This window comes from Pleurodeles waltl, chromosome 8 (genome assembly GCF_031143425.1).
Source record: "Pleurodeles waltl isolate 20211129_DDA chromosome 8, aPleWal1.hap1.20221129, whole genome shotgun sequence".
Classification (NCBI taxonomy): domain Eukaryota; kingdom Metazoa; phylum Chordata; class Amphibia; order Caudata; family Salamandridae; genus Pleurodeles; species Pleurodeles waltl.
Genome location: NC_090447.1, coordinates 99,356,127 through 99,427,803, shown reverse-complemented (window position 1 = coordinate 99,427,803; position 71,677 = coordinate 99,356,127). Strand labels below are relative to the sequence as shown.

The 71,677-nt window shown below is 45.8% G+C and overlaps 2 protein-coding genes across 2 annotated transcripts; both read right to left on the bottom strand.

Moving 5' to 3' along the window:
• Positions 1 to 13,691: 13,691 nt before the first annotated feature.
• UCP2 (uncoupling protein 2) lies at positions 13,692 to 22,481 on the bottom strand. Its single transcript, XM_069203827.1, has 8 exons — positions 22,348 to 22,481; positions 21,247 to 21,394; positions 19,060 to 19,300; positions 18,227 to 18,434; positions 16,696 to 16,884; positions 16,440 to 16,541; positions 14,883 to 15,063; positions 13,692 to 14,349 (listed from the first exon to the last, which is right to left on the bottom strand). The coding sequence occupies exons 3-8, from the start codon at positions 19,183 to 19,185 to the stop codon at positions 14,235 to 14,237; spliced, it is 921 nt and encodes a 306-aa protein (XP_069059928.1). The 5' UTR covers positions 19,186 to 19,300; positions 21,247 to 21,394; positions 22,348 to 22,481; the 3' UTR covers positions 13,692 to 14,234.
• A 32,425-nt stretch (positions 22,482 to 54,906) lies between these two features.
• On the bottom strand, positions 54,907 to 71,024 carry LOC138249758 (dicarboxylate carrier UCP2-like). The gene is made up of 8 exons (XM_069203826.1): positions 70,916 to 71,024; positions 68,384 to 68,504; positions 66,214 to 66,443; positions 64,861 to 65,068; positions 59,170 to 59,367; positions 57,793 to 57,894; positions 56,089 to 56,269; positions 54,907 to 55,929 (listed from the first exon to the last, which is right to left on the bottom strand). The coding sequence occupies exons 3-8, from the start codon at positions 66,337 to 66,339 to the stop codon at positions 55,833 to 55,835; spliced, it is 912 nt and encodes a 303-aa protein (XP_069059927.1). The 5' UTR covers positions 66,340 to 66,443; positions 68,384 to 68,504; positions 70,916 to 71,024; the 3' UTR covers positions 54,907 to 55,832.
• Positions 71,025 to 71,677: the final 653 nt, after the last annotated feature.

Below are 71,677 nucleotides of genomic sequence, written 5' to 3'. Positions count from 1 at the left end.
TTAGAATCCTACCTTTAACTGGTTCTTTAAATAGGTCCTCCACGTGTCTAAGCATACCAGGAAGCATTGGTAAGCACTGATATTGTTTATGGTTTGAGAATGGTGTATTTAAAAGAAAATACTCTTCTAAAGGTTCTGCATGCATTTGGACCCCATGGTATGCAGCTGCCCTTGATATAACTTGGTTATAAACCGTACCATCCTCTGGTGGGGATGGTTTAGTAGGGTAGAGATCTGGATCATTAGACAGAATAGGATCCGAATCATACATATCCCATGGGTCTACCGTGTCTCCCTGTGAATAAGTATGGGAGTGTGATGGTGACGGTAGTGGTGGTGGAGTGATAGGTTGGTGAGAAAGAAAGCTGCGGTGAATATGGTGGAGAAAGCTGAAGAGGTTTCGGGTTTTCCTTCCACTTGAACATTTTTGCTGGTGGTTGGGCAGTATCAAGAGTCTCTTGAAATGCTAGCTTTCATTTAGTCGGTGGAGAAGTAATCATTTTCCCAGTCTCTTTGTGGATTTGTATTCGTCTCTGCTTGCTGTCCATAACCTCCAAAATAGGTTGAATGTCAGATTCCTCTATTTGATGTTCAGAGGTTAGTTTTGTGCCCTTAGAGGAATGTTCAGTAAGTGTTTTGGGGACATGTTTCATTCAGGCCGAAAGTCCTATTTCTTATGTATAGGATGATGTTTTCGGCTCCGAAGTGGATCCGAGGTGTTTCAGTCCCAAAGCTATTAGCTGAAGTTTCATCTCCAAAGCATTGTTTTTGGATCCGAAGAATGTGGTAGTAGGCTCGATTCGGTGGGTGAGGTGTGTATTTTTTTTTTTTTGCTGGACTACAACACCGAAACAGACGTGGCCTGGTGGAGTGTTTTGACGTTTTTCAGCACCGAGCCCAAGGGCCAGTCGACGATTCATTTTTTTCAGGTGGAACCATGGCTTGACAGCAGTGATGCACCCAAGGCCTTGGTTGATTTTTTTTAAAAGTTGGTGTAGGGGCAGGTGTACTCACATACTGCGCTGCTATAATTGGCTGGCTGGCATCATCTGATCCTTGTTCGGAGTTGGAATCTGGGATCAAAACTACCATCTGTGTCTGCTCCTCTTAGAGGGTGTCGGTGGACTCCATGTGCTTTGATGCCATCTCTAGTCTTCTTGCCCTTCGATCGCGTAGTGTTTTCTTCGATCGAAACGAGCAGCAAGTTGCACAATCTTCCTAACGATGTTCAGGGGAAAGCCAAAGATTACAGACCAAGTGCTGGTCGTTATAAGGAAATTTAGCATGGCACAGAGGACAGAATCAGAATGGAATCCGATCCATCAGGCTATGGTGCAGTAGGCCCGAACAGGCCCAAGAAAGGGGCAAGCGCCAAAAAGGGCATTTTCTTGATCCCGACGCTACTTTTGGATCGATTGCAGAAGAAACCGCATTCGAAAAGAATACCAACAGTATGAGAAAAATATATATATATAGTTTCTGAATCAAATGTCTCAGAGTGAGAGGGAACACGCCCGAACCAGACGGCGGTAAGAAAACAATCTAACAAAGGAGTCCATGCCTATGCGCACTATCACTGGGAGGAGGAGTCACTCGATCCCGTGCCTCTCAAAAAAAGACTTCTTCGAAGAAAAACAACTTGTAACACTCAGAGCCCAACACTAGATGGCGGACTATGCACAGCATGTGTATCAGCAGCTACACATGCCATCAAACATTTATTTATATATGCATAGTGTACTTACCTCCAGTACGGGTACTGCCCTTAAGTAATCTAGTTCAGTGTTACTATAATAAAGTACCTTTGTTTTTGCAAGACCTTGTGGTTCATTTCAGGTGTGATACGTTGCTGTGTGACTTGTGTGGTTTTGCAAGTGCTTTACACTCCTCTATAAGTTTTGGCTGCTCATCCACAGCTACCTCTAGAGAGCCCCGGCTTCCTAGACACGGTCTTCTTTCACCAATAGGGGTTGCCTCGACCTGGTATAAGGTGCCAATGGCATAGGGGTCCACCACACACCAGGCCAGCTTCCTACAATTCCGACTTAAAAAATGATTTTATTTATGTGTGCTCTTGTTTACAATGGACCAGATTCAAACATAACCGTACTGAATAGGTACACACAATTATAGCCTTTTATAATTTGGGCATGTTCTACTGTTTTTTTTTTTCCTTTTTAAGGAAACCTGTGTAGAAGTGTTTCATTTTAGAATATTACATGGTGGGAAGTATCACAAAAGTCTGTACATAATATAAGCTGTTGCAGGGTAAATGATGGTGGCTACATATTCAGGGGTTATTTACTGAGAGCTTACACGGTCATTTGTGTAGTACAAAGGGCCTCATTTACGAGGCACAGCAAGTGCCTTGCTGTGCCACTCTGCACCACCAGGAAAGGGCAGAAATGCACCGCGTCTACAAGATATGGCGCATTTCTGTCCTCTTCCCCCTTCACTGGCTCACAAATTACTTCATAGCACCAACACAGACACCCTTGTACCATGGTGCAATGGTGTCTGCATTGCGGGGATTATTGTTTTTGGCAGGGAGGGAGACCTTCCTCCACAAAATCAATCAAGAGAAGTGTTTTCATCTTTCTATGTGGAGAAAACAGGGAGAAATAAAGATATTTCTCCCTGTTGCATCATTCTTACACCACCCCTGAGGTGGCGTAGGAATTCGACACATTCCAGACTTATAAATCTGGGAATGCATCAGATTCCTTCGGGTTCCATGCGTGTTGCGTGGTGTTAGAAATGGGGTTTTTGGTTGGCAGTCAGGTTGCCCTCTGTCCAAGCAAGAACCCTCACTCTAGTCAGGGTAAGTCACACACAATCCAAAATCAGCCTGTGCTCACCCTCCGGTAGCTTGGCACGAGCAGTCAGGCTTAACTTAGAAGGCAATGTGTAAAGCATTTGTGCAATAAATCATACAAGACCATAGTATAACACCACAAAAATACACCACACAGTGTTTAGAAAAATATAGAATATTTATCTGGGTAATTGCAGGTCAAAACGATCAAAGTTGCAATATGAATTTGTAAATATATCACTGAAAAGTGATATAAAGTGTCTTAAGTCTTTAAAAAGCAATTAAGTGTCTTTCAAGCACAAAGTACCTGGTTTCTGGTGGGAAATCTCCTTAGAGGGCCACAGGAGAAGAGATTAGTGGAAAAAGGGTGTGTGGCGTCGATTTCTCCTCAGCACACACAGACTTGCGTCGTTCTTTTCCACGCGGGGAAGTCGGGCGTCGTTTTCCGGCGCGCAGACAGTCTCTTTTTGTGGATCGCGGGGATTACCAGATGTCCCGGGTCTGTGCGTGGATTCTCCTGCTTGTTTTCCGGCTGCGCGTCGTTCTGCGGGGCTGCGCGTCGAAGTTTCGATCTCATGGTAGGCGCTGCGTCGATTTCTCCTTGGAAGTCGGGCGGCGTTGTCCTTGCGAGGCCGTGCGTCTAAATTTTGGTCTCACGGCAGGCGTCGCGTCGATTTCTCCTCGGAAGTCGGGCGGCGTTGTCCTTGCGAGGCCGTGCGTCAAAGTTTCGCGCTCACGGTAGGCGTTGCGTCGATTTCTCCTGGAAAGTCGGGCGGCGTTGTCCTTGCGAGGTTGTGCGTCGAAGTCTTGATCGTCCCGAGGGCGTCTCGTTGATCAGCGTCGGTGTGCGGCATTTTTCTCGCCGCGAAACAAGCTGTGCGTCTAAATTTTCGCCGCAGGGAGCGTCCAAGTGAAAGGAAGAAGTCTTTTTGGTCCTGAGACTTCAAGGAACAGGAGGCAAGCTCTATCCAAGCCCTTGGAGAGCACTTTCACAGCCAGACAAGAGTTCAGCAAGGCAGCAGTCCTTTGTAGAAAGCAGACAGGTGAGTCCTTTGAGCAGCCAGGCAGTTCTTCTTGGCAGGATGTGGTTTCTGGTTCAGGTTTCTTCTCCAGCAAGTGTCTGATGAGGTAGGGCAGAGGCCCTGTTTTATACTAAGTTGTGCCTTTGAAGTGGGGGTGACTTCAAAGAGTCTCTAAGAAATGCACCAAGCCCCCTTTCAATTCAATCCTGTCTGCCAGAGTCCCAGTAGGGGGTGTGGCAGTCCTTTGTGTGAGGGCAGGCCCTCCACCCTCCCAGCCCAGGAAGACCCATTCAAAATGCAGATGTATGCAAGTGAGGCTGAGTACCCTGTGTTTGGGGTGTGTCTGAGTGAATGCACAAGGAGCTGTCAACTAAACCTAGCCAGACGTGGATTGAAGGGCACAACAAGATTTTAGTGCAAAGAAATGCTCACTTTCTAAAAGTGGCATTTCTAGAATAGTAATATTAAATCTGACTACACCAGTCAGCAGGATTTTATATTACCATTCTCGCCATACTAAATATGACCTTCCTGCTCCTTTCAGATCAGCAGCTGCCACTTCAACAATGTATGAGAGCAGCCCCAATGTTAGCCTATGAAGGGAGGAGGCCTCACAGTAGTGTAAAAACGAATTTAGGAGTTTTACACTACCAGGACATATAACCACACAAGTACATGTCCTGCCTTTTACCCACACAGCACCCTGCTCTAGGGGTTACCTAGGGCACACATTAGGGGTGACTTATGTATAGAAAAAGGGGAGGTCTAGGCTTGGCAAGTACCTTTAAATGCCAAGTCGAAGTGGCAGTGAAACTGCACACACAGGCCTTGCAGTGGCAGGCCTGAGACAAGGTTAAGGGGCTACTGAAGTGGGTGGCACAACCAGTGCTGCAGGCCCACTAGTAGCATTTAATCTACCTGCCCTAGGCACATGTAGTGCACTCTACCAGGGACTTACAAGTAAATTAAATAGTCAATCATGGATAAACCAATCAGTAGTACAATTTACACAGAGAGCATATGCACTTTAGCACTGGTTAGCAGTGGTAAAGTGCCCAGAGGTCAAAAGCCAATAACAACAGGTCAGAAAAAATAGGAGGAAGGAGGCAAAAAGTTTGGGGATGTCCCTGTCAAAAAGCCAGGTCTAACACGTGGGAACACCCACCGAACTTCCCTTTCACACAGTGTTGTGTGAAACAGATCCATATTTACAAGGCAATGAAAAGCAAGGCAAGGTGGCTTTCCATGGCCTTGTCAATATGGGCTGGCACACAGCCACCTGAGCGTAAAAATCTGCTTTTGTGGCGCAGTGTGCCACTAGGGTCTCGTAAATCAATCAATCATTAGATTTTTAAAGCGCGCTATGTACCCATTAGGGTTTCGAGGCGCTAGAGGGGGTGGGGGGTGGTAGCTGCTATCGTTCGAAGAGCCATGTCTTGAGGAGTCTCCTGAAGGTGAGGAGGTCCTGGGTCTGGCGTAGTGAGGTCGGGAGTGAGTTCCAGGTCTTGGCGGCGAGGTAGGAGAAGGATCTGCCGCCAGAGGTCTTGCACTGGATTCGGGGGACGATGGCGAGGGCAAAGTTGGCAGAGCGTAGTTGGCGTGAGGGAACGTAGAAGTTGAGTCTGGTGTTCAGGTAGGTGGGTCCGGTGTCATGTAGTGCCTTGTGGGTGAGGAGTTTAAAGGTGATCCTCTTGTCCACGGGGAGCCAGTGGAGGTCCTTCAGGTGGTGGGAGATGTGACATCGGCGGGGTATGTCGAGGATCAGGCGGGCGGATGCGTTCTGGATGCGTTGGAGTCGTTGGATGTCTTTAGTTGGGATGGCTGTGTAGAGTGCGTTGCCGTAGTCGAGTCTGCTACTGACGAGGGCTTGGGTCACCGTCTTTCTGGTTTCTGTTGGAATCCACTTGAAGATTCTGCGGAGCATGCGGAGGGTGTTGAAACAGGAGGAGGAGACTGCGTTGACCTGTTTGGACATGGTGAGAGCAGAGTCGAGGATGAAGCCGAGGTTTCGTGCGTGGGTGGGTAGGGGCCCAGGGCGGTGGGCCACCAAGAGTCGTTCCAGGCCGAGGGGGAGCGACCGAGGATGAGGACTTCCATCTTGTCGGAGTTTAGTTTCAGGCGGCTTTTGCTCATCCACTCGGCGATGGATTTCAGTCCCTCATGGAGGTTGACTTTGGCGGTGTGAGGATCTTTGGTCAGGGAGAGGACGAGCTGGGTGTCGTCGGCGTAGGAGAGGATGCTGAGGTTGTGCTGACGGGCCAGTTGTGCGAGGGGGGCCATGTAGACATTGAACAGCGTTGGGCTTAGCGAGGAGCCTTGGGGGACGCCGCAGATGAGGTTGGTGGCTTCGGAGCGGAAGGGTGAGAGTCGGACTCTCTGGGTTCTGCCGGAGAGAAAATAGGAGATCCAGTTGAGGGCTTTGTCTTGGATACCGGCTTCGTGGAGGCGATTTAGTAGGGTGCGGTGGCATACCGTGTCGAAGGCAGCGGAGAGGTCTAGGAGGATGAGGGCTGAAGTTTCGCCATTGTCCATTTGTTGTCCGATGTCATCTGTGGCGGCGAGGAGTGCAGTCTCTGTGCTGTGGTTGCGTCTGAAACCGGATTGGGAGGGGTCTAGGATGGAGTTGTCTTCAAGGTAGTGGGAGAGCTGTGCGTTGACGATCTTCTCGATGACTTTTGCTGGGAAAGGGAGGAGGGAGATCGGTCGGAAGTTTTTGAGATCGTGGAGGTCAACCTTAGATTTCTTGAGGAGGGGTTGGATTTCTGCGTGCTTCCAGCTGTCCGGGAAGGTAGCGGTGTTGAAGGAAAGGTTGATGATCTTGCAGAGTTGGGGGGCGATGGTGACGTCGGCTTTGTTGAAGACGTGATGTGGGAAGGGGTCAGAGGGAGATCCTGAGTGGATGGAGTTCATGGTCTTTAGGGTTTCGGCGTTGTCTACGTGGGTCCAGGTGGTGAGGCGGTCGGCGTGGGAGGAGTTGTTGGGGGTCGGGTCAGGCGGAGGTGAGGTGTTGAAGCTGTCGTGGATGGCTGCGATTTTCTGGTAGAAGAAGGTGGAGAGATCGTCGCAGAGTTTCTGGGATGGTGGGACGTCGTTGGCGTTGGGATTGGAGAGCTCCTTCACGATGCAGAAGAGTTCCTTGCAGTCGTGTGCGGCGTTGTTAAGGCGTTCTGTGAAGTGGGAGCGTTTGGCGAGTCAGATCAGTTGGTGGTGTTCGCGGTTGGCTTCCTTGAGGGTTGCAAGGCTGTCGGGTGTGCGCTCGATGATCCATTTTTTCTTGAGTTTCTGGCAGTTGCATTTGGAGGTGATCAGTCAGTCTGTGAACCAGGCTGTTTTTTTTCTTTTCTTGGTTGACGGTGGGTCTCTTGAGTGGTGCTAGGATGTTGGCGCAGTTGAGGATCCATTGTTGGAGGTTGATGGCGGCGGAGTCCGGGTCGGTGGGGTCGGGTGGTGGGTTTTTGGCGAGGGTGCTGGTTAGTTGGTCTTCGGTGACTTTTCCCCAGCGGCGGTGAGGCGGTAGTGGGGGGCGGTGGTGTTCGGTGTTTTTCTTGAAGGTGAAATGGACGCAGTGGTGGTCGGTCCAGTGGAGTTCGGAAGTGTGGCTGAATGAGATGTGGTTGCTTGCAGTGAAGAGTGGGTCCAAGGGTGTGACCGGCGATGTGGGTGGGTGTGTTGACCAGTTGTCTGAGTCCGAGGTTGGAGAGGTTGGTGGCCAGAGATGCGGTGTTGGAGTCATTGTTGTTCTCCAGGTGGAAATTGAGGTCTCCTAGGAGGATGTAGTCCTTAGAGGCGAGGGCGTGTGTGCTTGCGAGGTCGGAGATGGTGTCGCTGAAGGGGGCTCTCAGTCCTGGAGGTCGGTATATGAGGGTTCCTCTGAGGGTAGTGTTGGGATCCGTGTGGATCAGGAAGTGGTGGTGTTGGCTGTCTTGAGGGTGTCTTCCGTGTGGATGTGGATCTTGAGGGTGGATTTGTGGACTATGGCTATCCCGCCACCGATTCCGTTGGTGTGATCTCTTCTGGTGATTTTGTAGCCGTCAGGGATGGCGATGTCTGGGGCCGAGGAATCGTTCCACCAGGTTTCGGTCAGGAAGGCTACGTCTGGGGGCGGTGGTGTCGAGCAGGTCCCAGAGCTGGATGGCGTGCTTTCGTGCGGAGCGTGTGTTGAGGAGGATGCAGTGCAGGTGGTTGGTGTTGGTTGTTGTAGGCTTCGTTGTTCTGTTGCAGGTGAACTTGCAGGTGCGGCAGGAGAAGGGTCCTTTGGTGTGCTTCGGGGTGGCCTGGAAGCAGGCTGTGGATGGGCCAGGGTTGAGGGCGAGGAGTTCGCTGGCCGAGTAGCGAAGGCTGGGGATGCGAGGGCGTGAGGACCGGGGGGGGGGGGGGGGGTGCCGCTGGGCACGGTCCGGGCTTGCCCCTGGCGCGGACGCGCAGCGCCAGCCATTAAGAAGGGGGGAGGGGAGGAGCAGCTGGGAGGCGGGGAATGGGGGCACGAGGGGGGCAGGGCCGCAGCGGCAAGGGTAGATCGGCATGGGGGAGCGCCCAAGGGGCAAAACAAACAGGGAAAAAGCAAACAGTAAGGAAAAGTTCAAAAAGTCACAGAATACAATTATGGCACAAATTACAATCGGGGTACAGCAATCAGAAGGGGCACAAAGCTTAAACAGAGCCCACTAGACACCAGGGATGAGGCGCAGGAGGATGCCTAGGGATGGAGGAGGGCCTCAAGCACGCTAGCAGCAGCGTGGGCGGGGGTCAGGGGCACGAGACAGCAGGGTGGTGCTGCGGACGTGGGGGGCGAGCTCTAGACCTAAAGCAGGTCAGAGGTCGCTCACTCGCAGCGCCAGCCATTAAGAAGGGGAGGTGGGAGGGAGGAGCAGCTGGGAGGGAGCGGCGAATGGGGGCACGAGGGGGGCAGGGCCGCAGGGAGGCAGCGGCAATGGTAGATCGGCAAGGGGGGAGCGCCCAAGGGGCGAAAAAAACAGGGAAAAAAGCAAGGCACAAACAGTAAGGAAAAGTTCAAAAACAGTCACAGAATACAATTATGGCACAATTTACAATCGGGGTACAGCAATCAGAAGGGGCACAACGGGGGCAGAAGCGCAAGGAGGCAAGGCGCTGAAAAATAGGAAAAACACTTTCAGGACGGCAAAAAGCAGCACACGGGTCAGGTGAAGCTTAAATAGAGCCCAGTAGACACCAGGGATGAGGCGCAGGCGGATGCCTGCGGGTGGAGGAGGGCCTCGAACACGCTAGCAGCAGCGTGGGCGGGGGTTTTATGAGGCTTAAAATGTTGCGTCAGTTTATTATTAACAAAAGCCCACAAGTGAAATTCAAAACTGTGCAGCATTATGTAATCATCTACGAAACCTTTAGTAAAAAGTTTTTTGGGGGGAGTCACAGTAAGAACCATAGGGATATCGGTAACAATCAGCTGAGAAATCATTTAATAATATGTGGTTAATGTTGTGAAAGCTCCCCAGAATTCGAGAAGTGAGTAATTCCTAGTGATCAATATTTGGGCCTACAAACCAATGGCAGAAAAGTGTAAGTTTTGACCTGGTTAAGAAATCAATTTAGGCGATGGCCTAGTGAGGATACCTTGAGCTTTTTCTTTAAAATGCTATTAGCAGGTGATGGCACAGCTGGAGAGAAACCCCTCATTGGAGGGCAGCCTGAAAAAGACTGGAAGAGGGTTGCCTACTTTCTGAAGTTAAGCATGACTTCTTTGTCCTTAGGCAGTGTTTATCTACACTGATCTACTGTTTCTAAGACAGCTATTTAAGGAAGGTTTTGTTCACCAGGTTGTAAGTAAGCTGTGCAGTTTTGAAGGGGAATCTCCTCTCTCTCAAGTGTGGCAATTTAATTGTGTAAAAATGCCAAAATCAAACCTATGGGAAGCACTATTGCTTTTATGTAGGCAAGTGTGGTTTTGGGGATACCAATAAAATAGATTTAAGTAGTCTCTTCTCAATGAAAATAGTGACTGGACCTTCACCAATACTGTGCACCCTTAGCCATGGACTGGGTGTGGGGGTCAAGATTCGGCTCACACTGCAAAACCGAACTACATTTTTCAACACTTGCGACAAAGTGAGAATACACCAGGAGGTCAATTGCCCTACATTTCTTAGGGTCAGAGAAAGATATATGGTAAGCACAATACATTCCGATTTTCAGAGTGAAGTAGAGGTAATCCATCGATTGCCGGATTTTAGGTAGTCAGTTTACACCAATAAGGTCTGGAGTTTACAGGCCCAATTACAAATGTAATTTAATCATAGAATCTTCCTTAATAGTCAAACACATGCAGGGTGGGAGGTTGCAGAACACTAATTAATATATCTTGCATAGATTATAAAAATTGCATTTTCAAACGCATGCAGCCTATCAAGGGCTAAATTTGACAAAAAGAGAGTCATTTAAAAGCTGCCTATATTTAAAAACAAATATCAAATCAAGCATTTTCAATGCAACGGGTCTCGCATTTGCTCAAGTTAAAGCGTTGTAATAAAAAATAAAAAATAGCGCAATTGCGCCGTGTGGAAAACAGATAAAGTGGTCCAGACACCAGACTGAAAACCTAGAGCCTTGTACGTTTTTACTAGTTTACCGGTGCTGTATAGGTGGGCTAACCACCTGAAAAGGCATGATGTATGCATGCCTTTCACAAATGAAAGCAAGCGGATTTTAAAAAGGCAAGCCCACGAACCAATGTAAGAGACTGACGTGACATGGGTGTGGTTTGCAGCCCAAAGAGAAATTACAGAATGGGACGGAGCGCTTTGCGCTCGCCCATAACTACAGGTGCTGCTAAACCTCTAACTGTGCTGCGGGTTTGTAAAGATAAACATTCGGCAATGGAGAGAAATGCAGCCAGATAGCAGCAGAAATCATGAACTGAAATGTGACTCTTAAGAAGCCTGGTGCTTTCCTATCCCATCATGCCTTGCACTGGCCTGAGAGGCCCAGTTCCGTTTCCGGCTCCTGTGCCAAGGACCTGCAGCACTGAGCTCTCTCTATATATATTTGTTTTGCTGTCAGAACATTATACATCCAATTACACCAAACATCATTTAAGGTCAGGGCGTTGTAAATCAGACTACAATAATCAGAAATATTGTCTTACAAAGATCATCCGAAATGTCTTTATAAAATATATATCTTCCCACTACCTGTAGATTTTGTATTATTACTCCCCTGGGGCGTAACCTTTCCTAACAATATTTTGGACACAAAAATGTTTATGTTCTGTAACATTCTGGTACCACGGCTTTTTTTTTCTTCTTCAACTTTTTCATTACTGAAAGCAATCTGGTATCAGTCATTATTTGTGCCTAGAAATGCCGTCTGTCTTTGAGGTTTCCAAGGTAGGACCGTGAGAAAGCAGAGGACCCTCCGGATGTTAGTGGGAGTTGCCTGCCTGACAGTGATGGAATCAGAGGGCCAGATTTACTAAAGAGTGGCACAGGGCGGTGCTGCACCAAAGTTGGCAGTGTCGCACCACTTTAGAAACACAGGGCTGTGCCTTCTTTTTAAAAAAAAAAAAAAAAAAAAAAAAAAAACACAGCTCTGAGTTTCCCCCCTGCGCTGGCACTAAATTCAGCTGCCAATGCAGGCATCCTTGCACCATTGTTCAATGGTGTCTGCGTTGAGGGGGTTTGATTATATGTGGGAAGGTGCTCCTTCCTGCACAGAAACAATCACTAATGACGATTTGTCACTTCTGTGTGTGCTGCAGAAGCGTCAATTCGAAAGATTGTTTCTGTGCAGGAAAGGACAATCATTTCTGGCATTTTGCTCTTTCAATGTGTGCTGCAGAATGCAACGAGAAGGAATACTTTTATTCACCCCCCCGTTTTTTTTTGTTGCTTTTTCCAACGCCACCCCTGGAGTGTCTGCGGATGTGCTCTCCAGCGCTATGACTAATTAGGAGGGATGGGTGGAATTCTAAGTTATATGAAACCTCTGGAGTTCCACGAGTGGGCAGAATTTAGAAAGTTGCACCCATTTATTTTTTGGGCTGGAAGCTTCTTCTACACTGTAAAAATCAGCACAAATGGCACTACACAGCATACACCAACTTTAAATCGGTGAGCCACACACACACACACACACACACACACACACACACACACACACACACACACACACCGGGGGTGGGGGGGGGGGGAGGGGTCTTCCATGTGGCAGTTGGTGGAGCTTTGCCCAAACTCTGCACTCCCAGTGCAACACCGAGTGGGCAAAACTCCATGAGAACCGCCAGCAGAGCAACATTTTTTCACCCCACCCAGAATAATTAACCCTAAGAACTAGCAGAGGTCTCCAGGGCTTTGGCTGCTGGTAGTGTGGGGCTGATGGCATGTGAAAGAAAGCTAAGTATCTTGAAGGCCTAAGTATTTTATAAGGGGCCCTTCGGTCCTAAAGATTACATGATGGGCCTGGGGAGGGTTGAGAGGTTTATAGAAAAGGTGAGGGTCCATATACTTGAGCATATGCTCAGTCGTTTTGAGCACTATTAGAATAGTTCTAAAAGGTAAATTTAGAGGCAAGTGAGTGATCTGAATGCCAGCCGAGTTTCCGATGGACAATCTGATAGGCTGGCTAGGGATATCGGATCTTTCTGCTTTGGCAGTTTGGACACAGCAGAGTAGTGTGAACACTCAGGGCCCTAGAGCATCACTTTTTGTGACGCTCCAGTGGCTCTAACCACTACTCCATATTTACAAGGTGAAAACGCCACTTTCTGTGGCTTTACACCCCCTTTTAAATACAGGCCCCTCTGACGCAGTTTTCTGCAGCAGAGGGGCGTGCAATGGGGTGGCATTGGGCATTCCACCCAGACACCCATTGCTTTTGATGCTGCCCCAGACATACAAGGAAATGTAAATCTGAGGCAGCGCTTTAAACCAGCGCCACCCCTAGTGTGGCATTAGCACGGCGAGGAGGATTACTTTTATTCCTCCTCTTTTTTGCTTTTTCTATGTGTGCTGCATTCTGTAGCACACATCACACAGGAGCAAAATGCCATAGATGGTTGTTTATATGCAGGAAGGAGTTTGGGGTGCGAGATGAACAATTTCAGGGCAGTGCAGGGTCTATGGGAGTGGGCACTCTTCTCTCGTTCGCTGCCCACTCCCACCCCAGGCTAGTGGAAAGCTGCGGCATGTATTTTCATTCCCCTCAGACCAGGCTGTGTCCAAGCTCCTAGTAGTAGTTTTATTCCCCTAACAAGAGATAGCTCGGTCTTATCTTGATTTTTATTTAATGTTTTATTAGTCACAATTAGGTGGACTATGGTCTTCCTTGGCAGCTGCGTTTATGTGAACGTGTAAGCCTGGGTTAGAGTAAAACTAAAAGGTCAGAGGGCGTGTGGTGACACTTCCACTACCACTGGCAACTGATGTTCATGCTTCGCAGTACCTGAAGTTAAAGGTATGTGCCCCGGAAAAAACTATACTTCGTAGCTAAAAGTAACAGAACCATTAGGAGCCAGGTAGAGGGGCATGGCTTCCCTGCATAAAGGGCATACAAACCGGTAATACTTAGTCAAATATAACCAGTTAACCATTTAGAATCCTGGTGGTCAGTTCAAGACTAGAACATTTCCAAAGCCCCTAGGTCTGGCCTTGGCGAGCAGTGTTCTTGCTGCCACGATCGAAATTAACCACTACAATATATTGGACTCGGAGGTCAAACCCAAAATGGTTCACATTATGGAAAGAAAATACTTTGTTTACCACAGTGCTTCACAGCAATTGAGCTTTCTAGAGGGTCATTCGCCCTCTGGCCCGAGCCAGGCTGTGAGGCAGTATACAAGTTAAGCTACAGAACAATATTGAAAATAAATGTAAATGCCACGGTTAAGTCATTTTTATTTTATTAACATAAGAGCGACAAACATTGGGGCACCATTGCTGTAAGTTTAAAAGTCAATTCCCAGCCCCCTTATTTTGATAAAATGTAGCTCCCTGTTCTGACAGCACAGATGTTACTATTCACCTCCCACAGAACGACCCACTCACCACACGACCATTCTTGAATCAGGAGGGAGTGCTAGCCAGCTCAACATTAAATACAGCAATGATGCACTAACCCGACAATAAAAAAAATAAATAGGAGGACGCAGCTCATTCTACATGTAGGGAATGTTTCACATCAATTTCTTTTATGCGTACGAAAGAGCTGAACACCCAAAGACTAGCAAAGCACAAGATACTTGTAAATCGTCCTCTTTTAAGAGATGCTACTCTTCTCGTTAGGTTAAAAAAACGTGCCAAGCACGCGCCACGACAGCAGACGGAATCCCTGAAAACACGAGAGAAAACAAGGGTAGAAGAGGTAGAGCTAAAAACTTCATTGTGAGTGCAAGATCTGGACAGGCCAAACCGGGCTGCCCGACAGGCTCAGATGGGGGCTTGCCACGAGACCTGGGCCTGCATCATGGCCCTCTTCAGCTGCTCGTAGGTGACAAACATGACCACGTTCCAGGATCCCAGCCTGAGGAACGAGGGCATAAACCTGCAAGGAAGAGGGGCAAGAATACATACATCAATGTGGTACCATTATTTAAATGCAGACTATCACCATGCATCAAAATCAGCGGCCCGGCATACCTGCCTCGATGCTCCAGGTGCATCAAGTACAGCTGATGCCCAAGCCTCACAAGAATGGCAATGTGCCCTGAATTAGAGCCAGGAGGCTCTAAGCCACATCTGTGGCATGACGACTTTTGCCCATCTGCTGTGAAGAACAATGCTGGAAGGAAGCAGCCCAATGCTTAGGTTCACTCTATAAACCAAGTCAGCGGTTATCAAACCCCGAACCGCCAAAAAAAATAAAAGAAGACCACCACCTCACACAATATTTACGGCTGGTAACCAATTAAGTCAAAGGGGGCTAATCTTCCCCCCCCCCGCCCAAATTCAGTATATTCACAAAAGGTACATTTTTGCTTGATTGTCAATTTATGCTGCGATGAAACCCCCAGAATGGCCAAGGAATTCCTGGACCGCTAGTCACCACCCCCTCCGGGGTTCCTGCACAGTACTTACCCCTTGTAGAAGGCCAAAGGCCCCTCCTTTCTGAACATGGTGAGCGCGCAGTTTAAGGCGCTGCCGTACTGGCCGGGGGCAGAGTTCATGTATCTAGTCTTCACTACATCCACAGGGGAGGCGATCACAGTTGTGCAGAATCCCGCGCCGAAGGCAGAGGTGAAGTGGCAGGGAAGAGTATCTGAGGGAGACAGGGACCCACAGCTTACTGGCTGCATCTTGCAGTGACCTCAGACATGCCCACTTGACAAGGACAACACCCCCGACCACACCAATCGCAACGACAGGCACAGCATGCAACACTAGACCAGTGGTTGTGATTTGCAAAGAAGGCAATCCCGGTAACTGAATGCAATGCCACGGCCAGGCGTTTGTGTCCAGGTGCATCTGCACGTGATGTGTAAGCAATTTACTGCCACCATTGTTGAGGGTGGCAAGGGAACATGGCTGACGACTAGCAAAGCCATGAGTGGGTCACGATGGCGCCCCCCCAGCAATAGCAAACGAACATCAAGTTACAGCTTTACACATGCCATTTTTCCCAAATGTATTTGTTTTATCAAAAGAGTATTTAAACAAGTCCAGGCTTGTTAATTTTGTGCATCGAGGTAAAACCACATTGAAGAGGCCCGATGGCTATTGATAGTTAGTTCCAGGTATAATTGTAACATGCAATCAGTGAAGTAGTAAACTACGATTTACAGAAAAAATATATATAAACTGGAATGTGACCATAGCACTGTAGTAAGTGCCAGTGAGTGTTTATTAACAGTTGCTCTAAATAACGAGTTTTGGGACACTTATTTTCACTGCCACAGCATGCAAATATACCCCCTCCCATAAGCCTACTTGCAGGTCAGATCCCTCCAAGCAAATTTCACTTTCACCCCTGAAAAATCCAAACCCTGCCAATGGCCGCAAATCACATCAAGAGAAGCACAGGGGGAGAGCTTTAAACTGGGCCCAGACTCCGCGAGCGAAAGTAGTGTTTTTTTTTTTTTTAACAAAAAAAAAAAAAAAAAACACACCCCACACACGCTTGGGTGATTCGGTTTTCAAGTAGCACATGCCTTATGGGCACCTCTGCAGCCCATAAGGGTTTATCTTCAAGAACGCTCTCTTCAGTGCATAATTTGAGCCTGTGGTTTCAAGTGCTTGGCACCGGCAATAATGACAGTCTGCCATATGGTGTCGCTGTTTGTCCACTCGTGATTATCACAACAGTACTTTAATATTCATTAAAAAGAGGGATACCTGCCACCCACAGCTATAAGAATAGGCCAGACAACAGGTTTTAGTCATGTTCAAGGAGTCTGACTTGTCACGCTTGGAGTGTGGTGTTAGTGGGGTTGGTACTGTCTCTGGCAGCACTGGTAGAGCAATAGATGGCGCAAGCTGTAAAAGCACCCCCTCCCGCCCCAAAAAGTGGAGAAACTGATTTAGCCATGACAACTTACTCTCCAACCATCTTACACTACCCCCGCCCCCAGTACATTTCAAACCCCTCAGAAACCGGAGGAGCACAATTTAACAGGCGGTGTCAGTTCCCCCACTTACCGGTCATAAGGTTGGACTTCAGCAGCAGGTCTTTGATCAGATCGTAGGTGACCAGCTCAGTGCAGTTGACGATGGCGTTGCGGGTGATGTTGGGTCCGGTACCTGCAGGTAAGTGAGAAATCCGGTTATATGTGGAGTCAACCAGCTTCCAACCCACGCCCGCCGTTCTCAAAGCCCCCAGTATTGGGCCCGGCGAGGGTGTGTTTGCCAGCCTCCCCCCTGCAGCACAAGGACTCAGCATCTTCAGAGGACTGACCTTTCCAGAGGCCCTTCATGCCCTCCTCCTTGGCGATGGTCCTGTAGGCGTCCACCGTCCCCTTGTACCTGCTGCCGACGCTCGCCTGGGCCTGGAACCTCACCTTCACCACGTCTGTGGGTTGGGCGATGGCCACGGCCATGGCTCCGGTGGTGCACCCGGCGAGGAGCCTGCTCCCGATGCCAACATCTGCGGGGGCAAAGGGGGAGAGTGTTAGGAAACGTGCAGCACACTGGAGTGTTTGTACAAGATACCTCTCCCGGTTGTGTGCACAGGAGATCCGCAGCTGACCAATGGAAAACCAGTTTCCAGCCCCCAAAAGTCCTTCAGGTCTAGAGCGCTAGCAGAAGTACTACTAAATACTATACTAGCACAACCAGATGGGAGAAGCAGTGATGTCACTTCCTGTCTGGATGGGTCCCCCACTGAAACCCCTAAACCAGACTGAATTAAAAGTGGGTTTAGCCAAGTTACACTACATATAGTCCTGCCACAATTAAACACCGTCACAGCGTGAAACCAGGCAGCTGCCAATACGATGCCACGACACAGTTACGAAGATTACTACATCTAGGACAGTGGAACCACACATTTTACAACCCTCAGTGTTGGAGCCATGGCACCACACTCAAATAAACCAACTAACCCGGCCCTTCTTTCTTAACCCGTGATCCATGGTACTCAACATCGGGACCACAAGCACAGCTACGGCAGAGCTACTATTGCTTATTAGAACATTCTTAACTCGGTTGCAGACGTTATTGGCCGAGGGCCAATAATACTCGTTAAACACCTTTTGCTCTAGAGTGCTTGAAATTCTGCTGCTCCCCTTTTTACGACTTTGTGTTGTATGCTCTAACAGCTTTAGAGTGAAGAAATGTGTTGGATAGCACACACCTGAAGTATAGTATACTAAAATAAATCTGTTTATCCAAGTAGGGTGCACGAGGGTATCAACTTCTGTTTCTAGGTGTATTAAAAACGGAAATTGTAGCGCTCTCCTAATCTGGAAATCGCGCTCCCTAGATGCATTTTGTTTTCCAGGTTTTCAAAGTTAATCAGATCTAATGTACAACAATAAAGCGTTTCCACACACGTTTAAATAGATTTAGTGCTTTTGCGAAAATAGAGCTATCTGCATTGATTAATATTCTCTGAAGGCCTTTTCCCGAAGCGCACTGGGATTAACAAACTGGTACCTTAAAACGGAAATTAATGTTGGAACCCAATGAAATATTGGATATTTAAAAAACAAAAACTTTTGGAAACTTTGCGCGAAAATAAAAGCTATGACTCTTGGGAACGCGTATTGTTGTACATTGGACCTCTTATGAAAAGAAATGCTAAACCCTACATGGGGGTGGTGGCGGCGGGGGGGGAGCTACGCGCATTAGTGCAGATAGGGGGCGCTATTCGCAGATTAGGGGAGCGATACCATTTCCAACAGCTTTGGAGCCCAGCAGGCTATAGTACTGTTACTGCATACATAGTCAAGTCTGCAAGTCAATCACAAGAGAGGGCCTGCACTTACGTTCTGAACCCTTGGTGTAGAACTGCTTGACCGAGTCATACAGCCCAATCCGGACCGAGGCGAAGCTCATCTGGCGCTGCAGCCCGGCCACCAGGCCGCGGTAGAGGCTCCTGGGGCCCTCCGTCTTCACCATGGTGCTGATGGTGCCAAACACGCCCCTGTACTGCGCCTTGGACCGGCTGGACAGAGACTTGCTCTCACCTTGTATCTGCACAAGAGAGAAGGGGATGGAGAGGGTTTACAGTGATGGGCTCTGCCCAGGTCACTAAAACCAACTGTAAGAAAAAGGTTCTGTTCCACTGCCATCCAAAATGCCATTCTTGGGCCAGGGGTTACCCTTCGTCTGCTCCTTTGAGTTAAGGGAAGAAATCGTACAAAAAAAGGCTAGTGAGTGACTTTTTTGGGAGCACAGTTTGATACAGTATTAAGAAAAAGATTGCAATATACTGATCGACGAGGCTGAGGGTTCAAGAGGCACAGCCCATCCGCAGCCAAGACGCCACCTGCATTGAACAGTCACATGACATACAGACATTTAAATGAAAAGAAACGAAATCATCAGATCAAACTGACCCACCCATCTATCCACTGGGACCATAGAGTAAGTTGCAGTCTTGCAAACATACTTTGGGAATAAGCCAAGAGGGCAGCCAACAATAGCCATGTATTACGGACCCATGCAAAACCTAAATGTGCATGCAGTGTTGGACCAGAGGGGCTGGGAGATAAGTAATGGTAACGGAGAGGGCAATGGCCTGATGGAAACTCAAGTGATAACCCCACTAACAGATCAGACCATCAAGAACAAAGCAAAAAAGGTGTTTGAATGGTACCTGAAGCCGGACTTTGGCTGTGTCCAGTGGGAAGGTGAACAGGTCAGCGATGCACGCAGCGGTCCCAGCCCCTACGAACTTCACAGCTGCAGTGGGAGGCACATCTGTGGGCTTGAATCCAACCATTTTGACGGACGAGAAGTGATCAAGTGGAGAATTCGAAAAATAGGATGATGGGATGAACAATCCCAGTGGATGCGATGTAGTGATAAGACGAGGTAGACGAACTCTGGCCCCAAGTCTGCAAAAGATAGCACAGAAACGTGTAGGAACAGCTGTATAGAAGACAAATGAAAATATCAAGTATAGGAAAGCTGGGGGGTGCCTCACCTGGTGGCTGCTGTGTGCGTTTGGGCCCAAGTAGGGTATTAAGAGGAAAATGGCCAGGAGACATAACTGCATAAAGACCTCTTGTCAAGCCCCTTTTAAAGATGCAGGTTTCGACTTTACATCAGTTAACACCAAGATCACGACCCAGTGGCTACAGTTTATGGGCACGCATGGGGCGGGGTACCGACTCCATCACGACTAGGACATTTCGAGGGTAAGTGTCCGCTGGGCGAGAATGGATTGGTGGTCATTTGTGCCGACTGTAAGCCAAGGTACAGTCAGCCTTGCTGAGTGTTCAGCTGCCTGCCTCCGTTGTCACTGCAGAAACCAAGTTGGCTGAAGTGAACAGCAACAGCACCTATATCTGCATAACTCAAACATTCCTTTTTGGAGATTTTTCTTGTCTATTTTTTTTTTTAATAGAAATTAAAGCAGTGCCCGGACACGGTTTTTACTGTTTTCTGTAAGTTCTGACAGCGAAAGGGGTGGGCGACACTTGAATTCACTATAGTTTCCAGTCTAATTCCAACCACTGGACACCACAAGTGGGTCCAAATGACAATAAACCACAGCAATTTCAACAACCCCCCCCCCCCCCCCAACCGATGTTTGCCCTGTGGCCCTGTTTTATCACTAAGATGCAGGTTCCAGCCTTCAGACTGATACACGACCAAAAAAGTGAGATACAGAATGATGTATTGAAAGACACAGGTTAGTCACTCAAGCTGCTACTGACATTTCAAATTTCAGCCTGGTTAATATCTGAACCTCTCAAACTAGGTTTTGCCCTCGAAACTTCATGGTGCTAGACTAGGAAAGTAAGCTTTTGCATTTAATTGTGTGTATCCTGGCCAAGGAGGTCGCAGTGGTCTGGTCATCAAGACAAAGAACCACTCCAGTCTGTTACCGGGCCTACTCTCCCCGGATTGGCTACTCTTATTACCAGGCCGGTCTGCGCGCAGAAGGCCGACCTCTCATTTGCGGCTTTGAAAAAGAAATAACCTGTCCTATTGGCTGATCTCGTTACTAGGCCGGGTGGGAAGAACGTGATGAAGTCTGACCGGTCCCTTTAGAAAGGGATAGACAATAGGACGACCTTTGACACAGTAGCCGCAGAGCACGGCCATTGGCTGAAAAGGGAGCCAATCGCACAGGACAATGCTTCCGTCCGTGCTTAACGATACCGTTAATGGCTGGGCGAGGACTTAAAAACACGACAGAAGGGAATAATTCAAACCACAGTGTTATCTCTAACTGATAATTAGCTGTAAGTACTACGGGGCCCCAATTTCACGGGGTTACAGTCGGAGGAGGTAAGTTTTAAATCAACGACGGAAATAACCCTACCACCCTCCCCCCGGAATTTATCGCCAAAATATATTTTCGAAGACTTCAAGTCATAGTGCATGTGCTCTTGCACCGGAAGTATTCCCACATGACACCCTGCGGCGGAGTGGAGTCAGTCAGCCCGGGGTGTGGGCCGGTGCACGCCAGGCAGGGGATTACCCACCCCGGGGGTGTTCATTGCATCCCAGGGGCGGATACTGATGCTTTTACTGTGGTGACAGATGGGCCCAGATGACTCACAGTATGTGCGGTAATTAGCAACAGGCAGCAAAGCGGATGTACCGCAGGAGGTTGGGGGGGGTACTGGAAATGGTGCTAGTGACGTCAATACACCGGGGGGGGGGGGGGGGGGGGGTTCATTCCCGGAAGGGGGTGGGGTGCCTCGGCCAGTAGAGGAAGTATATCAGGGTTTCGGGTGGTGGTAGGCCCTGGTGCCGCTGCACCTGCAGCACTTTTGACCACTTTCCCGCACGTCGCTCGTGTTTCAGGGGTGGGTGTGAGGGGTCTTACCTTACTCAAGTGTTCCTTCAGGACGAGGTGGGCGCAGGATCAGGATTCCTTGAAGGTGTCCCGCACGTCGAACTTTCTTTCCCGGTAGCCCTGATCTTCCATAGGTAAGTGTTCAGAAAACAGAGTCCGAATGAGCATACTACTTATCCTGTGCAAAGAGGAGGAGATGAGCGTTAGTTCACACTTCGTTAACCCCAGGGCGCGCGATCAGGCACTGGTGTAATTAGAGACCGGAGAGGGGGCGCTGGGAGGCACATTCCCTCACCCCCTCAAGGCACTATGCGTTCATGGGGAATTCTCAACAAGCTATCTCAAATGTCATTAAAAAAAACCGGTACATGTCACAAACTGACAGTAGGTGCCCACGCAGGAGTTAGTAGCACTGTACAAATGGTACAATGCGGCACACGAATGGACACTACCAGCCTGCCACATGCCGCCTGTGGCAGGCTGGCGGAGGGGATGAGGGCATCGTCCCTTTGCAAGAGAGAGATAGGGTGTTATGACAAAAGCACTTCCCAGCAACAAAGCACACGATGGGATGGGGGAGGGGGTTACACCCTTACAAAGGAAAACATCCCCAAAGCTCCATTACAGCGCTGCATTGTTATGCAAGACAAAGGCGGCACCATGAGAAGGGAGCCCACGATGTAGGGGCACCACGTGCAAAATGATTGCTATTACATGAGAAAAAAAACGGCAATTAATCCGTTCTCGTACCACACCGGCGCAAAAAGCACAGCCTCTCAACCATACCAACGGCGAGGCACCGCATCAGAACAGAAGCATAAAAATACTAATTTCCATTAACTGGAAATACCCTTTAGAGTACCAATAAAGTTAACATTCAGAGAAACACCATCTTACCAGTATAAAACTCAGTACTCCTTCACAAATTAAGAGCGGAGGAGTAACTTTACTATAAAGGGACAACAGTGCTTAAAAACACAAAACAAATTAAACCAGTAGCCCGCCATTCCTGGCGCCCAGAAGTTGGTTCAAGAGACACAGAAGCGGAAAACACAAAAAAAAAAAAAGCGAAAGAAGGCGGCAGGGATCCCGCGAGGCGCTATGGCATCAAAGCAGGCGCCCCACACTTACCTGGTTACAATTAATTAAAAGAGGGGTTGAGAGAAAGGGGGGAACAGAGCCGGGGGAAGCTTAGAGGAAGCGAGCATAAAAAAAAAAGTGCAGAATGGGTGAGTGAAAGAAGCCGGTTCCGCTCTGTCCTTATATACAGCTGAGTACGCAGGGCAGGGGGCAGGACCTCCGAAGCACAGCCCGCCCACCGGACCTGCTGACACCGCCCTGGAGCCGGTAGCATCATCCCTTGGACCCGCCGTAGAGCTGGTCCTGTGGCGCCCCCTGTTGTTGCCTCCCACTGACTGAAACCATTCAGCCCGGATCCTCGATGAAGCGAGCACCTGGCGGATATACAGCGGTTTTTGGATGAACGATGGGGGATTTTGGGGGGGGGGTCCCTTGCTTCACAGGACTGCGGCCCTCCTCTTAGGGTGACCAGGCGTCCCGTATCTGCCAGGACAGTCCTGGTTTTTCCCCATCTGTCCCGGAAGATTTGAGGAAATTTAGCTCATGTCCCGGTTTTTAAAGAGGCTCACTGAAAACGGCGGGAGGTTTCCAAAGCAAAGATACTTATCAGGTGGTATCAGAAAGCAATTTAATTAACTGGCATTACACTGGCTTTAAAAACGGCATTGTATTTATGTTCTTAGTGCCTCTTTTTTAATTCTATGCTGATGAGCAGTGTCATTCTGTGCGCTTGGTTGAAATAAAATTGTAGTCCTTCTTCTATTATTGTGAAATGTCCCGGTTTTTGGCTTTAAAATTCTGGCCACCCTACCCCTCATAGACCTCCAGAACATCCCCAACAACCCTTGAAAACAGACCCTGCGCCCAAGCCACCGGGCTCGCTGACTGCAGGGGCTGTATTCTATAGGAGCAAAAAATTTCATGAGAACCGTACACCTGCCAGAGGGAGACGTACTCGAATTTAAATGTGAATCAATAGCCTTGATCGAACCGTCACACTTTCCAAACTTTTTTAAGAGATGACGTTGACTACATTTCCTTCATCGATTAATCAATTGCATGATAACCCAGATTTCTCTAAAAGCATGCTAAATGGGAGTTTCCAATACTGGAAGCTTGGTGGCATGTAATGTTGGAGAATGGTTTTGAAAACTCACCTCTGCTCCTCTGACAGGCGGAAGAAAGTTTTTGTTAAGTGAGACCAATATGATGGAGTATTTGCAGCTTAGACACTGCTAGAGCTTAGCATTTTCGGCATCCTACTATTAAACAACAAACGGCAATTAAGAGCAGTGTTCAGGGAACTATTTTCAGCTTTTAAGGGGTATCAGTGCTATCTCCACGCTTATGCACAGTTGGGAACACAACTTAAGCGGCCTGTTCATGAAAGAGACATATAAAGAAGCTTCGGACAACGTCCCTCATTCCTCAATGAGTACCGATGCAAAATGCCAGTTAATACCTTAGTGTAACTGTACTGCTGCAGCCATATTTTCTTGCTCATGCTAACCGTGCCAAAGGAAAGTCCCCATCTATGGCCTTTAAAGTCTTTCTTTCACATCATGGCTCCCGTGACGAGAAATGGAGTTCAGCCTGGGTAACTGAAAAAGTTGACATTCTTGTAACTATCTGAAGGTCATCTTCCTTTCTCATGCTCTCAGACGTAGTACCTCCGTTTCCCCCTTTGTTTTACAAAATCATTTGATCTTCATTGACAATCTCTGTGTAACACACTATAAATTTGACCCTTGCCTTTGCTTTTGGATCATGCAACAATACTGTTTGCTAGTGGGCCACATACTACACTAGATCTGTGATTCACAGATAATACATTTTTTCGTAATCAATGCCCTGGGACACATAGAGACGTACAGAACCAGGACAGGCAGGTAGCCTGCAATCTTGTTATTTACATGTACTTACCGGTCTCACAGACATTGTAATATCAACAACAGATGCAATTTACTGAGAGTCTTGTAATGTTCTCAAGGGCTACAAAAAGTGTCTTCCCAAGAACTGTTGAGAGTTGGATTTACATCAATACACTCTACAGAAGGGGAATCCATAGTAACATGGTGGGCAAATAAGCACACAACACAGATGATTCTTAGTAATAGTGACACACTGGCCAACTGGAGTATACTGGTTTGTAAAGTTCTACCTGAACCCTACCAAAGGATATTCAGATTTGTACATGTGGAGTCAACAAGCCATCAGCATGAATAGTTTTTGCAATCCCTCTGTTCTGGTGTCAGCCTTGGGTCCCTCCAGCCATGACTTTCAAGGCTGGAGCTCAAAGTTTGAAGGTCAACGTACAGCCATTTATCACAAACTGGGACCCAAAGATTCTGGGAAACATCCAAATCTTTACCTGCTTGAGGTTACACAAAATGGATGGACAACGTCCACAGATCCAATCTTTCTAAGATTGCCAGCACATGCTGTTCACCACCCATATGAGTTAGCCATTGACTCAGACGCTATGACCAGGGTAAGAGTGCTTAGTGGGAACATTGCAGGCCTGAAACTGAAATGAGATGATAAGGGCTGTTTAACATCCGTTCAATCAAATACAATTTGCTCTTTCCAGAATACATGGGCCATGGATGAGATCACTGTGGATGGTTTTTCTGCATACACCACAAAAGCCACAGAGGAAACAAAAGGGAGACCAAGATACAGACTAAGCATCTGAATGTCCACCCAGATGGATACAGTTGGTCAAGTATTTTCACAAATCAACAAGAATATCTAACTGCTAGCGATTTCCAGCGACCTTTGGGAGATAGCCATAATGAATGTTTATTTCCCACCAGGACTACAGTCAGAATACTATATGCAACTGAATGAGCTAGAAAAGCAAGTTGGTATTGCCCAACAATTTTGTATCCTTTTCACATTCTACCCGCTCACAAGCAAGGCAACATATCATTTTGGTCTAAGGAGACTTTAACACCAAACCCAATGACTCATTGACTAACCTAGATGTACTGCACAATCATGTTATCTGCAGACCAATTTATCCTTCAAATCTGCCAATCTGCAGCTCAAGGAGAGGTGCCTCCCTAATTTTTTGTGCTCAGAAATTATCCATGCTTCCTAAATGGATCTATGCCCTAAATTCACCTGCACATTACACCATCCAATGAAGGGGACATGTAAGTTTGATAGATTACATTTTAATCAACCTGGAATCATGGCAGTATTTCGATGACCTCGAAATCAAACAAAGAATTGGCAGCGATCATGACTCACTGACAGCAAGCCTAAGGGTGCCAACGAGGGCTAACCTGAACTTGACTTTCAAATTGAATTAAGGAAAAGTGCATTATAATTAACAGCAAGCAGAAAATCTATGACCTGGCGTCAACTTTGCAAGCCTTAAATTGGCCCCTTTAAAGCCCTAAATCTCCTTTAAAATATGATTAGAGAATATCAGGAGATGAGAGACCCTAATGGCCCAGAGATAATTCCTAGATTCAACATGTTAATCCATCTGGAAGGCCAAGTACTCAGAAATCTGACTCTGGAAGTAGACATATCACTTATAGTAATTTTCTGCACGTAGAATGGTTGACCAGGAATGCAACAAGCTAAAATCCACACTCTCAGTGGCATTGAAAGCAAGGCATGTGATTTTTGATGGGGGAAATGCTTAACAGCACTAAAGCAAAAGTATTAGCAGCTTGCAAAATACAAAAAGCCAGATGCAGGTAAAAGCCTGGTGGCGCTCACTGAAGCTCTCAGAAGCAATACCGCCAAGCGTTTCTGGGAGCTAGTAAGATGGAGATCGCAAGGCACTCCAAGAAATTTGGAGAGTATTATTATGCCTTCCTCCTGGTTTAACTATTTTTCGTCACTATACAGTTCTGCCAGCTACAGAGATCCTATCACTGAGCAAAATATATTAGGGAGTGAAAGACCAGTGGAAGAGGAGTGCATATTGGAGGTGATTTGAAACACTAGCCCAATGAAGCACACTAGAAAGTAAATCACTGGATAAGGAATTCTCTGAAAGTGAAGTGTGTATAGCAATCCTCAGCCCCTGGCCCAACCCGATACCAGTGGACAGATTTAGGGCAGAGCTCACTAAATGGGTACCCATTTTAATCTCGGCACACAATGCGATATGGATCCAAGGGATGGTACCAGCATCATTTAAAACTGTCATGAACATCCGTCTCCATAAGAAAGGCTCTTGGGATGACCCTGACAATTATCAACCAATTTCCCTACTCGATGCAGCAGGGAAAATCTATGCAAAACTTAAGCACACTCGTCTAGATGATTGGATGTGCAACAGTGGGATCATCAATGCTTCGCAGGCAGGTTTTAGAAAAGGCCAAGGAACAACTGACTAAGCAATGCGGTTATTTAACATCCAGCATCAAAAAATCAATTATACTTGACGTTTATTGATTTAAAAATGGCCTTTGACACTGTAAACCACAAGCTACTTATATATATTTGTCTCCTACCCGCGTCACCCACACTCCGCCACTGCACCCCATGAACCCCAGAACCTACTTCATGACGGTCGCTGCATGACTCCACTGAGCAGGTCCTGATCAGCCCCCGTGCTATGCGCTGTGCTGTGTCTAGCCTGGCTGTGCTTTCCTGGCCCTACTGCTCCTTGCTTTGTGCTGCCCCTGCATTATTTCAGGCCCCTGCAGCCTCCCTGCTTCTTTTTGCTGCCCCTACATCTTTCAGGCCCCCACCGTTTCCCTGCTCCTTGCCTCCCTCCACCCTATTTCTCCCCAGGACCTACTTATTGGCAGTCGCTCTGCGACCACGCGCATCAAGCGCATAAAAAGGCGTGCCTGGACCTCGCCCAATGCCAGGAACCCTGGCTCTCCCACCATCTGCTGATACTCTGCTGCCAATTGCTGTATCTCCTCCCCCCGGACCACTGTCGGACCCTTCACCTGTCTCTGGTGCCACTTCATCTGCAACACCGAGACCCACACTGCACTCACACTACTGCCCTTCAGGCCCGTGAAACAACTCAAGTGCCTGCTGATCAGCGCAATAACCTTCTGCAACCATGCCACGGAAATCTGTGACACCGTAGCCACGCTCCGCCTGGACCTGATGTTCATCACCGAGACCTGGCTCACTCCTGCCTCAGCCCCCGACAGTGCCTGTGCCACCAGGCAAGGATACAGACAGTGCTACAACAAGCACGGAGGAGGCATCACCATCATGCACAAGGGTAACCTCTTGTGCACCACATTCAAAGAAGAGTAGTCCCACCTCATGGAACACCTAAACTTCCTAATCCAAACTGACGCCAGAACAACTATCAGAGGAACTCTCCTATACAGACCCCCAGGACCCTGCTGCACGTTCTGCAAGGCAATCATTGACCTCAATGGCCCCCTAACTATTGATTCAACAGACTACTTATTCCTAGGAGATCTGAATTTCCATCTAGATGAACCCAACAACCACAACACCACCAATCTCCTTGACAACCTAAACGACATCGGACTCAAACAACTAGTCACCAGCCTGTCTCACACCGCAGACCACACCCTGGACCCCATCTTCACAGCTAGTGAAAAAATCAAGTTCACCCCCACAACGGAGCTCACATGGACCGACCACCACGTGGTACACATCGCCATAACCAGCAGACCGGAGGCGCCCGTCACACCTCCTCCTCCCCCTCTCCGCAGATGGGGAAAAGTCACAGAGACCCAATGGACCATCACTCTCCAATCCAGCAAACCCATCCTATCTGGCAACCTCGATCAACAGGCCGGCAACCTTTCCGAATGGATCATCAACAGTGCCAACAAATTCACCACTGCAAGGAGGTCTGCCTCTAGAAGATCCAGGAAGCCCGCAATGTGATTCATCCCTGAACTACGCTCACACACGAGAGAATGCAAAAGGCTAAAAAGATGGTGGTGTCACACCATGGACCTCGCAGACCGCACCACCTTCAAAGATGAGCTGAAAAATAGCATCTCTGCCGCAGAGAAGCGAAAAAGGTTTGCCCTATGCAGCCGCATCGAGGAGTGCACCAACTGCCCGAAGGAACTCTTCAAGATCATCAAAGAGTTCTCCTGCCCAGCACCCTCTGCGTCTCACCAGCAGACTACTTCCACACCAAAATCACAGCCAACTACAGAAACCTTCTCCCCCCCCCCCCCCAACCCACCAGCATCAAACACTTGCTGACCCTGTCTGAGGACTCTCCCAGCCACCTCATCATGGATTGGAAGCCACTATCCATCCAGGAAACATCTACCATCATGACTTCAACACACTCTGGCTCACCCAATGACCCTTGCCCACATTACATTTTCAACCTGGACCAAAAGGAAATCGGCAGCATCCTCTTGCCTATCTTCAACACCTCTATCAGGACTGCCACCATGCCCGAAGCATGGAAACAAGCAGAGGTCAAACAGCACTTGAAGAGACCTTCTGCCGACCCCAGCAAAATAAAAAATTACCACCCCATTCCTCTACTCCTCTTCCCAGCCAAGATCCTGGAAAAAGCCATCAACAAGCAGCTCTCCGAACACCTGGAAAGACACAACTTACTTGACTCCTTCCAATGTGGTTTCCACTCCAGCCACAGCACAGAGTCTGTTCTTATCGCTGCAACGGATGACATCAGGTCCCTCCTCTACCACAGAGAGAAAGCAGCCCTGATCCTCCTAGACCTCTCTGCTGCGTTGAACACCATCTCACACCTCCCCCTCACCTCCAGACTCCAACACATCAGGATCTGAAGAAACACCCACAAATGGATCCACGCCTTCATCACGGGCCACACTCAAACGGTACGCCTCCCACCTTTCACTTTCACTAGATGGGGTGGCACCACAATGGGATATTTAGGGGCAAAACTGTGGAATTCTCTCCCTCTCAACATTCGGCTACTTAGCCATGAACTCGATTTCCGAAAGGCCATTAAAACTTGGCTCTTTTAGGCATTACCGTCCCGGCCTGGGCTTATGTTGTTGTCCTTCAAGCGCTGCGAAGCCTTTTGGGTAGATGGCGCTATAAAAGTCAACTAACATAACATATCTTCGGAGCCTAAGAGAAACACATGCGGCGTCCCTTAGGGATCCTCTCTAGGCCCCACTCTCTTGAATGTCTACATGATGCCATTGGCCGAGATTGTTCGTTCCCATTGGCTCAACATTGTCTCCTACGCCGACGACACTCAACTAATACTCTCCCTTTGTGAAGCCGACGCCACCCCCAGAGACTACTTCAGCAAGGCCAAGACACGTTGTCGAATGGATGTGATCCAACTGCTTTAAACTAAACATGAACATGACAGAGTTGATCATCTTTGGAAGCAACCCCTCCCCTTGGGACAACTCCTGGTGGCACTCCATGCTGGGACAACCCCAACTCCGACGGAAAATGCCCAAAACATCAGCATCATCATCAACAGCAAATTCACCTTCAAACAACAGATAAACACAGTGGCCTGCTCCAGCTTCCACAACCACCGCATGCTACAGAATATTTTCAAATAGATCCCCATCGAAACCTGAAAGACAGTTATCCAAGCCATCATCACCAGCAGACTAGACCACAGAAGCTCCCTCTACGTCGAACTCCACGCCCAGCTCCTCCACCGCCTCCAGACCATCCAGAAGGCAGCAGTGAGGCTTGTCCTAGACCACCCCAGAAGAACCCACATCACCCCCCACCTCGGAGGTCTACCCTGACTGCCGGTGCACAAGAGGTGCAAATTAAAGCCTTTCACCATCACATACACAGCCCTGCACAACAACAGACCCAAGCTTATCAACCGCAGACTCTCCTTCCACAGGCCAACCAGGGAACTTTGTTCAACAACTCTCACCCTCGCGCATGTCCTGAGAATCCGATGCAGCTGCAGCGGAGGACGCTCCTTCCCACACTTCGATGACAAGAGCTGGAACAAATGCCCCCCCCACTCCCCAACCTTTGCACCTCATACAGCCTCCTCAACTTCTGTAGAAAGCTCAAGACATGGCTCTTTTAGGAGTAGGTACTGACGCACAACAACATTCCTGAGCGCCTGGGTAGCCTCCCGGGTGATAAGCTGCACTTTACAAATCCATGATTGATTGATTGATATTCCAGGGCTCTTTATGAAGTTTTTACCTACCTACTTTATTGCATATCCCTTAGTCTGCAATATAGTTAATATAGTTACCAATATCTGCCTACAGCAAGTTATGGCATACTTTCGAGAAGCACTTTATTAGTGATTTAATTTATTTTGGCTGATTTTTAAAAGTCTCTGCAGTTTTATAATTAGATGTAATTTTAGCCATCTGCAACCGACTCTTCTGTTATGAGTACTAGCACTTTCGAACCAGATGATGACTAAGCACTAGCACTTTTTAATGGTTGTTTATTTCCTCGAGTGATTTAGTCGACAGTGTAGATTGTTTTAGTATATAGGAATAATTTTAACTTGTAACATATTGGGGTATGTCATTCACCCTTAAATTGTGTATATTTTGGATTGTATGGCCTGTCTTACACAGGCTGACACAATAAAGTTGATAGATTTACTTATTTGTTAATAAACCCTTTCAGACTTCCATTGACGTGTGTGCAGATCTTTTTAAACACCGAAAATATCAACTCGGTATAAATGTGCCACTGGAACTTTTCTCCTGTTTTCCCACTTGCGTAGGACGAATGATGAATAACACTGTAATGCCACGTGCCAGAGCGAATGTGGATAGAAAGGGACCATCCCGTATATTTGGTGATGATCCCTGTAAAAGCGGTTTTGAAGGACAGTGCTGGAAAATGTAGAGCAATTCCTGGGCACCTATATATTGTCTGATTATTTTACTCGAGCCAGTCATTAGAGGCATGTGGCACTGTAATGATATAACATAGGCATCTATGAGACAGTGCCGGATGATGGCAGGATGTGGTCGGATCCAAGATACATACTCCCAACCATTTATAGACATTGGATGCAGAAGAGGGACCTGCTCCAACTCCATATGGGTTGAGTGAGTGTGTAATTGTACTTCACCGTATATCACAACAGCACCTTTCCATCTTTGAGATCACCAAGTAGCTGTCACGGAATGGTTCTGTAGAGTACCACACGCAACCAGCGACACACCCAGGGCAACTGCAACAAAAACAATGGAAAATGGAGATGTCATCGAAAACTTTGTTGTAAGTACACTCTGTTGATATATACACATCTTCTTAAAAACAGCTTGTAAGTTCATTGACTGCATAAAGTCGGAATACAGAGATCATCCTTCTGTTTACAGTAAACCCAGGCTTGGTTTAGGAAAAGCAGCAGAATACTCTATGAACCCCCTAGACTCATGTGTAGTCCTGTTCGAATAGCTGTGGATCCATAGAACTTTAGCAACACTCTAAATCCACATGGAATACCAATGAAGCGATACAGAAGGGATGCCATACTTGATGGCTTTAAGTACCACCTACATTTGCAGCCAAGCAAATAAACAAAACATAACTGGTGTATTTGTAAAGGTCTGTTGGCCCTATTGATAGATATCAAACGTTTGTTACACAACTCAATGGTACTTATTTTATCAACCTCAGAAGGACGAAGGCTGAATTGGCCTTACAGGATTTGAACCTGTAATCATGGGGTCAAATACAGGTCCCTGAAATGTTTGCATTAGTCTACTGCACCACCAGACCCATATCCCAATAAACAAACTGTCACCGCCATCACGGGTCTTCTCACTGTCTTATTTCCCACTTCCCTGAAATTTAAATCAGAAACAAAATAAAATACACGCTTTTAAGCACAGTCTAACCTCTTAACTTAGGCAGCCCATAAGGAAGAGTACTACTGTAAGTTGCTTCTTTTCATTCAGTAGGCATGTGCCATATTGTTCCCTTCTTGGAACAGAGGTACCTTTTTCTAATTGTAGTCTTTATTATTCTTCCTGATCTAATCTTCGCATGGGCTGATGAGAGATATTGTGAAGTGTGCAGTTTGAGTTAGTAAGTGGTTATAAGCCTAAGGGGTGGGCATAAACTCCCCCGCCTCACCATCAACAACCGTCCTCCACGATGGTCAGCTCCATCAAAGCTCTATTGAAAGAAAGGAAGGGTCCAGCCAAGATTCGAATCTCAGGATAATGACCAGAATGCATACCCTGAAGGTACATTCTGACCTTCTGGACCTGATCTAGTTCGGCACAAGTGAATCCTTTTTTTAAAATCTTTATTTATTTTCTATGGCTTAAAACAACAGAAATAGTAGTGAGAAAAAACAGTTTCATGAGCGGTTCATGCAGGATGTCGAGACATTGTGACGAGCTGACAACAAGTAAAAATGATGCTGATCCTGAACCTGCCACATAAAACTCATAACTAAGTGTAAATGCAGTTGTAACTGTAAATTGGAAACCCCTCCCCGAAGACATAAGAAAGGCTGTCGACAGTCCCAGCCAACCACCAGACAGCAGAGGAGAAGTCAAAAAGCATCCACAATTCCAAGAAATACTTGGGGACTAAAAACTAAAACTGAACACCTCCACCAACACATTCATGACCTCTCACACACTACGGCTACCACACACCTCAACCCCCAACTGTTGTGCCATGGCTGAATCAAATGTCTTGCTAGTCAATTTTATTGAAAGCTACCACAACCATCCATCATGGAACCCCTCACCCTATAACGCACAGGAGCACTTCCCAGCCGCAGTCATCCAGCCCTTTCCCTTGTCCATCCTCTAAGCTTGGGAAGTCACAGACCCCTATACCCAAAAGCATGACAACTCCCATCCAGATCATGTGATTCGTGCTGTGCAGGAGAAGCAAGTGCTCTCTAGTGCCCCATCACTTCTGTTAATGCTCAATGGGACAGGAGCTAGCGACAAAGCTCAATCCTATTAGGCAGATGTCCTTGGTACCAGCAGGTAATACATCTCCTCTGGATCTGTGGAAGAAGAGGATGGAGAGCTGATCCCACACAAGAAGCTGCACGGAGGATTCAATCTAATGGAAGATGAACCTTTTAAAACATTTCTAGGTCTCTTATGAAGACATTTCAGGCTGTCCACTGCAGGTTGGAGTGCTCTATCCTCTTTGAAATGATGGAATGTCAAGCATGGGCTGTGATCCAAAGTAGTCTTTCATGGGATCCAGGTTTCTGTGCCGGTGGCACGGAAACCAATGACTGCCAGAAATCACATCTGGATGTGGACTGGAGCAGAGATGCATTGCAAAAGTACAAGATCCTGAAGTTTCTAAGTCAGAGGCTTTCCTGTACACCGTCAGATGAGAAGGTTAAGTGGGCATTTAAGGATTCACAGACATGTCCTTCCCTTCAAAAGCAGGCTGAAATCCTATCAAAAAGATCCCTTCCTGTGCCAATGCTTCACTCATTCCATTAAACCCCAAGCTGTAAGTCCAAAATGCATCAGTCACGGCTGTGCTGGAAACAACCTTTGGCCGGATTTAAAGGTTTTGAGATGACTACGTCACTTTCATCTAACTGGTCTGATCTCTGTAAAATATCACATAATTCTCCAACTCTGCTGATCATTCATGATGATCAAAGATTGATATCGAAAGAAAGCCCCACGAGGAAACAGCACCTCTTATTCGGAGGCATGCTGTAGTATACTGGGCTCACATGAGGAAGGGGTGGCAGAGAGTTAGCACTTATCATTGTCTCTATCAGGTGCAGATAATCTTAGAAGGATTGTAGGGGAGGGATTATGACTGGCCCATCATGTTAAAGCAGCCAGTAGTTGCATCAACATCATTAATGTCAAAATGGAAACCTTGGGAGTATCATTTTCCGCCTTCAACCACGGGAGTTTCGAACAGTAATAATAATTACAACAATAATATTTTTTTTTGCATAAGGATTCATACTTAATTTTTGCTGTTTCTAAGCACTGTGAATAACATGACTATTAAATGTCCCTCAGTTTATTGACTTTGGGAGGATTGAAGGCTGAGTGGACACTGCAGACATCAACAACTAGGTTCAACCCAATAAGGATAGTTAGGTTCATGTACCAGTACATCCCAGGCAACAGTGCAATCTGAGATTTGTGGCACTAGAATGTCTTCCTATTTTCAGGTCATTTGCACCCCCTCTGAATCGTCTCTAAGAGATTCGACCACTTTGGGAAAGATGCACCACGGAAAGGGATGATTTTATGTTATGAGTGTTTGTATAGAATACATCGTGTAATTAGGATTGCCTTGTTGTGTTTTCTGCAATATATATTTCCACATGATTCCAGCTTTCCTAGCAAACAGCTGTCTGTCGTCATACAATAATCTTTAGGTATCTTGTTTTGGTTCATCCCTAGGACTGTGCTGTGCCCAGTGTGTGCTGTGAAGGTTGTGTGCTTTGTCTAAATGCAGGATCACCATAAGTGGGAAGGGGAGATGGCTGGATGGCAGTGTCTTACTCAATAAGCTTCCACTGTGTCATTTTAATTTTCAAGTGATCTAGCCAGAGTGTGTTATCGTGAGTTTACTAATCTTTTTGGTCAGTGGAATGCCTGTTGGCCGATAGTTACGTTAGCCATTGCAGGGTGTTGTTTGTAGCATGTCTGAGCTGTGTTGTCTGTGATGCTCTGCCTAATGTGTTAGGTTCTGTGTGTATATTTCCCATGTGTAAGGTGATTGATCTTCATGAGACAGTGTTTTTTAATTCTGAAAGGACAATAGTAATGAAGGCCTAGAACAGCAGGAAGGGGCTATACGGTCACAGAGAATTGTGGATCTGGCTTATCTAACCTTTTTGCAAGCAGCAGTCGTTCTTTTTTCTATATTGGTAGTTAAGTGCACCGCTTGAGGGTGGAACAGTTCAGCAGGAGATGCCGTTCGTCATAGACCTTTCAGATCGGATGGAAAATCGTGCATTAATAGACCACCCTCTTTGCCTCCCAGGAAATAACTTGCTGGTCTGTCCCAGGTTCCTAAGTTCAATACTTTGAGGAAAATAGACCCTTTACTTATGTTGGCTCAGGGGTGTCTTACACACTTGAAGTCCCTATATCCTCATTCCAGTGTCTTTTGGTAAGGTAGGAGGTGGCTCTGGTTGCGTTCTGTCCTAGCATCTCCTTGTTCCTGCTACTGTGGTCACAGAAAGGATTCTCCCTATCGCCTTCTGTCCTCATCTCCTTTTTATCATTCAGGCCGGTCTCTTGTCTCCACCTCTCATTTTGGAGGTTAAGAAAATGATGTTCCAAAGTGGCAGTGGCAGCACAGTTGGCTTGTCATCCTTCTGCCTTGAGGGTCTGCGTTAACCAGTAGATCTTTAGGAGTTCCATCCTATAGAGTAAAAGCTTACTAAGGAACTCCAGTTTGGTGGTATTTTTGCTCCTTTCAAAAGTTTAGTGGACAGAGGTTTAAAGCTTTTATGAGCCCTGTGTTGGGGTGATGGACGTTGAGCTGTACAGGATCAATCTGTTGCAGGGTTGCATTCTGGCTTCTCCGTGGATGTGTGTTTTTTATCGGGTTGCTACGCTACGTTACATTGCTCTTGAGGCTTTTCATCTTCATTCCTTAGTGTAATTTCCAGCCTTTTCTCTGAGTTTTCTTTCTTTCTAGCTTCTCAACCATTTAGCGATTACTCTAGTTAGGCACACAGGGGAATTAAAGAAATTTATTTGTGAGGAACCTTCTCCTAAGGCTGTTTCAGTCAACATGGTTCCACATCCTGCACTCTGATGTCTGAGTTTGGAGGCAGGAGATGGTTTTTATTTTATCTCAGTCCTTCTTCTCCCAGGGAGCATCCCTCCCTGCCGTCATGTAGGAAGGTATATCTTGACAAAGTAGTTTCTTTAAGATGACAGCTCATTTATGGTCATTGGGAAGTTAGATATTGTCCCAAAGGGTGTCACCGAAACGTATATTGAAACTTACCACTACTACCACTCAAGACCCTTCCCTGATTTATCAACTCAAATATCTGGTTATCAATATACCAATATCTCTCCATGCACATCCACCCACCTCCACCCCAATTGTGATTTCTAGGCTCATTCCAATTTATCTCTTCGACTCAAAGCTGTAAGAGTCCCATGGATGAGCACATGCACAGCAGTCTTTTGGGCTTCCCCTCACACCCGATGTCATCGTTTTCTTCTGATGCCAAGGATGTGCTTCCAAGGTAATACTCGTGGCCATACCAGGATCATAATTTTTCGTAGTAATAAATAGTTCTGTGTTGTAATTAAATGAATTTGGCGTTCATTGTGGGATTAGCAAAGCTATCGTATTCCAGTTTAGTATTTTCCTCACACAGCAGGGACCAAAAATCCTGCTTCAAGTAAGTATTTTCAGAGGAAATATTTTCATCCAAACATTGTTTACATTTTTTTTATTAACCCCTTAGCTGCTGGGCCTTTTCCACGCCCAGTGCTGAGCCCTTTTTTTGGCTATTTGTGGTAGTTCGCGCTTAGGCCTTCATAACTTTTTGTCCACATAAGCTATCCATGCCAAATTTGCGTCCTCTTTTCCCAACATCCTAGGGATTCTAAAGGTATCCAGAGTTTGTGGGTTCCCCTGGAGGGGACCAAGAAATTAGCCAAAATACAGCTAAAATTTCGTTTGTTTTTTAGAAAATTTCGAAAAAAGGGCTGCAGAAGAAAGCATGTGTTTTTTCCCCTGAAAATGGCATCAACAAAGGCTTTGCGGTGGTAATATCACCAACTTCCCAGCTTTCAGGAACAGGCAGACATGAATCAGAAAACCACACTTTTGAACACAATTTTGGCATTTCACTGGGACATAACCTATTTTTACTATTTTTTGTGTTTTTAGCCTTCTTCCAGTGAATGACAGAAATGGGTATGAAACCAATGCTGGATCCCGGACAGCTAAACATTTCTGAAAAGAAGACAAAATTCTAAATTCGGCAAGGGGTAATTTGTGAGGATCCTACAAGGTTTTTCTAACACGAAAATAAAAAAATATTGAAATTGAGGTGAAAAAAAGAGCCATTTCTGTCCACTTTTTCTTCTATAACTTTTTCCAGCTATGGCAGATTTTTTAAAGCAATATATCGTTATGTCTGCTTGACTCTTCTGGGTGCGGGGATATGTAGGGCTTGTAGGTTCATCAAAAACCCTAGGTAGCCAGAGACAATAAGTAGGCTGCACCTTGCCATGGGTTTTCATTGTGTACCGGGTATACAGCAATTCATTTGGGGAAATATAAAGAGTCAAAAATAGGTATCAAGGAAACCTTTGAATTTCCAAAATGGGCACAAGATAAGGTGTTGAGACGCACATCTCTGAATTCCGGGGTTCCTATACTAGCATGTGAATTACAGGGCATTTCTCAAATAGCCTTCTTTTTTAACTCATGGTCTTACATTTGGAAGGAAAAAATGTAGAGCAAGACAAGTGGCAATAATACTTGATCTTCTTCTCTGTGTTCCTCCAAGTCTCCTGATAAAAATGGCACCTCACTTGTGTGGGTATGCCTAGTGCCCGCGACAGGAAACGCAACATGGGCACAATACATTTTTACATTGAAATCTGATGTGTTGTTTGGAAAGTGCCTAGCTGTGGATTGTGGTCTCTAGCTCAGCTGGTACCTAGGGAAACCTAACAAACCTGCGCATTTTTAAAAACATAGACGCCTCGGAGAATCCAGGATGGGGTGACTTGTGGGACTCTCACCAGGTTCTGTTACCCAGAATCCTTTGAAACCTCAAAATCTGGCAAGAAAAACACTTTTCTCTCAGATTTCGGTGCTGCAAAGTTCTGGAATCTAAGAGAAGCCAAAGACTTCTTTCCATCCAGCATTCCCCCAAGTCTCCTGATAAAAATGGTACCCCACTTGTGTGGGTAGGCCTAGTGCCGGCAACGGGAGATGCCCCAAAACACAACATGGTCACATCACATTTTCATAAAGAAAACTGACCTGTTTTTTGCAAAGTGCCTAGCTGTGGATTTTGGCCTCTAGCTCAGCCAGCACCTAGGAAAATCTAGCAAACCTGGACATTTTCTGAAAACTAGACACCTAGGGGAATTCAGAATGGGGTGACTTGTGGGGTCTCACCAGGTTCTGTTACCCAGAATCCATTGCAAACCTCAACATTTGGCAAAAAAAAACACTTCCTCACATTTCGGTGACAAAAAGTTCTGGAATCTGAGAGAAGCCACAAATTTCCTTCCACCCAGCAATCCCCCAAGTCTCCAGATAAAAACAGTTTTTCACTTGTGTGGGTAGGCCTAGTGCCTGTTTGAGGAATGGATCACACAATGGTCATTGTTAGTCCTTACATGAGGGCAACTGTTGACCCTGGGGTGATCCATTCCTGGCGCAGGCACTAGGTATAGGCACTCAAGTGGGGTGGCATTTTTATCAGGACAGGTGGGGAAACACTGGTTGGGTGAAATTTTGTGGATCACAGCATATTCCTGTAGTTTGTGTGACAGAAATGCAAGAAAAAATAGTTTTTATTCAACATTTCACATTTGCAGGGTATTTTTGTTAAGAAAGCTTTGAGGAATCCACACAAATCACACCTTTGTGCACTCCCCCGGGTGTCTAGTTTCCAGAAATGTCTGGGCTTGGTAGGTTTCCCTATATGGCCGCCGAGCCCGGGAACAAAAACGCAGTTGCCTGTCTTACTAAACGGCGTTGGTTTGTGATAGATTATTTTGATGTCTCCACAATACGATTTGGGCAGTGGAATTTGGGACTGAACTAAATTGGGGAGCTCTCAAGAGAGCAATCTCTCTGTGCTTGCCGCAACATGCACCTGTTCTCTGGGTTAGGCTAACTCGCTATTGTCCTGCTGCATAGACTGTGCTTGAGAAGGGACAGCAGGACTGTCCTCATCACCTCCCTCAGAATCACTGGAAAAGAAGTTGTCAGAAAAATCAATCCCAGAGTCTGTGCTATTGTCCTATCCCTCAGATGCTGTCTCAGTATCTGCTCTCTCTGTCTCTGATCCTACGTCAAAGCTGTCCTGTATAACCCGAGTTAGGGCTTGAGCAGCAGTCATCCAACGAGATGCCATCTCTGCTACTGGCTAAACTGTTGCTCTAAAACACTATCCTACGTAGACAGTCACAAAATTGCTGGTGGGTGGGTGTGAGATGCGTGCAACAGTAAAGGTAATTCGCCTTACTTTTGCTTGTTCCCTCAATCAGCATGTTCTCTCATGACACTCAAAAAAACAAAAAAGACACACTATTACTTCACCATGTCACATACCAAGCGTCATAGTCTTCAGCACCTCGGGCGCTCAGTCCAATAAACATTATTGGTGCTCCCACTCCCATGACCTCCTCCTCGGATTCCCTCACTACCACCCAGCAAAAGTGCCTTTCATTTCTCCATAGCCCCCCTCGCACATACATTTCATTTGTATTATAGCGCAGGTAATGGGTGGCTTTACTAATCCACTCAGTTATTTTCATAAAATACAGATTTGATCTTTGCAGTAGGCATATAAACCTTCTGTGCTACTTTATGGCATCACAACTGGCACTAGACAAAAGTCAGATTTTTTTGCAGCAGAAACATAATCACAAGAGTTACTTGACTTTTTTATTGCTGCCTAAAAGCTACAGTTGAAAAGCGTCAGTTGAAGTATGTGCATTGCTTCGAAGACGCAAGCTGCAACTGCAAGAGAACTGGTGGCGAATATATATATATATATATATATATATATATATATATATATATATATATATATATATATATTCCAGACCAAATTGCTTGTAACAGGGCCCGATACCCGTGGGGGGTGGAGCGCCTACCGACAGAGCTAGTCGGTAAATAATATTCAAAATTCCGTATTTCCGATAATAAGAGCGCTCACTTGGATGGTGCGGTAGTGGAGATTTTAATGCAAAGATAGTGCGTTTCAGCTGACTAAGCGGCCTTGTTCACATGGTTTGGACACTTCATTCCCAGTGATTTAACCATTACATAAACATAAAAAATGAACAATGCAAAACATAAACGATGGACAAAACAGCATCATATGGAACGCGGCCGCCATGACAGAATGGTAAAGCTCTATTCAAACTGATTAATGCTATAGTATTGTTCCTGTATGTTGTCATATATGATAAATACTATCACGTTTACATATATCTCAGACCTTTTCTATGAGATTGATGTTAGTATGGAGCTCATACATACATATTAATATTATCCTCCCTATTGCATTATAAGCAAACGTTGCATAGTTAAGTCAATGAAATGGTGCATAAAATGTATAGTAACATAATGGGCCTCATATTAGTGTCAATATCGAACAACTAGGTAATTACGCTACGAATTCATTAGCAGACTACCCACACAGTGCCATACACCATATGCTAATAATGTCGATGTATCCTCACCAATCAAGCCCAAGTGGGCCAACCATACCACCCTAATGGTACCAGTCTATAATGGTGTGAACTCACAAATATATATACATGAATCCATAAACTATACACTCCTATTGCTTTACAGTTCAGTGATTCTCTATGTGCTATATAGCCATGCAGCATGTCATTTTCATCCTTTTAAATACATAAATACACCCAAATATATTGTTAACAGTGATCTACAACAAACAAAAGTGTAAATTCAATGAAGTGTAGTGATACATTTTAAAATTCTATCATACGAAAAACCTATGAGATAATGGAACAAAACAAAAAGGGAAGAGGGGCGGGAGGGAAGGAAAGCAGAAGGGGGAAAGAGATCTGAAAAAAGAGATATCTGTTGGCAAATCTAATACATCATAATCACACCATATTGTGTAAATGTATACGTAATTCCTCGTCCATATTGAGACCTCCAGGGCTCCCTGGTGTCGGCCACTGGGAGGAGGGGTTAAGAATGGGTTTCACCAGGTTGAAAGTCTTTCTTGACGAAAAATATCTTTTATCAGACTGTTTTTCTGTGCTCTTCTAGGGGTGGAGGTTAGCCTCTTAAACCAGAATTGCCTTTTTTGTAAGGCTTATGGCATTTCCTTCCATGCCCCTTGTGCACCTCTCTCCCTGCTTTACTGCTGTGTTTTTCTAACAAATCTCTTTACTCACATTTTTTTAAAACAAACCTCTCTCTCTTTCCCATCCCTCCCCTTAACTCCCTTTTTGTTTTTAAAATTTCCAACTCCATTCTTGTTTTTTTTTTTCACAGCCTCACTACATCCCTTCTTTCTTCCACCCCACACACTTTAAAAAAGGAAAGGGGGTGTGAATTTAGTTAATCAATCATTCAGGATTTATAAAGCACGGCAAACCACCTGTGAGGGTTTCAAGGCAATGGAGATGCTAGTTGCTTCACGGTGCTCTGTTCATTCGAACAGCCATGTCTTGAGCCCTTTCCCGAATTCTCAAAGTGATGTGGCATTCCTGAGGTGCAGGGGAAGGTTGTTTCAGGCTTTGGTTGCCAGGTGAGAGAAGGAGATCCGGGGGGTGTCTGCAAGGAAGAGGGAAATGGATCACAGGTGTCTGACTGATTGGTTGGTGGAAGGTAATCTGTTTGTTGATGTATGCTGGTCCTTTGTTGTGCAGGACTTTGTATGTGTGAGTCAGCATTTTGAATTGGCATCTCTTCTGGATCGGGAGCCAGTGTAGCTTCTTGAGGTGTTGGGTGATATGAGTCAATCTGGGGAGGTCAAGGATGAGTCCTGCTGTTGATTTTGTATTGGCTGTAGTCTCTTCAGGAGGCTTACAATGATTCCTATGTAAACAGTGTTACCCTAGTCCAGCCTGCTGGTGACGAGGGCTTGAGTGACGGCCCTTCTGGTGTTGATTGGGAGCCACCTGAAAATCTTTTGGAGGATGCGTAGGGTGTGGAAGCAGGCGTCCGAAACAGCATTTACCTGTTTCTGCTAAGGCAACTTGCTGTCCAGTGTGATGCCGAGGTTGCAGGTGTGGTCTGTCGGGCGGGGGAAGGGCCGAGTTGAGCAGGCCACCAAGTGTTGTTCCATGACAAGGTGTTGTTCCCAAAGATGAGGCCTTTGTCTTTTCCATGTTCACCTTGAGACAGTTGTCCTTCATCATACAAATGTGGAAGTTGGCTCTGGTGGTGAAGGGGTTTTCTGGCAACAAGAAGATGAGCTGGGTGTCGTCTGCTTAGGAGATGATGTTAAGTCAGTGTCATCTGATGGTGTTGGCCAGGAGAGTCCTGTATGTGTTGAAGAGCTTGGGGCTGAGGGAAGATGCTTGAGGGGCACCGCAGATGATTTTCTTGGGGACGAGGTGACTGGTGGAAGACGGATTCTCTTGGTTCTTCCCATGTGGTATAAGGCGATCCATTTGAGGGCGTCTCCCTGGATTCAGATTTGGTGGACTCTGTTGATCAAGATTTGGTGGGAGATGGTGTTGAAGGCAGCTGTCAGGTGGATGAGGGCTGATGTTTCGTCGCAGTCGAGGAAGACCTTGATGTCATCAGTGGCTGCGATTAGAGCTGTCTTGGTGCTGTGGTTGGCTTGGAATCCAGATTGAGAGGGGTTCAGGAGGTTGCAGTGTTCCAGGTGTTCGAGGAGTTGCTGATTGACTGCTTTTTTGAGAACCTTCACTGGAAAGGGGAGCAGGAAGATGGGCTGGGAGTTTTTCCAATCAGATGGGTCAGCGGATGGTTTCTTCTTGAGGGGCCTCACTAGAGCGTGTTTCCAGTCCTCGGGTAAGTGGTGATGAAGGCATTCAGGACTTTCTTAAGTTAGTCGCCAATTGTCTTGCTACTAAAGTTGAAGATGTGGAGGGTACATGGGCCCGTAGGTGCTCCTGAGTGTACGGAGGTCATGATGGAAATTGTGGCTTCAGTTGTGAGAGGGTCCCAACGGATGAACAGGTGTTTGGGATTGTATTTGTGGGTGTGAGTAGGATGATGCTGTTGAAGGGTTTGGGATTTGAAGTTCTCGTAAATGGCTAAGAAGAAGAAGAATGTTGGTGGAAGAAGTCCCCCTGGGTGTCACTCAGTTTTTGGGAGGGGTGATGTTGATCCAAGTGGCTACGGTTTTGGAGAACTCATTCACAATGGCAAAGAGCTCCTTGCTGGCTTCTATGCGGCCTGCTAGAGCGTTCTTCTGTGTTTCACTCAGGAGGCCCTGGTACTGGTTGAGTGCTGTTTTGAAGGTGGTATGGTCTTCTGTCTTTTCACTAGTACACCACTTCCTTTCTTGTTGTTGGCAGTAGTGTTTGGAGGATTTTAGCTCTGCGGTGAACCAGCTGACGCTTCTGCCTGGTACTTTGGGTTTGGGTGGCTTGGCGGGAGCAATTGTATTGGCGCATTCCAAGATCCACTGGAAGTAATTGTTTGCAGCCTCTTCTGTGTCGGATGATCAGGGAGGTGGGAGTTTAGAGTGCTGTTCTACTGGTCTTTTGATACGCTTTTCCAGTTTCAGCTTGTGGAGCTGGGAGGGTGAGGTACCGGTGTTAGTATATCCTGAGTTGGTGAAGTGGACGCTGTAATGGCCGGACCAGGTGAGCTGTGAGACGTGATTGTACTTGACTTTGTTGCTTGATGTGTTTCCTGTGATATGGGTGGGGTCGTTGAGAGGTTTTTGGAAGCCAGTGCTGCTCCTGCTTTACAGGAGGTCGGTTTTGCTGGTGTTGTCAAGGTGGAAATTAAGATCTTGGACGATGTAGTGCTCAAAGTCAATTGCAATTTGGGCGATGAGGTCGGGATGGCATTGGAGAAGCTGGGCGGCAGTCTTTGTGGTCTATATGTGAGGGTGCCTCTGATGGTGCTTTTTCAGTCTGGGTGAAGTTGGAAATTCAGATGCTCCATTGTTGGGGTTGGGTGGTCTAAGGAGATTGTGCAGCGGCTGATATCCTCGTAGATTATGGTAATTCCACCTTCATGTTTGTTGATTCAGTCACAGTGTGTTATCTTGTAGCCTTGGGTGTGGTGATGGAGTTGTCTGTCATGGAGGCGGGGTGCAGCCTGGTGTCTGTGAGAAAGATGACTTCCTGGATGACGGATGAGATTGTGTACCAGATCTCAGTTTGTCGAGCGATCGTTCGTTTAGTAGAATTCCATGGCGTTGTGCTGAGGCGGTCTCGGTTGGCATTGTGGGCGCAGTTGTGCTTGCGGTGTCTCCCACGTTGTTGGTTGCTTCGATGTTGCAGGTGAAGTGGCAGGGCTGGCAGGAGAACGGTCCTCTGGTGGTGTGTAGAGATGTGCGGCAGCAGTTGTTGTCAGTGCACCTGTGGTCCAAGGATCGGAGATTTGCGGCAGTGTAGCTGCGCAGGGTGAAAGAACCAGGGTTCCTGGTGCAGGGTATGGTCCAGCCGCAGACGGGCTTGCCTTTGGTGCACCTTCGGCAGGCCAGTGGCATGACACTGCACTCATCCACCTCCATTAAGTAGGTACTGAGAGGAGGGAGAGGCACTGGGTGGGGCTGGATGGGAAAGCAGGCGGTAGGCAAGAGCAGCAATAAGAGGAAAAACAAGGAGAAGCAGTGAAAGCAGGAGAAAAGCAAGGAGAAAGCATTCAGAAAATGGGGGAAAGGAGGGAGAAAGCAGTGAGAAATGAGGGAAAAGCACCCCGAAAACGGGGATGAAAGGGGGAATCCGTGAAAAATTAGGGGAAAACAATGAAGAAGCACTCAGAAAATGGGGGGAAATGAAAGAGAAAGCACTCAGAAAAGGAGGGAACAGGAAGGAATGAAAAATTAAAGAAAAGCACGGAGGAAACCCTCAGAAAACAGGGATGAAGCAAGAGCGATGAAGCACCACAGGGAGAGCGGGGCCTAGGACCTTTTACCTCTTTGTCACACTGTCCTTTTCTTTCTCTGCATTTGCCTGCTCAACTAAAACATATTTTTGTGGAAAATGTATTTTGTCATTTTAACCTTTCATGCAAATTAAGTTTTGTCAGCCTGTATTGGTCAGGCTGGATTTCTTCATTTTAGAAATTCATCAAAATGTCTGATCCCACTATAACATCTACACCTGGTCCTTTTAGTAATGACTTGAATATGTAGGCGAATTTGGTCTATATACTGATTGAAATGCATTGGAAATCTTGAGAATTGAACAGTAATCATTCAAAGTTAAATGTGTTTTGGGGCACAGTAGGACAGAGCGTTGACTCCTTTCACTGAAATAAATTAGCTAAAATGAGGGCAGCACATTGAGCCAGATTCAAAAATCCATTTGCTTAAGTAAGTTCAATCTACCTGTGCATGTTACTTGATTTATAAGTGCAAATTTCTGTTTTGTATTCACAAAATGGGGATTTGAGCTTGTAAATTGATGCAATCGCCTGCAATATTACATTAGCATAGTGTTGTTATATTATGTCGTAGTTAATCTGCTCCCATTGGCTGTAGGTAGATGCTCGCAGTTAAGAATGTCCTATAAAGTAAAATATGTTTTCTCAGCCCATTTCGTCTTTAGGACCACCAAGATTTAGTGGTGCAGAGAGTTGGATTAAGTCTGTTTCCCTTGTGGGATTGTATATTGCGTGGGCAGGGTGTGCAACCCAGAAGCAAAGGAAGGTGAACAAGGCAGTAACTAAAACCATTACTTACCGATAAACTTCCTTACCCTGCATAAGGTCCTTCTCGTCCCAGTCATTACCTTAGTGAAGGGGGCCTGGTCATCATCCTCATCCATCTTTTGTCGCTGTGTTTGAGGATCATTAAGCGCTACACCTTTATTAATCATGAGTTGGAGGTGTGCTCTGGAAATCTGTAGTACATCCTCCACTTCAGGAGTCTCCACGTTCTTACTCTTTTGTGAAGACTTTCCTCACAAAGTAGCAGTGGCCATTCTGAACTGAGTACTCTGCCGAACACAACACAGTATACAACAAGAAGAAACAGTGCTAAAGGCACCGCGTCCTTATTCATAATGGTTATACAACAGTCACACCTCATGGATTACAAGAGTGCAGCATATGAATTAAATCAGAAGGGGCCGCCTCGCTAGCGATATGTGTGGGTTTGCACATTCTGTCAAAGCCAGAAAACTGCTTTAAAACCCAGTTCCTGTACAGCCCGCCGTGAATCGATGTGTGGAGCACCGAGCCTCATCTATGGGTGGTGAGCATGGTCCCAGCTGCCCACTGTAAGGAAATGTCTCTTTTTGCATGTTCACTCCCTTCCCCCATTTTTGGGCAGATGCAGGTTTTTTTTTGGACTCTGAGAGGGCACTGAGACCTGATAACCAGACCTCCGTGCCATTGTTCGGACCCTATATAAATGGCATGTCAAATTGGTTACACCCAACATAGAATGTCTACTCAGGGCTGCAGCACTGTGTGTACCACCCTGTGTGTAGCAAAGAACAAAATGGCTCCCAGCCTGTCCCTCTAGATTGAAAGGACAGTGTTTACAGTGCGAGCTCTACTCTGCCATTCAAACCAATGGCAAATTCACTACTTCCCTTAACAATATTTGTAAGTCTCCCCTAAGGAAGGGTTACAGAGGCCAATGGCAGGGGGTGTATTGTTAAGTAGGACATATATCTTTCATATGTCTTAGCAGCAACACTTCCAAGATGTAATTTTGCTGTGGATAACTGAGTAGCCCCAATGCTAACCTGGGGTAACAAGTTAGCATCCCAGCCTGGCTAAGTTCTGAATGGGACTACCTAACTGGGTCATGTAAGGTATCAAATTAATGGTGGCATTAAACCTGACCTAATGTCTAGGTCGAATTTAATATCAAAATTAAAGTTTAGCAACTTTTAGAAAGTTATCACTCTGTACTCCAGCTAGTTCAGTGATCTCACTGGCACACAGACAGCTTTCTACCGACCTGGGGAAATGTGTGTACAACTCCCAGGCTCAGGAACAAAGGCAGTTGCCGCAGAGCAAGGTGTTAACTTCTCACCCACGATGGCCTCCAGGGTTGTTAGCTGAAAACTTGAGCTTCAAAGGGGAAGCCGCCTTTGTGAGGGAAGTAGTTCTAAAATGTGTGCGCAGGGTGCCTTTTGTTCTTGGAGACAAAGTGGAGGTAGGGCCAGAAACGGAAAACGTATCACCAAACCAGTCTTCCTTGGGCGTGTAGCCCTCTGGTAGCCACACCTCTAGGGTGGGCTACCAAGCTCCTGGCAGCTGAAGAAGGGTTGTGTCATCTTGAAGGATCAAGAAAGTTGCATTTTGAGATAGCCAGATGCCAAAAATCACAGGAAACTCATCACTAGGTAGGAGTGGGCCCAAGGACCCATTGGCTAGTGACCACACTGTTCCCTCTGGGCTCTTTCCTGGGATAAATATGGCACCCCTTGCACACTGCCCCTTAGGTCTTGCTGGCTTTAGTGAGGGGACTGAGGAACGACTGCCAAGCTGCCCTTGGGATTGCATAAAGAGAAGCTGCACCATTGGAAGGGCTGCACCTGCTGCACTTTGGGCTAGTGAAGCTTGGATTGTGTCTATGGCTCCTGGCTTGGGGAACAGTTGATTCCCGGCCCCAGATCAAAGCAGTGACTCCAGTGATCAATCAGCTGATCTTATGAGACCAGCTCTAGGGACACAAGACCTGAAGAAGTCCAAACGGACAAGTTGGAAGCCACCTCTGATGTTTTGCCTCTACCAGTCGCTAGGCACCCAAGAAGACCAATCCGAGATAGTGAAAAGTTGCACCTGAGTCTACACAACCTGGCAGTGTTATCCAGGACTAAATTTGTCACACCCAAGGGACACTTACCCCCAACTAAGGATTTCTCTACAGCCACGATGCCAGGAGACCAGTAGCCCAGGATCTTCTTTAGAGGGCTTTGAGGGACCCAAATCTCTGTGACCAAAGTCACCCCACCTAACCTGTGGACTGAGAAGCGACCACAAAGCCCCCCCCCCCCCAACAACCACACCACAACCAGAGCATCCTTTGAGCATCTTTTACCTGTATCCTCTCTATCAGAGCCAATCCATTCATGTTTATGTCGGTTGTCCTGCAAAGTTTGGAACTTGCCTTTAGAGATTCTCTGGTAGCCAGGTAACTGTCCAAAGTGTCCAATCTGGCTCCCTAGACCTCTGTCCAGTCAGAATTGGTTGCCCAACCTGAGTCACAGTAATCAAACTGTTCCAAACTTTTCAAAAGTTTACAAACTTTTTGTTGACCAATGCGTGTTTTCGATTGCATTTAAATGCAATAATATCTTCTAAAATCTCTATGTCTGGAGCGCTCCGTGGCTTTTGGTCATCAGGGTCTGTATTAATTTATAAAAATATAGTCTATTTTTATGATTTGGTGTTTGCTACTTTCATATTTTACATCCAAATCGAGGAGGTCCTATGAAGGAACAGTGAGACTTTTGCAGCTTACCAGGAGTACTCCTCAGATTGACTGAATGAGAATTCCAAACAAGATGTAAACCTACACATAGGCATAGGTTAAATCCAATGGGTGTACATTTATGAATTTACCAATACATTTGACATTGGCAAATGATGGGGTACCGGAAGTCCTTTGTTCACTTGCTCAGAGTCCAAGCACTATTTAATATAAATTTGTACTCAGAAAATTATCATTTTCTTGCTGTGGCCCTTCAAATTACTCCTTCATTCACATTTTGGCAATTAGGCTGGACAAGGTATTTAACGTTATTGACACCCTCATTACACCCATTATAACTCAAGTTCCTATAGGAACTGCAGTAAACACCTTACTCCAATCTAATCCACCCAACGCCAATTCACACCAATCCACCTGGCTCCAATCCAACCCACTCCAGTTCAATCCACCCCACTCCAATCCACATTGAACAGCACATAAGATGTGTCACCCATAAGTAAAGCATTTTAAGATAACAGTTAGCTAGGCAGCCACAACCATAATTTGTAAAAATATAAGTGCAGATGCCATCGCCAGGAGGGCAATGCAGCTTGCCCCAACGATTGCTGCTAACGACAGTACCAACACAACAGCACTGTACTCTGCTCCGGAACCTCCAAGCAGCTACTAGACAGACTCCAGCAAGACCATGGATAATGTTGCCATAAGTCATACTCGACCTCCCACGCTGAACCCACATCTCGCCCCAGAAAGGCCTTCCACAACACATCAGAGGACCATCTTACCAGGACTGACGTTTTCTCTTGCTCTACAAAAGTTCTGCCCTTGACCATAATAAAATGTCCGAACTGCTGTCATCCATGCATGTGGCACCTTCTGTTTTATGCTGGACAGCATTATAGATGCTGATAAGGTACATTCGCTATGGATGTTTTGCTGCCTTCCTCACAGCGCACCACACCACGCCACACCACACATGCCAACGTTGCACAACGGCAAATGCTTCCTCTTTCCTTTTGCTGAAAGAGCTGAACTCCCAAACTACTGACTCAGCAACAGCGTCACAGGTGACTGCTACAGGCATAAGAAACACACAGATGTTTATAAAAACAACACCCTTCTTACCACAGCTTGATCAGCACTATTATGAGAAAAAGTAACTTTGAAAAAACCTTAAATGCATCCATATTTTTTTACACCTGTCACTAGCGAAAAGCCCTCTGGTTTCCATAAAAGCCATCAAAATAGCTCAGATTTACATCTGCAGATAGGCTTATGACCACCTGCTATACCTCTTATAACCGAAACTTGATGACAGCATAATTGTTGATATGTAGAAAATGCCAATAAAGATATTTAAAATATGAAAAGGTTTACATCTGCAGTTTATAGTTAAGTTGTATTCTTGTCTTGATCATTCTGGGTTCACTTTTCTCCAGCTGGAACCAATGGGAAGAATTTCCACTTCAACATGATTGTTACATTAGTTTACACCCGGAGCCAAACTGCTACCCTTTTTTGCCGTAAAAGTATTTATTTTAAGTCTAGTAAGTCAAGGTGTAGGGGAGTGATTATGTTGAAATAAACCATCATCACCAACAGTTGTGTATATGTGCAGGGAGAAGAAACCACCACACTGTAATAGAAGTATCTGCCATTGGTCCCTGTCCCTGATTATTATTGTTTTACAATTTTCTTTCTTGCCTTACTTTGTAACAGAAATATTGGAGACTGGTAACATTGCTCCCTGTCTGTCTGGTATGAAAGCAGAGACTGACATGACATAACCTGAGCATTTGGGAGTGAGAGGAACAACCACAAGAATCCAACCAGGCAAGGTTTCGGGTTGCTTTTACCTGTTCAAACTCTTTTATTGCCCCTGCAAGCTATTGTGATGTCCATACTTGAGCACAGCGTGTAAGACCCTGTGTGGCGCGGGCACAAGACAGACAGGAGCTACTGAGCCTAGCGGTGGTCGTTAAAGTTGTTTGCTACTGTTGTCCTGGGGTCTGTCCCACGATGGCTCTGCAAAGTGGGCTGAGTACACCCCTTCAACAATTGACTCTGGGTAGACAGGGCAAGCAGTCCCAGGCTTCTCAGGGAGGTAGTATGGAAGACAACAACTCAAAAGTGAACAATCAACCAACAGACACAATGAGATGCTGCCTAGATGAGTGCTTTTATTGTAAAATCAGAAGTACTTCAGTAACAACAAACCATAATTCTACACACAGTAATGGGGTTGAGGTACAGGGTTTGTCTGCTTCTTATGGGTTATAACCAATGAGTCAGTGTAGGAAATGGGGTTCCTCGTTGGGGGAGTTGGTGGGCCTGAGGAGATGCACTGGTTCTGAGGAGCTGTGAGACTGCAATGCAATAACTTGCATCATTTCTAGACTGCCATCGACAAGAGATATGCCATGCAGGGCCTGCGTCGGGAAAGCTTCGCACAGTGGCGTTTCTGATGTGGGCAGTGAGGTTGATGTGGAGCCTTGCACTGAGAGAAATCTCACAAAGGAGGTGATGCGTAGGTTCTGCTTAGGATTGTGCCACACAGCATAGGGGATAAGTTGGTCCTTCTGGGTCCACACAGGCTGGCAGAGAACCTTCAGGTCCACTTCCATGGGTCCAAGACCGGGGTGGCCCTACTTGGCAAGGTAGGACTCACAGATCACCGAGTCCAGGTGCTGGGTTAAAGGTTGTTGGAGCCTTCGGTCCCTTAGGCTCCAGTCAGGAAGACAGCCAACTAGCACTTGTAGTCTCTCAGGGATCCTGAGTTCAACAGGTGCAGGTCCAGTCCTTCTTACCCAGGCAAGAGGGCAGCAGGTCAGCACCTCGTAGCAGCAGTCCTTCAGAGCAGCAAGACCAGCAGATCGGCAGTCCTTTCCGTAGCACAGCAATTCCTTCTTCCTGGCAGGGTATCCACAGGTCCAGAAATGTACTGATGAGTTGGTGTCTAAGGTCCAATATTTATACTTGGGCCTTCCTTTCAAGAGGGAAAAGCTTTTAGAGGTTTCCCTTTGATAACCCCAGGCTTCCAGCCTTCCCTGGCTCAAGACTAACTACAGGAGGTATGCAGCCCTTTGTGTGGAGGCAGGACAGAAGCTATTCAAGTGGAAGTAGGGCTGTTTCCAGCTCTGCCCTCCCATCTCGCCAGAGATAGCCCATCTAGGCACACATACACTCTCTATTGCACGTGGCTGTTTAGGAAGAATACAAAAAGCCTAACTGTCAGCCACCCCCATTCATGTGACCCGGAGACAGGCTGCAGGGAATGAATGGCTAAAGCAGGAAAATGCCAACTTTCTAAAAGTGGCATTTTCAATATTGCAATTTATAATCCAATTTGTAATCCAGCTTACTGTGAGAGGATTTTTCATTACACTAAACATGAACTGGCTACCTGTTCCCATTTGGAAATTAGTTTATTAAATATAATATAATAAATTACCTCCAATGTTATCCTTTGGGAGAGGCAGGCCTTGCGGTGCTGAAAAAACACATTTAAGAGTTTTTCACTACCAGGACATGTAAAACTTCAAAGTACATGCCCAACTTTTTAAATACATTGCACCTTGCCCACTTCCAGGGTCTACACTAGGGGTGCATCTATCAAAAAGAAAGGCTTGGGCCTGTGAAACGTATATTTTGCCAGGTTGAAATGGCAATTTAAAACTATAAACACTGGCTGCAATGGCAGACAAGAGACATGTAAAGTTGAAGACTTTGTACTGTTGAAGTCTTCGGCTGAAGTGGTGGCGGTTCATACCCTTCAGTAGTGGTGGCAGCAGGCCCCATAGGTCGCAGCTGAGATGCTGCACTGCTAACTAATGTTTACGATCGTTGTCACTTATAGTAGTTTGCCAGATGGACTGCAGCAAAAGCTGTATGTTCCAGTACCAGATTCTGGCCCCAGAACCAGAGCACGGAACACTGAATAATATTAAAAAAGGGACAATAATAGAGAGGGACGGGCCATAGAAGCCAGCAAAACCTACCATATCTGCACTGTGACTCAGCAAATTACTGTTCAAACTGCGATCTATAGGGGAGAATAGTACACATGGTTATGTCACATAGAAAAAGGAGGCCATCTAGGCTTATGCAGGAAAAATGTGGTATTGAAACATGCAAGCAGGCCTTGTAGAGTGCCTGGTGGTGTAACATACAAGCGCATGATCAGATGTCTTGGAAAGTATTTTTGGATGTCTGTTTAAATGCTTTTATACAAATACATATATTTTGCAAGGATTAGGTAGTAAGAAAATTCGCTACAGACATAAAGTGTAATATGTTTACTCTTCCATTGGTCCTTCTTGTGAGACAGCGTTTACCTTGGTGGTGGGAAGGCAGGCATCTGTATAAAAACTCAGCTTCAACACTTAACGTTATTTGGAGAAAAGGAGCTACAGCCGTGCCTGACAAACTTTTGTGGCATGTGGCATTTTACAACAACATGATAACAAGCATTGTCAGAATCAATAGGTCTCTCCTATGGGTCCTACTGGCATTGCCAGACGTTTTAGCCATGCTGTACAGCATCCCCGATGCTGTGAGGCATGGCTAAAAAAGAGAAAAACTGTCATTATGTATGTGTGCACACCGTGCATGCATGCACCTACAAAATGACACAAGCCCCTTTTTTGTGTTTTTTTTGTTGTGGTCGAGCATGAGTGCATGCGCTTGTGCATGCGTCTCGCTTACGAGATTCCATTGTGTTCCGTAAAGGCCTTAGAGCCTGCCTGTCGGTCACCATTAGCCTGCCTGTCGGTCACCATTTGTTGGTTTGCGTGGCACTCTTCTTTACAGCCTCGTAATTCATCAAGGCACGCCTGGCATCACTTCCGTTTCTCTGTGTGTAGCAGGGATCAAGCACTAATTGATGCAACTTAATTAGAGCCTGTCCGCTGCTCCCGACGTGATTGAGGTACTAGTTGTTGTTTTTAACTTAGGAGTGCCCCAAAACAGAAAGCTTGTGACTGGCAAAATTGTGGCCAGCAGGACAAACAAAACTGAAAAGTTTTATTTTTTAAAGTTAACTTTATTTTATTTCGCCAAGTCCTCTTTTCTCGGTTTCTTCTCATGATTTCTTTTGGTTTTGCTCGTGGGCGCTGTTGTCAAAAGATGACAGTTAACTTGTTCTAAATATGCGAGACCTATTGATTGCAAATGCTTGTTTTAATTTACTGATACTAGTTGGATCAGTGAACGTAAATAAAATAACATGTAGGGTGAGCAGGTGGGAGGAAGTAACGCGGGTGGGGGGGCAACATTTTGGAGGGGGTATTGGAATCACTGACAGGGAGCAAGAGGAGGGAGCGAGAAGCAACACTGGGTGCAGGTGGAGAGAAGCAGTATGGAAGGTGCTGGGAGAAATAGAATGTAGAGCGGTGGGACGCAAATGGGTGCGAGGGAGCACAATGTGTCCTGTCAGCAAGGGGTACAAATACAGCATCAGCATTGGAGAGCCTCCCAAACAAGACCAAGCTTTTGTTAGCCTTATTCTAGGTCTGCCTTGGTGGGATAATAGGCGATCCCCTTGCAGTTGCAAAGGAATTTGCATATTTAATCCTTCTCTGACAGAGAATTACCACTGAGTGTTTTATATATGAGGGGGCAATATCTTTTGAAGATTTTCTGCTATCCTGTTGCTCCCAGGGAATGTTAGTTTGCTGTTGGAAGCAGTCAAGTGCAACCTCAAAATGAGGCACCGATATCAAGCGCCACTTCAACTGCAATTCAGTCGCGGACTCCAGGCCCTTGAAGTTATTCTCACAGAAAGCCCCGGCTACAAAGCTGATAACAGGGAGGCAATGTGGTCCAGGGGCAAAACTGTCTGTCCTGGAAGCATGCCACCGGAGGTGTGATATTGGCTTCTGTGTTGGTCAAACTATATGATTCTTCCTGGTAAATCAAAGTATCTTCCCATCCTGATCTTCCTTAGCTCTATCCTGTGCACACATTAGGAGTATTTAGTGCTTAAAATATGTGGACATATATTTACACACAATGTCTTTAACGTAATAATAGTAAATGTTCAATGGTTACAATGCGCTTCCTATAAACTATATGTGTATATATATATATATATATATATATATATATATATATATATATATATATATATATATATATGGATATATATATATATGCACTCCCTTGTGTTGAGGTCTCTGATTGGTAATCATGTTTGCCCAGGATCCCACAGTATGGTCAACTGGATAAGCTTATTCTGGATCCAAAGTGGACAGTGTAGCTGCTGTGCCACATGTCTTCTGGGTGTTACTGCAGTGAAGATAATTTAGAGTAATAACAATGAACTCCATCTCGTCAAGATGCGCCTCAAGACCATTCTGTCATAACCTGTCATTCCAAGAGCACCCGCTAGATCATTGATCCCCCGTTGAGGTCCCCCACAGATGCCCACACTGGTTTGATGGCTTTTACTATAATATCTTTATTTGCTTAAGTATTAGGCATTACAAAATATTCCAACAAATTAATATAATTTACTTCTGTACTTTGTCGACCTGCGACAAGTGTTACTCCATCCAGTTTTGGAATATAACCTCTTGGCCCTTGTAGCTCAAACTCGAAGTAACAATTGAATTCACAGTTAGTTCATGAAAAGGTTTAACTATGAGATCCTAATGCTGTGATTTGTACTGAGTCCCAGTAGTCTGAATATATTCCCGGGACCCTCACTTTGGTCGTCCTTATGTCTTCTTATTAATCCTATTAAGTCACTTTCTTTGATGCAGTCTTTTCCAACATTGAATGGAATTTGGCAAACGTGTATGCTGTGCTAGTTAGACCAGCGATTCTCACCCTTTTTAACCTGCTGCCAGAAAACAGAGAAAGAAACATGTTCATGAAATCTACAAATATGCACATTTTGTAATGATTTCTCAACGATGACTTATTCCTTTCTTCTTGCTTTAGTTTCCTCCTCAAGAGTGATCATGCTTGTCTTTCCTTTAGTTCCTGTTCCTTTCTCACAGGTCCTTGACTTGAATGTGTTCTGCTTCTTTCCTTGGACCAGTCAAAAAGAGCCCCACATTGGCCGCAGCATCATATTGTATGTCCAGATCCCATTGGCAGAGAGTCACCAATTTAGCGGTGTTCGCTCATTAAATCTTTGCAACGTTTAAACATTTACACAAGTGTTCTGCTTGAAAGCGCGAGATTCCCATTTTCATTCACAGGTGCACAGCCTGCAGCAGGAACTCGGGGCCTGGGTACCTTGTAAACACTCCATAAAATAACTTCTTCAGCTTCCATTAGCAAAAGAGTAAAGTTCTGGAACCCACTCAAGCAGCTTTGACCTCAGCAGCGTTGAAGACATGAGTTCTTAGAAACATGACTTGCACTAGTTGTGAGCCAACATCAGTGCTCGTTTCAGCTGTTCGTAAGTCACAAACATGACTATGTTCCAGGATCCCAGGCGCAGGAATGCCGGCATGAAGCTGAAAGGGAAGCCACAGAGATTGTAATCCAACAGCTCTTTCTATGTTTTTTACATTTGCAAAGAGAACTTTGTGTAGTGATACCCATCATATGAGCAAATCAACACAGTCTACCCCATTTATTTTTCTTATTGGTCATCGTAGTGCGCGGGCACCTACCCCTTGTAAAAAGCTGTGGTCCCTTCGCCCATCGCCATGGTGACTGCACAGTTCAGGGCATTTCTGTACTGCCCAAGGGGCGAGTTCATGTAGCGGGTCTTGACGACATCAACAGGGGACGCCACAACCGTGGCACAAAAACCTGCTCCAAAAGCAGCTACAAAATGGCAGGGCAGGTTATCTAGGAAAAGAAAAAGAAAAAGATCATAAGTAACACTATTCAGAGTGCCTCTGGCTGATCCTAAAATAGTATTGTGGTTCAGAGAACATGGAAACATTTTTTTAAACTGCACAAGCCTAGAGGAAAGATCTACATGTCTTTTAAAGTGCATGGGCACTTTTGGATAATATATTATAAGGGTGCATGTGATATTGTGGGTCAGTATTATTGATCTCAATTTTTTTTAAGTGCATGGACATTTTCATTTTATGTATTATATAGGGCATCTGATATAACTATAGGTCCATATTAATAATCGCGATATAGGGGGTCATTATGACTTCGGCGAACAGAAAAGCCCGTCTGCCGAAGTCCCGACGGGTAGGTTGCCAGCAGTGCAGCCCCCTCCCTGCCAGCTCCATTACAAGTTTTCTACTGGTCCGGCGGGAAACGGCCTACAGCATTGTCGCCAGCTCGTAATAGAGCCGGCGGCAATGCTGAAGTGCGTAGGGTGCCCCAGCACCCATCGCAAAGTTCACTGTCTGCAAAGTAGACAGTGAACTTTGCAACAGGGCTGGCCAGGCGGCCCCTGCTCTGCCCATGCCAAGAGCATGGGCAGTGTAGGTGGCCCCCTGCATCCTGTCTCTGCCAGCCATTTCATGGCGATACTACTGCTGGCAGAGAAAGCAGTCATAATTCCCAAGGCAGTCAGCACCTCCACACCATCCTGTAAGGGAAAACTGGTCGTGCTGGCAGTCCGACAGCAGTGCTACGACTGCGTTCGTAATGTGGCGGTCGGATCGCCACATTGACGGCGGTCCGACCGCCACCCTGCGGTCAGTAGACCGCCAGGGTCATAATAAGGCCCATAGTGTTATACAGCCAAGTTGCTGAAGTTTGGTCTGCGAGACCAGGGTTGTAATCTCAGCTTTCCCACTTGACAAAAATGTGTGACCCTTGGTGGAATACTCTATCTCACTGAGCCTCTGTTCCCAAATTTGACAAAAACTAAACTTCTTAGGAATATACTGAATGCATATGGTAAAAGCTCTATTTAAGTATTTCGGGCTATACAACACAGAGATACAATGGGGTTAAACCAGTGCAGTGAGACAAAGACTCTTTAAAGTAGCCCTTTGAGTATAAGGCCAGTTGTTGTCCCTGTAAAGTGATTGTAACAATTTGGGAAACAGTAATCGTGTTTTTCTTCTTTTCTCCAATGAGTCTTTACAGTGATAATTCGAGCTTTGCACTGTACGTTTAGTAGTAGACCTAATAATCCAAATAATGTGGTTCATTGGATCACATTTTCAGTGGTTTGTCATAAATTATATTTATATATGTGTCAAGTTTGGTAGATGAAAACTTTCAAGAAAACCAGTTAATTTGAAAAAGTTTCCAAATATTAAAATTCGTCTCAGTCAGCTTCCATGTGCTGATAGGTTCAGGCCCCTCTGAAGAGAGTTGCCAGGCTCCATACTCAGCCTTAATGCTAATAGGAGTTTACTACCTACTCAGTTGTACTGTGGCCAGGTTGGACTCACCTGTCATTAGGCAGTTCTTGAGTAGCGCTTCCTTAATCATGTCGTAGGTCACCAGTTCTGCACAGTTCACGATGGCATTGCGGGCGATGTTGGGCAACGTTCCTGTGTTGGAAAAAGAAATACCCGATTGTAGTGAGAGTGGAGGACCTCAGGTGCTACTCTTTTCACATTTTTTAAACTGGATTTTTTATTGGTATCAATGTGAAAGGGTAGGTGGGGGCTCAGGGAACCCTCCGCCAATGAGAACATAACCCTAATTTCCTCTTATCACGTATGATGAAGAGCAGGGCAATGGTAGAGACAGCTGATTGGTTGCTGGTGATGATGTGGGAGTCGCACCCCGGGCCTGCTTTCACCTTTCTTTCCCCACCCATTTTCTATTTATTATGGGACTCGTATATTTTTACATTAACACCTTGGTACAAACTGAGGGGGCATAGTGTGCAAAATAAGGATGGACTGGGATGTGGCCCAAGTAATTACTAATGGCTGAGATTAATTCAAGCATTCCATCCATCGCTTTTTTGTATACACTAACACCTAGAACCATGGGATGTGTCTGTTCTGGTTGATGGTATTTAGTGCATGAAACAGAACTCATTGGCCCATCTGCAACTTCAACGTGTGTGGGTTCTGAGTATCGATGGTCACAATATGGTGACCAGAATAGCGACACTCTGTGCACTTACCTCCTCTATATATTGGGTTTTGATATTTTGGCTAAGATGATATTGTGACCACTCATTATTACTGCTTCGATATTCCAGACTACAATCCATCAAAGTAGGGAAACATAAACCTGTACAGTTTGCAATATGATCTCAGCAGTCATTAGAACTGCAACTAATGTGACCCTAACGGTTCACGTAGGACATACTGCCCGTTCTCCTTTATTTTTTCGTACCTTTTCTGAGTGCAGAGGACACAAGTGGTCTAGGAATGGGACACTTTACAAATATGTTCTATTTTAAAAGCTTTGAGAACCTGTCCATTGTAATTGTTGGCAAACCACACGGTTCAGATGGGAGCAGAGTGTGGGATGGTAGTGTCTATGCGTGTGTCTCAGTAGGGTGGGAGAGGCGTACCAAGGGGAGGAACATAGGATGAGGGAATGTTTGCTTAACAGGAAACCCCCTATGTGAGCATGAGGGGAATGGTCCTAAGTTCAAGGTTTGGGCCATAAAAACAGCATTGGCTTGCACCTTGTTTTTTTTGCTCTTTTGGAAGAAAGATATAAAGTGATTGGAAAATGTCAATTTCACAGACGGTAAGTGCTTTGAGATGGAGACGAGTAATCTTATGTCAGATAGTGTGCCACATGCCTGTTCTCCGCTGTTTCTCCAGATACTTCTCTTGTGCATACCCCAAGTATCCTACCTTTCCAGAGTCCTCTGATGCCTTCCTCCTTGGCGATCGTCTTGTAGGCATCCACGGTCCCGTTGTATCTCCGGTTCCCATCAGTCAGCTTCACATGAGCCTGGAATCGCACTTTCACCACATCTGTTGGCTGGGCGAAGGTGACCGCCATGGCTCCAGTAGTGCTCCCTGCAAGGAGCCGGCTAGCCATGCTAGAATCTGAAAGAGAAAAGAATTCAGTGTTATTAGTCACCTAAGAGAGAGATGTTACAGCAAATTATTATCGCAAAGCACCTTAAGATGACACCAGCCAGCAGAGTGAAGCTTTGGAGGCAGGCGTGTTTCGAGAGTTAATGGTCTGGTTTGTACATATCCCAGGTTCTAATCCCCATTGCCTAACTCACCTGATTGTTCAATCTCTGGTAAGTTACTTTGCCCCATGCTGCCACATTTCCCATCACTGAAAATTTATAGTGCAAAGATACAGGGATTCCCTGCATCGGTTGCTTGAATTATCTGGAAATTTAATTTAAAGCAAATCTCAAGATTGTTGAATATAGCCAAAAAACTAAGAAAGGGCTATCAACACTATTTGACACTGAACAAAGTTGGCAATCAGATGCAAACATGAAAGTGATAAACTATCCTAAATGCTGGCCCTTAACGTTCTTCAGCTCCTGGAGTGCCCCAGAGATTCTTCTAAACTATGGATACTCAAAGTATGGCCCGGGGCCCACATGCGGCCCCCCCTGACCTTTATATGCGGCCCCCTGGGCAACAGGAGTACAGGGCTGCTGTTCACTGGATTCAGCTCTAAAAATAAAAGATCTTAAATATTTCATGGTTAACTGATGGAAAGGAAGTAAGTAATCAGAGAGTCCTGAGCTTCACTTGAGAAACAGGTTCATTTTTAAAGACATCTTGCAGAAAAAGTGTAAAAATATAACAGTTGCTTCAAAATTCAAAAAGTGTATTAAGTTAACATGATGAACCGTTCAACCTAAGTATAAGTTATTATATCATTGCAATGAGAAGTATTAATTTACAAATGATAGTTTTCAAACATGAATTCAGAAACATTAATTCTTACCCTACCCTCCCAAATATGCCAATAGTGTATTAAAGAGACAAGTCAGGTGTTTTGTGCACGTTTTGAGTGACCTGGTCTCCTACTGTACATGGACAATATCAAAGTTTTTAAATCAAAAACAGGAGCATATTTTTACAGTGTAGATGCTGAAATGTTGCTGTCCTCATATGTGATAATGACAAAAAGGAGGGAAAGTGAAAGTAAGCAATTGTCTAGGATCACACAATTTGGAAAAGTGGAGAAGAAGAGATTAATCTCAGGTTTCCTAGTTTCATATTGCTCAAATTAGTCACTAGGCGTATATCCTTCACTTCGCCTACCCATATCTAGCAGCCAAATCCCCCTAATTCCCTCGCTCGGTTGCCATTCCTCTGGCATCGATGCGGCCCTCGGGCACATCACAGACCAAACTTTTTGGCCCCTGTGAAAATGTTTGTGAGTACCCATGTTCTAAACACTTCCATGTTAACATAAACTCTTTCAGGTTTCACCATGTGACCTTTCTATTTATGAACACTGTCTACAAAAAGGTGTGCTTCGGATTTCATCCAGTTTGCACGTGGCGTCTTTTAGAGGTTCAAATACAACAGTGCCATTCAAACTATATGATAAGGTTGATTTTCTAGGAATTGCCAACAGGTTGAATGCAACCTTGAGTTTGAGAGTAGTGCTGTTGCTCAGTCTTCAGAACTGCTTAACAAATGACAACCGAGTCGCCATTGTTGTACAGCACACTGCTTGCCACCCAGTTCTCAAACACAGCACTCTAAATTGAACCCAATGGTGCCCCTTTTCCACGCTGTATGTTGCTGGCATGATGTTCCCGGCGGTTGTACCTGCTACTGAAAGAAAATAGCGGAGACATGGGCAGAAGGTGACTGTCTCGAGAGTCTGTATTTTTCCAGTGCCCACATCTTTGGGTGGCATGTGACTTTTATTCTTTATCTTTTGCTCTTATAGGAGAAGCCTACTTAGCTAAGTGCAAGGATAGGCGCAGACCTGGGGCATGATGCCAGCAGGTCTTGTGCAAGTGCTGTAAACATCAGGTGGGCAGCGTGCTGCTGAAGAGGCAGTGTTTTAAACAGTTTGTTGATCTGGGGGCACTTTAAAAACATACTGCTCAATAGTGCTCAGACAACAGTTTGTACAATTTATCTCGGATCATGGTGTACCCAACGAAAACCATGAAGCGTAACGGTGTACCTAACCAAGAGTCTATGAAACATCACATTCTACCTAACCAAGAGTTTCTGAACCTCAACAATGAATGTAACCAACAGTTTATGAAACATAGCTCTCTACCTAACCAAGCGTTTATGAACCATAACACTGTACCTAAGCAACAGTTTATGAACCACAACACTATACCTAGTCAAGAGTTAATGAACTATATCACTGTACTTAACCAAAATATTGTGAAGCCTAACACTGTACCCAACCAACAGTTTTATGAACCCTACACTGTACCTAACCAACAGTTTATAAACAACAACACTGTACCTGGTCAAAAGTTAATGAACCATAACATGGTACTTAAGGAGACTGTGAACCCTAACACTGTACCCAACCAAGAGTTTATGAACCATAACACTGAACCTAACCAACCGTTTACGAATCACAACACTGTTACTAATCGAGAGTTAACGAACCATATCACTGTACTTAACCAAGATATTGTGAACCCTAACAGTGTAGCCAACCAATAGTTTATGAACCATACACTGTACCTAATCAACAGTTTATGAACCATAACACCGTATCTAACCACAGTTTATGAACCATAACACTGTTCCTAATCAAGAGTTAATGAACTATAACACTGTACCTAACCAACAGTTTATGAACCACAACACTGTACCTGGCCAAGAGTTAATAAACCATATCATTGTACTTAACCAAGATCTTGTGAACCCTAACACTGTACCCAACCAACAGTTTCATGAACCAATCACTGTACCTAGCCAACATTTTATGAACCCTAACACTGTACCCAACCAATAGTTTATGAACCATAACGCTGTATAAACCAAATGCTTATCCCATTGTGAAAAGTTACACTACTCACTTAAAAACATCAGTGCTGTCACAGAGATATGCGCAAACTGCTACACAATGATATTCAGTCAATGGAAATTATATTCTGAAAGCTGTGTGTCTACATTAAAGATATATCATGTCTCCCTCCCCTTTAGTGGTACTGCCTCCTGACCTGGGCCCCAGGCACCATGGGGTCTATAAATCACGTATAATGCTTTGGGGGTCTGGACATGCACGCTTTCCAGTTTTGCGCAGCCTCAACCCCGTCTCCACTAACCCACTGTGATACCTTAGCCTCAGATCCCTTCTTTAGTTTTATTAGAAAGCACCCAGATGCTAAGATAAGGTTCCAAGTTGGGCAGATCCAACTCTTTTATTTTCAATATATATTCTCCTTAAACATGTTTTGTTTGATAGTAGCACTGTGACTTATCACTTCTCGCCATTTTGAGGTTGTGGCCTAGGCCCCAGTGGATGCCTTAATATGATTCGGGTGCAGCAGATTCCTGCAGGTGCCCTTCTCCGTGAGCGCCAGCTCTGCTGGACAGCTCCTGCCTTCTCTGTGCAGGGTTAGCTGAGCATTCCTCTTGATGCTGACTGTAGCACCTGGAGAGAGATGTAGTTTGGTCTCGAAAACTGGGTTCTATGTATTCAAGCACTGAAGAAATGGGGACAGATTTATCATAAGATTGGGCCGTCCTCGAGTCAGATTTACAAAGCCATGCAGGGCCACCTTGCGTGGCCCTGCGTTGCTTCGAAAATCAAGTTGCTGCCTTGTGTTACACTGCATTGGGAAGGTGTTACATAGGTGGAGAGTTAGTGTTCCCACACATCCACCCATGTATTTTGATTCATTCCCAGATTTATAAATACATGTAATGTGTCTTAAAATGCTACACCTTCCCAATAGAGGAGCATTAAGGAGAAATGTCTTCATGTTTTTCCCTCTTTCTAAGTGTCCCGCAGAACACTTAGAAAGAGAAGACGCCTCTAAGGATTGTTTTTGTGCAGGAAGGTGTACCTTGCTGCAACAAAAACAATCCTGCCTGCAACATAGACACCATGATGCAAGGGTGCTGGTGTTGGTGCTAGGCTGCACTGACTATGCCAGTGCAGAGAGCAGGACTGCGCTATTTGTTAATAACTACGCCTCATTCCGGCTCTTTCTATTTGATGCAGCGCAGTGCATTGTGATGCGTCGAATGATGATAGATCTGGTTCTAGGTCTAATTGAGACTAACCTAATGATTCTAAAGATTTAAAAAAAGGATGCTGTACATCCGCTTCCGAATCACAGTGGCACAGTCTGCTTCAGGCACTCTTTAGAAGAGTGACACAGTGTCGGCCGCTTTCGGCAAGAACCCGGCGCTCTGATCTGGGACCACATTGGTTGCTCTCACTTGAGTCTGTCTGGGTGGATGGACCCTCAGCTCCGAAGACAGCAGCTTCTGCTTGTTCTGGCAGTCCACACCTCCTGCAGGGTTGGTATCTCCTTCCCTTATCTTCTCAGTCAGGTCAGCCTCCTGGAGTTTCAAGATAGAGAGACAGCTCTTGCTTCCAGGTCAGACTGCAGGTGAGGACTCCTCACCTCTAGGAAGCGGCCCGTCAGACAGACACCAGCTCTGATTGCACAGTGGTGCTCTGGGTACTCTACAGATCACCTGCTTCCTTGGTCAAAGAGAAACTGGAAGAACAAGTGTGCGAGCAGCTCACACTTTCATCCAGATAAAGCAGTCAGGGATGTGGACTCCGCACACTGAGAAGCGGTTTGGATTGCTTCTTCTCTCTTGTCCTTTCTAGGCTGTCTTTTTGTAAAGACATGCTCCTCACATAGGGTTGTCCTCAGTTTGCAGCACCCACCACAGAATCACAAAGAAATGCAAGATTTCTGCACCTGGCTATCAAGATCCTAATGAACCCACAATCAGGAAAAGAGACACAAGGCTGGCCTCTCCTAAAGGACCCTTCGCACTCTGCAGCCTTGGTATTAGGCACACCGATTTTTAATTGCTTCTCTGAAGTAGGCCTCTGGGCACTAGCACTCATTTGTTAACAAGTTCAGCACAGTACACCGTGCAAGGGACATTCCTGTCCCAACAGTGGCCCTTTTGCAATGGAAGACTACTGCGCCATCATGCTTTAACCATAGACCTACTGAAATGGGCTAGTGGTTGACCACTGCAACATCTGTCACTGGTGTATTGCCTCAACAGTGGCTCCAGTGAGATTGACCTGTGGGCAACTTCCACAAGATGTCAGTCACCCTGCTGAGTTGGATGGCCACCACAGCATCTGCCACCTTTCTCATGCCTCAATGACGACTCTTGAGGTGACACTTTTGAGATGGATAAGTGAATAACGACTGCAGCATCAAACACATTTATCTTGCCTTGGTGGTAACCCCTTTGACATAGAACAGTGGATCTGTCTCCTATATCGTGCCTTAATGTTGGCACTATTGGGATGTATTACCGTATTTTAATTCTGTCAATTAACCTATGGTTCAATATGGAGGTTTGAAAACATTTTCAATTCCCGGAAGGCTTTGAAACGTAAAAAAGGAAGATCTAGGGCTTCACACTTACGTTCAGACCCTCTTGAGTAGAAGTGCTTGACCGTGTCGTACAGTCCAATGCGGACGGAAGCAAAGCTCATTTGTCGCTGCAGCCCGGCCACCAGTCCATTGTAGAGGCTTGCCGCGCCCTCGGTCTTCACCATGGTTGTGATGGTGCCGAAGACCCCTTTGTACTGGACAATCTTCACATTTGTTGCACATTTTCCTTCCCCTTGGATCTGAAATAAAGTGAAGGTCAACTAATCATTCGGAAATAAAATTCAGTATAACCAGGGTTTATAAAATATCGTGCTATGTTAGTTTATACCCTATAGTTGCATCTGTATTTACGCAGTGAGTATTAGACCAGTTTGCGCACCAACCTCTTATGACCCAAAATGTCACACGTCAGACACTATCCCTAATCCGTTTGCTGGAAGAAGAAATTACAAAATACTTCAGCGGCCAAATTGCTTTTTCACTCTGCTTTGTAAATTGGGTACATTGTCCAATGGGTAGTTGGTGTTTTGCCTGTATAAGTATTGCCGAATCTGCAAACGGCACTAATGTTACAGAGAGAAGCATGTAGCGAATGGTGCTAATATACTACAGTATAATTTACAGAAAAAACTAACGTTGTCCTAGCAACAGCAGTATCCAGATATCCCAAAATATGGAGTGATGCCAAGAACTATGGTGTTGGCTTTCTAGGGTTCTTTGGTCTTTCAGTTAGCTGCTGTAATATCAATAGCGAAGGATTAGTTTCCACTATCCCACTCAGGTCAGGACCGGTTGTCGCTTTTCTGTGGAGTGGGTGCTCCGGACTGATGCCAACTTACTGGACAACCTAGTGGCACCATTCTGCCCTGCGCAGCTCATCGGACCGCAAGGTGGGGTGCTGAGAGGCTGAGAACTTGGAGACCTGTGGGTGTAACACCAGCCCTGACCCTATACATTTGCCAAAAAGTTTTGGAAGCCTATAGTTTGTCTTACACACTTTCTCTTACCTCATACCTGTGATAAGGTTTGAGTCACAACTTCCACCCCTAATAAGGCAGGGCCCCACAAGCAGATTTGTGGAAAAAAGATCCAATCTCATTGCACCCCTTGCGCTCGGGTTGCGCATGGGTTGCCCTCTGGCTGCTCTCTATGGGGCATCAAAGTTCATAGATACTTGGCTCTAATAGAAGGGCACGTTGGGAGGATGGTCTAGTGTTTCAGCATGCCAGGGTACCGACGTGCCAATCTGTGATAAATTGAGGGATGCATACAGAATGTGTACCTATTAAACTCCTTGGTACAAGAAGACGCTTCAATCACCTGTTAGCTATGATGTGGTTTGTATGCCCTCATGATCAACATGAATAGTGCCCAGGTAACTTACCTGCAGCCGGACTTTTGCAGTGTCCAGTGGAAAGGTGAAGAGGTCGGCCACGCAGGCCGCTGTCCCTGCTCCAGCAAATTTGACAGCAGCTGTTGGAGGGACATCTGTGGGCTTCAGTCCAACCATCTTCTCGCGTTTGTTGGAATGAGTCGCGGTGCAACTGGAGTCGGGTTCGAGAGGTGTCGGATAGGTCACGAGTGCTCTTACTGGAAGCACATATACACCTGCAACTAAACCAAGGGATTGGCATTATTCTCTTGGCTGAGCCGAATACCTTGTGGTATAAGATCTGCGTCATGTACCGCCAGCCCACAGTGTCATATCACTTTCTTCCAGCCTCCTCCCTAATGCCCAAACCTACTGATATTGATTGCATTATGCTACTTCTTTATCACATGAAATAATAGGTGGTGCATGTGTGTCTTTCTGTGTGAATGTGGATGTACACACATTTGATCTTATGCCATGATTCCTGTGTGACATATAAAATGTCAAACCCTCAAGTACATTATAAATGTCTGTCTGTTTCTATTCATCTGTGCATCCATTCATTCACTAACTACAATGAGCATTGTAGCACCTACATTCAACTAAGAGTTGGAGTTTTGACTCAGTGTTTGCCCATATTACACAAAATATGGCCAACAGATATATCTTTATTAATTAGCAGACAATGTAGAGGAGGACAGCTTAGGCCATCCAGATGTGACTCACCTTTGACACATAGCACACACATTGTTTTCGCATACATCATTTTTTTAATTACAGAGTATGTTGTCAAACACAATTATTACACACATTATCAACAAGTAAAGTATGTTATTCTTTGCTTCAACCCCCATGGGGGTTTTGTGTATTGCTTCCTCTCCAAATCCTCAGAAAGCTAAACTGTCTTGTCCTTCCCATATGGATTTGTTTAACCTTTTTGTTGTCCTAAACCCCGTCACATAAGCACACACAAGTAATCGGATGTGTTCAAGGTTAAAGGCCATACAAGTCAGTCATCTTGTTCAGTGACAAGTGAAATGAACTTGAGAAAGTCTCTTGAACTGGCAGTATTTTAAGGTAGACTTTGTTGGCCACAGGAAAAAATATGGTAGAATGTTTGTATTAGAGCTGTGGACCTAACATACGCTAGTATTTGTGTGTTTAATACACATGGGGTTCAGCAATCCGTATATCAAAAACAGTCTTTCATTCTTTTATCATCAGCAGCTTGTGATGCACCCAGTTGTCTATTATAAAGAAATAAGTCAGAACTCAACTGTGACCTTATTACAGTTGAATTTTGATGTCACAACCTGCCAGAGCGAGTAGTCAGGGAAAGACAGGTCAGATCACAGAGCATAATTAAAGTAGCTGTTTAACAAACAAAACTGTTACTTTTCTTTCTTCTGCTCTGTTTTTCAAGCTGTACAGTGACAAGCAAAACAGAGATATCTATGGCAGAGCGTTTTTTTGTACTCCTTAGATAATTATAGAAAAGTTAGAACATGTTTGCATGTTTACAGTGCCTTTTAAAAAAAAAGTGACTTGTATTTATCTGATTCTAATATGTGTCTGCAACACATATCTAACAACGTATTTGATGTGTTTAATTTTGCACTAGAGATCCTATTTTTATTCTTGACGTTTGCAAACATGATCTCTCTTTCATATGAAATAGCTATGCATCAAGGATTCAAGTGCTTTGTGGGAAACGTGATGGTGTGACCATATATTATAAGGAATAAAGTAACCCTGCTGCTCCATTTCTAGGTTCTTGCATTAAAAATCAGAAGTGTGCCTAATTCTATGTTTTCAGTGTAAAAAGCTATACCTTAAAGTGGTCCTCCACTGATGATGTCACAAAACATCTCAAAATATCAGCTGACGTTGTCAAACAGCGCAACATTCTAGAATGCTTGTTGTTGGTGGTTGTTGGAGATGCAGAACTGGGCAAAGAGAACTGTTTTTTCTCAACAGTGAAAGGAACCCTTTAACCAAAAACCCACATTCACCCATTGCCAAATTTTCGGCTGTTATTACACTTTCTCAGAATTATTCATAAACAGTAACAAAGGAGCAGACCGAAGAGTGGGGATGGGGACACCGGCCCTGGCTCTGACATTTAGGAACACTTCGGTTTCCCCTCCCTTGATTTGAAAGGTAACACTATTGTCACAATTACCTGGTTTGGCGAATAATCAAAACGTTTTGTCTCTTTCCATAAAAAACTGGCTCACAATTCTTTGTTCGCAGATTTCCATGAAATGTGAATTAACCGGGCTGCTCTTCAACATAATAGAGATCTGAAATGCCAGAACATAAATTGTTATTATCTTACAAAGTCAGTGTGCACGGTACTTAGGTTGTGGTGCAGAAGGTGTAGAGCCGGAGGGCAGGTCGCGAGTTTGTGTTCTTGCCTGTATCAGGTATATTTGTCACAAAGAGGCCAGAAATGGCAGAGAGGGTGTGCCATAATGAGAGATAGTTTGTTGAATTTGATACAAGATCACATGTTCTGTAATCCCAGCAGTTATGGTTGCCACCTGGCCAGTATTTTACCAGCAAGGATAATTTTTTTATGCCTAGAAATTTTGAAAATGGGTGTATTTTTGTCCCTATTGACCCATAAGGTTAAAACATTAACTGAAAGACGGAACGACTTCTGGAGTATTTGGTGATGTGGTTTCATAGAATGTGTACCAGGACTCGGAGGGAGTCAGAGCACTCTTCATCAACTGAGGGCTATCACAAAGTTTATACTTAAAGGGATATGTAATATAAACTACGATATATTTAGGTCAAATATGTAGTTATTATAATAACACCTGTAAACAAACATTGAAAAGCATACAGCTGAAAATAGACAAATGCACTGACAACATCATTTGCTGGTGAGAATCTGTAAATTATGGGGTGGGGGGGCTATTTTATTCTATCCTATATATGAAGTGCTTACACCAATTGATGGGTCTTGTATGAAGATATCTTTCAGTTTCTGCTGCTTGCTTAATATCAGCAATGAGTCGTGGAAGGGGCAACGATGAAGGTGGGGTGGCACGATTATCTGGGTGGTTGCTGCTACATCAGTTCAATGCCCACAAAGATGTCTGTGCTCAGTACAGTCCGCTGGGCACCAGGGCATCCTGCCAGGGCTGATGGAAAGCCAGGCATCCCTGGAACAAGTCAGAACACGGTAATGCAATCTCATTACCCAGGAGATGCCAGGCCTTCTCGGTATTCACAGCACGAGGTGCACCGAAATATAGCCCTGAACTCATGGGGACCCTCACCTTTGGTCTACTTCAGCAGGGGTGCTGTTCTGACCGGCCACACTCCCTTTTACAGAAATGCCATTTCTGTAACAGAGATGCTGACACGCTTGTGGCCTGGCCAAAGGTTTCAAAGCAAGTCCAACAGTCGAGTAGACCAGCTCTCCTTCAGAGCCATCCTTTAAAAATAACTTTATAGTACCTACAACATATGTGTGCTCTTGTGTGCAGCGCTGATATTTAAAAAAATGAATTTATTATTAAATATTTGTGAAGCAAAGATAGATATCCAAACGCTGAACAACAGAAGACAAACCTCATAAAAACATAAAATCATTTTTGTTTAATTAAGCCTGATAACAAGAAACCACTGTCTAAGTGCACGCTGTAACTTAGCCACATGTGCAAGATTATATGCTATTTCTAAAGGGCAGGAATTTAGTAGTACAGTTTTTAAAATAAAACTCACAACAACGATTTTTGAGATTTACCAAAATCGCAAAAACTGCACACTTAAATGTGAGATAATAGAGCATTTCAATGTTCACACAACTCTGAATGGCACAGCTTTCGCTTGTGTGAATACTCGAATTTATTGTGAGAGTTAAGGTGTGAATTAACCAGAAGTTCTTCTGTTTTACAATTTTCCAAGGGTAAAAATCCATGCAGGTGCCCCCTCCATTATACAAAGCAGCGTGTATGTGTGACAATGTTCAGGATTACACCACCCTTTTTGGCACTAAGTGTAGTTGTGCACGTTGGAAAGGTTTGTGAACAGCCCCAATTTCTTAATGGCTAACCCAGAACTTGCCGTTTCTGTGCACAAATGGCACTTTATGTGCAGCTAGGTTCAACTAGGTACCCACAAGCTTTGTGGATTTGTGTCCACGTTAGACTGAGGCACTCTCTCTAGCCTTGGCTTTCAGGACCACGTAGATCTCTGCTTCCCCATCAGTGTTGATGGGTACCTGGGAGCCAGCGCCCAGAAACAAGCACTAGCAATGAAGATTGTTTGTGCAACAAATTACAGAAAATGTGCGAATCTACCTTTTTTACAAGCCTTCTATGTCTAACTGTGCGACTGGGGTAGTTCAGAATATCCAGCATTTGATACAGCACAGAACTGCTTCAGGGAGCAGAGAAGCGCTTTACCTAACTCACGCAGTTGCTTTTCTGTATCGAAATACATATATAAGTTAAATATTGAACAGCTGGTTTGTGATGCTCGGAATATTACATAGGCACACTACGGTGGCATAAAAACCACACAAGTGACACCATGCGCTGTTGTTACAAATGAAGACACATTAACTAGTCAATCTAATTATTTGCATCATAACATATCAATGAAAATGCGGTTTTAATATAGCGCCCCGTACCGCAGTCCCGCCGTTTCTAAGCGCTGCAAACCACGTATGTGGTATCACAGATTCAGTGCTGCTTACCCCTGCCTGTCGGTGCCGCGTGGAGGAGGCGCTCCTCTGGTGGTAAAGAGCCCGCTGGGCAGTGGTAGGGACAGTGCAGCCGCCTCAGGCCTTTAAACGCTTGCGCTCGGAGCACCGCTCTGTGTTGACAAAGAATCTTGGGCCTCGGAATATATACCCCTGCCAGGGGGAAACCTTATCCCCCCCAGACGAGGGCTGTGACGCCCAGAGGGGCGACCACACGCATCTGATGTCACCAGGTCCCGGGAACAAACAGCCCCGGCCCCCTTCTGCAGGCACTGGTGAAAATAGATCACTCACTCGGTGGGTCAGGGTGGGGTGCAGGTGGAGTCCGCTGGAAGAATGTGGCAGTGAATGCTGAGAAGCCCGGTCTTCGAGGCGCTGCTGCTGGGAAGTGGGGTTTCCCCGCGAGGGCGGTACGGACCGGAAAGATGCGAGGACCTGGTAGGGCCAAGGAAGGTGATGAAATGGTAACCGGGTGGTATCACCACTGGCTTCTTCCTCGAGGCGAGCTCAGCTCATCCTAGCCCCAACGCCGCCACCCTTGCGCCATGGTGCAAGGGCTCCTGCCGTAGAGAGGTGATTGTTTTGTGCAGGAAGGGACAATCCTTTGAGGCATTTTCCCCTTTGTAAAGGTGCTGCAGGGGGGTAACAAAGGCCTTCACAGCCCACGGTGTGAAAGGTGCCCCAAGCTTCAGGGGGCCCCCTCAGCACAGCACCTGGCCTGAGTGAGTCCGGAGAGGGGCCCCCTTCATGTTCTGT

What these genes read in the sequence shown, in the direction of transcription:
- LOC138249758 (XM_069203826.1), bottom strand. Translation starts at nt 66,339, where the DNA reads ATGGTTGGACTGAAGCCCACAGATGTCCCTCCAACAGCTGCTGTCAAA. An exon ending in CATCAGAGGACTCTGGAAAG is followed by an intron (nt 57,895 to 59,169) that starts GTAGGATACTTG and finishes TTTCCAACACAG; the next exon opens with GAACGTTGCCCAACATCGCC. An exon ending in CAAGAACTGCCTAATGACAG is followed by an intron (nt 56,270 to 57,792) that starts GTGAGTCCAACC and finishes TTCTTTTCCTAG; the next exon opens with ATAACCTGCCCTGCCATTTT.
- UCP2 (XM_069203827.1), bottom strand. Translation starts at nt 19,185, where the DNA reads ATGGTTGGATTCAAGCCCACAGATGTGCCTCCCACTGCAGCTGTGAAG. An exon ending in CAGCCAAAGTCCGGCTTCAG is followed by an intron (nt 18,435 to 19,059) that starts GTACCATTCAAA and finishes TCTCTTGTGCAG; the next exon opens with ATACAAGGTGAGAGCAAGTC. An exon ending in CTACACCAAGGGTTCAGAAC is followed by an intron (nt 16,885 to 18,226) that starts GTAAGTGCAGGC and finishes TTGCCCCCGCAG; the next exon opens with ATGTTGGCATCGGGAGCAGG.